The following is a 70,473-nucleotide window of genomic DNA, read 5'->3' as shown; positions in this document are numbered from 1 at the left end:
GCCGGCCTCTCTGCTGGCCCAGAGGCTGGCAGAGCCCAGCGCAGGGCTGTCTGTGCAGCCCCACAGGTGCCACGGCTCTGCAGGAGCTGGCAGAGGCTGCCCAGCAGGGAGGCCATGGGGCACAGAGCCCCAAGGCTGCTGTGGGCACCACGGCACAGGGGCCGTTCCCAGCCGCAATGCTCCTGGCCTGGCCTGGGCCTGCACAGGGGCTGGGCCACCATGGCTGGGCCAGCACAGGGCCAGCCGCTGCTGGGGCTGACAGCAAGGCCAGGCTCACACAAGCAATTGCTGAGCATGGCCTGCACTGGCCAGACCTGACTGTGCCAAAGGCAGAGCTCAGCTGCCCTTGGGGGCTGCAGCAACACTCCAGAGCCCAAAGAGCCTCCATGGCTGTGCTGGAGACCAAGGCTGCAGCAGGGAAATGCAGGGCTGCTGCACGAAGGGGAGGGCATTGAATTCCAGCACACACCTCAGCTCTCTGATGATCCTGGCACCATGCTGGGCCCTGTTTCAGACTGCAGCAGAGCAGATGTTGATGGGACAGGGGCCCTGCGGGGCTGTCAGGGACCTGCAGCTTGCAAGGTGCTCTGCTCTCCCTCAGGTGCTCTCTGAGAGTTCCAATCCCAGCTGGGAACATCAGGGCACAAGTGGCACTGCCTGTTCATGGGCACACAACTGATGCCTGCCTGAAAAGGGGCACAGGTGTTAATCCCTATTTATTTTATAATATGGAAGCACATTTTTATTATCTGCGTCATTGAGTACTTTTAAGACATGACAAAGTTTTCCCACCAGGAACAGCAACTTCCTCGAAGTTTACTGATGGCAGGAAAAGAAATGCTGATCTTCCCTTCTACTTGCATCACCAATATTCTGTTTATCATCTCCCTTTGCCTTCAGATGTTTTCAGCTCTCCTGCTTAAATGGCCATATCTGAGTATATATCTTTACTAGACCAGCTGGATCTTTCTCCTTCCCACTGCTCCCAGGTTTCTTCCTCTAGATGCTCTCTGGTCATTCAAGTGCCTTTCAACTGAGAGGACCTTGGCTCTGCACAGGAGAGCTCTTCATCCCCTTTCTCTCTTTTCCTCCATCTGGGAATGTAGAGGGCCCCTGACTTCAGCGTGTGACTTGTGTGTGCAAAGAGTAAATCTGGGCAGAATCGGGGCAGGGAGGGTTTGGGGGGACCTTTGGATCTGTGCTGGGCACAGAAGGTGTTTTCCATTGCTCTGAGACTGTCTGCTGTGCAAAGTGGATTTATTATCCAGCAGAAGAATGACTGTTGCATTGCTCAGATTTGCACAAGGCTGCTCTGAGTGCCAGGGCTTGGATGGGGAAAATGGTGGGGTGGGGGTAGGGACAGAGTCTGATTGATTGTCCGCCATGAAGGGTATTGATTTTCATCTCTATTCAAACTGCATGAGGAGGTACCTGGATTCAGTGTCAACTGGAAATTGCACATAATTATTTATGAACAGGAGAAAAATGAAACAAGACCTAAAATATCTTTTTTCATTGTCTTTTTAAATAGAATCTAATCAGTTTGAATACACTTTGAAATCTGCCTGATTAACCACAAATTATTTGAACACCTAAATTATTCCCCGAGGCTTGGCTTGTTAAGGCGTTCTGAATGTTAATGAGCCCTGGGAGACTGAATTCCTGAACTGAAGAGCTCAAGGCTGAACAAGCCACTGGAGCAGGAAAATTCAGCAGCAGCCTCCAAGGTGCTGAGGATGTCAGCAGCCCCCACTGAGGCCATCCCTGCCCAGAGACCGTGGGTGAATGGGCAGACAAGGAGAGCGTCCCTGGGGCTGGGACAGCACAGCTCAGAGGCAGCAGGGGCTCCAGCTGGGAAATGGAGTGTGGAACGTGGCTGGGAAAGCCCTGCCTGGGCTGTGCCAAGCAGGACAGACCAGCCCTGACCCCCATTCCCCAAACAACTCTCTCAAGGAGACATTTAAAAGGAATTACAATTATTTGTGTACTCTGAGTTGGATGTACTGGAGAAATACCACCAAGAGATTCTCAGGAGCTCAAAACAATCAGTCATTTTTGGCATCTTTAGAAAGTCAGAGAAACTTTGGCAAAATGTTTAATATGACATTGTAGGGGTTTTGGTTTTTTAATTTAGGATTTTTCTAATTTTGACATTTTTTAATTAATATATTTATGAGGGTGGATTTTAGTGTCAGTTAATAATTTATGAATTTATTTTGTTGAGAGATAGATTTAGGAGAACAGTAAAGTAGGTCTAAAATTTTAAAAGGGTTTAAAGAAAATTTTATTAAAAGTAACTAAAAGAAAAAAAGTGGTAAGTATTAAAATAAACATTGTAGAGTCCTTTTTTTTTCTTTACAACTTTTTCTTTTTACTGACAATGTAAAGAAAAAAACCTTAAAATTTCTAGTTAGCTTGCTATTTCCAGAATAGTCTTTTTTCAGCTTGTTAAGGTTATGGAGATTTTTTACAAGAGGAAAAAAAAGATTTTTTTGTTGTTCTTATTTTTGTCATGGATAACAGTTGTCTGGGTAACTTTGTTATTGTGTAGTTGTTTTTATTGCTACAAGCTTTTTTACAGCTTGTTGATGGGCCATGAAAACTTATGGGGTATTGTTTTAAAGATGAGTTCTTCAAAGGTAAAAGTTTTTATTATTTCCTTATTAAATTATTTTTATCTCTGGGAATAGTGATCTTCTCTTGGGGGTACTGGATTACTTTTTTTTTCAGCCCGAACTTTTTATGAAATCACAGTTATCTTATCATTTGTTCATTTTAATATGGAGGTTTTTGTTTGATATTATTTGGAATAATTTTTTTAAGTTTTATGTGTTACAAAGAAAAGGAGTTTTTAAAATTATTGTTTATAAGAGGATTTTAGTTTTAAGATTAAGGTATTTTTTCTTCTTTTTTATTGGGTATTTAATTTGTTCTTTGCTGACTTTGATGGTGTAATGGTTTCTTTTAAATGTTTGTATTTTGTTTTTTTCTTTTACTTGAGAGAGGATTGAAGTTTTGAAAGGGTTTACACCTGATCTGCTGGTAACTTGCAGTGGAAGTTGTGGTTGGATTGTATTAGGACTGGTTTTCTGGCTGCTTTTTGTGGTTTTTGTGTTTAAGTTTTTAGTTGTATGGTTATTTTGTATGGGTTGTAGGTTGTAGTGGTTTTGGTGTTAGTTGTGTTGGGGGGAGGGGACTTGATGGTAAGATTTTAATGCTGTGTGACTAGCTTTGTTCTGGTTGGGGTTTTGTAGCCTCTTTTGTTTTCCTGTTTGGTAGTTGCTGGGGTTTGGTTTGGTCAGAATGGGGCCAATGGAGGGGGGCAGCCTGGGGAGGGGGGAAGGGGCTCAGCCCACAGCAGGGTTGCTTGGTTTGGTTTGGTTTGGTTTGGTTTGGTTTGGTTTGGTTTGGTTTGGTTTGGTTTGGTTTGGTTTGGTTGAGATGGGGGCCAGGGCCAGGGCTTGCTGCTTCTTTGTTGACTGGAAAAGAAAGAGGAGGTTCCTGGGATTTTTTGTCTTTTACATTTGTGTTTAACAGAGGCGTGTTCAGTATCTTAGTGGTTTAACAGATTGTCAGTTACACAAAAAGTTTTGTATTACTTTTTAAAATTCTTCTCCTGTCAAACCACGACAGATAATCAGTCAACAAAAAACACTTCTGAAAGCATTGACTTGGCCCATTCAACCTCACAAACTCTAAGCCTGTTCAATTTTAAGTTACTCAACATTTGCAGGAGCACAGAAACAGAAGAAGACACAGAAAGAGAGAAAGGCAAAAAAGATCCAGAGAAGCACATACACAGGTACCAGCTCCTGGATTCCAGTACTGGTAAGACGGAAATTCCAAGAGGAGGTAGGGTCAAGATGTGTGCTTGCCTTGTGGTCAGCCTTAAATTCCCCTTGATCTTCCTGGGCCCTTCCCCCTGGTGGGACTTGGGCTCATTTGGTCCCTCAGGAGCTGGGCTGGGGCTGCAGAGGTGGCTGTGGAGCATTGCCTGTGCTGTGCCAGGGACTGGCAGACACTGCTGGGCTGGCATAGAGGCTCTGGGGGTACTGGGGTCACAGAGCAGGGCGAGGCTGGACCTGCCCCTTCCTCCCCCACACATGAAATGTTTCAAGCCAACAATCTCCTCCAGTCTATCAGAATAGGGAATGTTGGAGGTGAAATCCCAATTCTGGCCATGGGTACCTAGAGGTGCAGGACAGTTCTTTTCCATAGGAAGGAAAGCACAGAGCCTAATGTTTGAAAAGCAGGTGAGAGACTGACTTAGGCCAAGCCCAGCCAGACTTGTCAGGAATGGCAGATTTTGTCTGGGAGCAGTCTTTGGATTATGGGAATTTTGGAGGTGGAAGCCCAGTCTTGGCCATAGGCACCTGGAGAAGCAGGACAGTTCTTTTCCATGGGAAGGAAAGCATGGAGCCTTCCCCAGTGGTTTGAGGAGAGATGGGAAGTGACCCTTGTGAAACCACTGCAAGACTTCTGGCAATATTCCTATTGGAACAATCACTGGATATAAGGAAATTCGGAGGTGAAATCCCAATTCTGGTCATGGGTGCTTGGAGGAGGAGAGATCATTTCCATAGGAAGGAAAACATGGAGCCCCAGTGTTTCAGCAGCAGAAGAGAAGAGACCCTCAACATGCCAAGGTCAGCTGGACCAGTCAGATGGTCCCTGGGAGGCCAAACCAGCCAGAGCTGTTCTGTGTTCCCTTGCTTTTATGGGGCCCCACAGTGCCATAATGGTGACTTGTTTCCAAGGGGTCCAGCAGTGTAACAATGGTCCCTAGGTTTCATAAGGCCCTGCAGTATCACAATGGTCTCCATGATTCCATGAGTCCCCTCAGTGTCACAATGGCTCCCTGGTTCCATGAGGCTGTGAAAGTGTCTTAATGGTCTCCCCATGGTTTCATGAGGCCCTGCAATGTCATAATGGACCTTTGACTCCATGGAGTCTCGCAGTGTCACAATGGCCCCTTGATCCCATGACACCCCAAAGTGTCACAATGGTCTCCATGGTGCCATGAGGCCCCGCAGTGTCACAATGGACCCTTGGTTTGATGGGGCCACACAGTGTCACAATGATCTCTACACTCCATGGAGCCACACAGTGTCAGTACAGTCCCCTTGGTTCCATGAGGCCCAGCAATGTCACAGTGCTCCCCATGATTCCATGAGGCCCTACAGTGTCACAGTGGTCCCTTGGTCTCACAGGGCCGCAGTGTGACAATGCTCCCTTGATTCCATGGCCCTGTGCTGCTGCATTCCCCCCTCCCCTTCTCAGGCTGCGCTGCCAGCTGAGAAATGCTCCTTGGGCCTCGGCCTTTTACAACAGCCCCTGGGCTCAGCTCCTCTGCAGCTCATCACAAACACTGTCTGCTCCAGGCACTGCTGCTGCCCAACCAGCTCCTGGTTCCTTTAGCAGCAGCCCTGGGAACTGTTTTTGTTCCCTCAGTGGCACAACATCCCTGTTCTCACACTGCCAAAGAAAGCTGTTGGTGCCAAGTGCGGCCAGGATGAACCATTGCTGGGACTGAAGCCCCTCTCTTGGAGCCCTACAAACAGCGCTCCAAAAGGAGCCCTTGGAGCTCTCCTGGGCCATGACTCCCTCTGAGTGGGGCCTCTCCCAGCCGGGAACTCTCCCGTTCTCTGCACTCGGGGATCCCCAACCACGACGGAGCCTGGGCCAATCCCCCCACTCCTCCAGGCTCAGCTCTTCACCCGCTGGGGAGATGCCAAAGGATCCACAGAGAGCATTGCCTGCCCTCAGGGGAATTGCTCACAGGTGTCTTGCACTGACTCCTTGTGTCTGTGTGCACACAGGAGTGCCTGTGCTGGGGAAATGTGGCAGAAATGCTGCTCTCTGAGGAGTTTGAGTGCCTTGGATAGCTGAGTCAGTCAGATATCCAGATATCAGTAAGGTTAAGTCACAAGGTCTAAGCTAAATTAAATGCTGCTAAGAGTTGTTCTTTTTCTAAATTGCCACATTTTATTTAAGTTATTGGTTAAGTTAAATATTGTTAAGTGTTATTCCTCTGTTAAATTGCGAAGTCATAGTTATAAGTAAGGTTAAAAAGTGTTAAGTACTGTTGTTTTGCTAAACTTTGTTGTTTAAGGTATTGGTCACATTTAAGGTGTAATTTAAGTCCTGTTAAGTGTGAGGCCTGTTAAGCCTTTAGGCCATATTCCTTTTATCCTTACCCTCACTTGGGTCACACACACACGCAGGGACATTTCTCAGTTAATTTCTGGTTTGATTCCTGGATTCTGTTTGGTTTTGTCGTTGCTTTGTTTCCCTGGTGTGCCTGAAGTGTCCAGTCAGGAGCAGAGTGACTCTTGCCAAGGAACTTTGTGCTGCTGTTCCATAATATTAAATCTGGTTTTTGTTGATCCCTTGCTGGGGATTCTTTCAGCGCTCTCAAGCCCTTGTTGGTAGCAGGGTGAAGGAGCCCTGGCCCAGGCTCTGGCCCTGGGGGACATGGGGACGCTGCCAGGGGGTCCCTGTCCCCCTGTGCCACCCCCAGGGCCCTGTCCCCCCATCCCCGTGTCAGGCTCTGGGGTCGATCTCGTGGAACATCCTCTGGGGGATGCTGCGGGGCCGGGGGCAGGGGGACCTGGGGGGACAGGGGACCCCGCTGTGCACAAGCAGGGTTGGACTGCTCTGGGGAGAACTATGAGGGGGGCTGGGGCAGAGTGACCTCCCCTGTGACCTCACACAGCCCCTGTGATGTCACACAGCCCCTGTGATGTCACACAGCTGCCTCTGTGATGTCACACTGCCCTTGGGATGTCACACTGCCCTTTGATGTCACAATGCCCCTGTGACGTCACACTGCCCCTGTGATGTCACACTGCTCCTGTGATGTCACACTGACCCTGTGATGTCACAGGGCCAACTCTATGTCACCCTGTGATTTCATACAGCAATGCTGTGACATCACAGAAGACTGATGTCACAAAGTCACCCTGTGATGTCACAATCTCTTCTGTGATGTCATAGCCTCCTCTATGATGTTACACAGCCACCAGGTGATGTCACAACCCACTCTCTGATGCCTCAGAGCCACCCTCTATGATGGCACACTCTGCTCTATGGCCTCACACTCTGGTCTGTGATGTCACAGCCAGCTCTGTGATGTCACCACCAGCTCTGTGATGTCACAGAACCCTCAAGAACCCTCAAGAACTCAATTCCATTGAAACACTGAAGTTTCTTGTACTTTGAAGACATCCCTGTCAGGGACACGACTGAGAAAGTGTCCCCAGGCCCCAGGCACAGCAGAGAACTGGAGGAAGTGACAACAGGTGGGGAAAAAGAGAAGCCAAGTCTTGGTGCCCTGGGCCACAGCAGCAGGGTCTGTGCCACCAAGGGCTGTGAGGAGACACCTTGTCCTGAGGCCCTGGGGCCTCCTGGCACAGCCCCAGCCAGGCTGGGCACTGGCAGCCCCTTGTCCTGCCCTCAGCATCCTCCCCTAGCCCACATCCCAGGGGCCTCAATTAATGCTTTGAGACACTTCAATGTGTTGAAGGTACTTTGGATTTTCCTTCCCACTCTGAGTGTCTGAGAGGTTTCTGTGTCATCCTGGCCACCAATTCTCTCCTCCAAGGAGTCCATGAGGAGCCTGTGTTGGAGAGGGACCTCATGGGAGCCATGAATGCCTGGAGACACTCTGGGTGTTTCCTCTGCCTTTGACTCCTGGCAAGGTTTGTGCAATCTCCTGCCAGGCCCTGATGTTCAAGGGCTCAGCTCCAAATGCACAGTGAGGCTCATGAGGATCAAGCAAGTCCTGACAAACCCTGGCTCTGCCTTGATTTCCCTCTGCTCCAGTGTAGTTCATTAGGAGGTTTTCCTTTGACAGTTATGGAGAAATAGTTCAAAGAGCTTCCAGGAAATATGTAGTCCTATTTTAAAGGGTGTCTTTTATTGCTGTTCCTATTACACAAGAGGTGATTGCAGCATTCAGTGACTGATATTGATGCAGGGACTCTCCTAAGGAGCCCTGGCCTGCTCAGAGAAGCTGTGCCTTGAGGTCTGAGCCAGTGTAGACAACCTTGCTCCACATTCCCCAAGCCCATTGTGTCTCTCCTCACTCACCTGGAACCTGCTTTGCTTGGAGAAGTGGCTGCACACAGCCAAAGAGGGATTTTCCTTCTTTGATTTTTGAAGCAATCTAAAACTCCTGAGTTTCCCCACTGCAAACAGACATCCTCCTCAAGTGTGTGCCAAGCCCAAGCTGCCACCAGGAGCACTCCAGACCTGTCCCGGGCCAGCTGTGAGGGTGGATCATCATCCCAACATGCAGTGGTGCCATTGCAAGGAACTATTGCCATGGACACTGCAAGGACCCCACTGCTGGGTTTGGGTGCCATGGCAACCCCCATCAGTTCAGGTTTCTTTGGAAACCAGCCCAAGGAGCCATTTCTGCAGCCAGGTTCCATGGCCACTTGCCTGCAGAGCTGTTGCTGCCCTCGGCTGCCATGGCAATCCTGGGAAAAAGCAGTGCCAGGGCTGTTCCAGGTACAATTGCAGTGACACTGGTGCCACCAGGTGCCATGGCAATGGCCACAGGGACCCGTTCCTTGGTTTGGTGCCATGGCAACCAATGCCCAGCCCCCTTGTGATGGTTGGTGGCCATGGAAAGCTGTCCTGGCCCCTTGCTCAGGGCTGGTGTCAGTGCCCAGAGCCAGAGGGGATCCCTTGCTGGGGGCTGTGCCATGGCCACCTGCCCTGTGCCATGCTGGCCGCTCAGGCACCAGGAACCAGCAGCCAACAGCACTGCCAGGGCCAAAGGCCAGGTCAGCCGGACAGAAAGGGGCAGGGCTGGGCACTGTTTCCATGGCAACCGGCACTGGGGGGGACACCTGGGTCACCTGGCCTGGCAGTTGCCATGGAAACCCCTGGCAGGGACTGAGGGCACAGCCCTGGCACTGAGACACTGCTGGGCCGGGTGCTGAGCACAGGGCTGAGCACGCAGAGATGGTTTTGCTCTTGCTGAGCTGCAGCACAGCCAAGGCCTGTCCTGCCCCTCGTCCAGCCACGCTGGGGAGGGGCTGGGGCTGCAGAGAAGCTGGGCAGAGGACACAGCCAGGACAGGGGACCCCAACTGACCCCGGGCATAGCCCAGACCAGAGCACATCATGCTCAGGGTGTAAAGGGGGGAACAGGGAGGAAGGGGGGAATTTTGGAAGGAGGGCTTTTGCCTTCCCAGGGAACACCTAGGCAAGAGGGGGCCCTGTTTCAGCAGTGGGCAGGCTCACTACCAAAGACACAGACACCAACTGAAGGAATTGTGTCATTTATATCATGCACAGCTGCAAAGATTTACAAAAGGATAAGCTCAGCAAAGCACATCATCATTAGCAAAGAATTACAAAAGAAGCTCAGCAATCCATCATAAGCCATCATTACATTTTGATGACCAATCCCTTGGTGAAACACCAGAGGTGTTTGTGTCAGACAAAGATTCTGGCTGACTATCAAGGTACACCTTACAGACATCAGTAGTACTTTAGTGACACCGTTCCTCATTCTTTTTTCTCAATCTCATTCCAATTAGGAACAAGAATTCTGTTGCCCATGGAGCTGGCACCTTTTTAATTCCAGAATAATGCCCCCAGGCCCTTTGCTGTTCAGCTTTACCATGCTGTCTGTGGCTAACAAGGCTTGGGGCTTGGGGGACCCTTTCCCCTGTGGATGGAAGGGGCCGGGTCCCAGTCTCTGAGGAGAACCAAGTTCCTGGATGGAATTCCTGTGCAAGTCCCTCAGTGTCACAGCAGCCTTCACATGGAGCCCTGTGGATCAGAGCATTTTCCAAAGGGGCCCTTGGGGCAAACAGGAAGGTCTGGTCTGGCAGGATGTGTAAAACAATATCCTGGCAGATCTACTTGTTCTCACACACAATCCTTGGCTGCAGGGACACATTCCCATTGTTCCTGCCCAGGTTTCAGGACTCAGAGTTGTCTTTCCTAGGAGCTGCTCATTCAGTTGCCTCGGGAAGGCCACTTGGCCTCCGGACCCACACTCTGGCTCCATTATTAGGGCTGCTGGATCCAAACCCTTTATCTCCACAAACGGTGGTGACTGGAGCTTGATCTCCTTTTTTCACAATCGTTCTTAAAATTGCAAGATCAATAATTGTGCTACCCTCTCATGGGGTTGAATAATCCAATCTTGTTCATTATTGTTTACAGAATTACTGTAATTTCTCCTTGATATTCTGCATCAATACCTCCTGCCATGACATGACCACTTTGCAAGGCCAAGCTCCAAGGGAGCAGTTACTAAAGCAAAGTGTCCTGGAGGAATCTGAATTCCTGTTTCAGTATTGACAGCTCTCATTTGCTTTGAATTTATCCTAATGAATTCCAATGCATGAAGGCCCAGCCCTGCAGCCTCTGGGCCGGCCCTGCCAGGGGCCACCACAGCCAGAACAATTTCCCAGGCAGCCCAAGTCTCACTGCCCATGGCTAGATTTGCAAATTGGGGGCAGCTGTGCACAGCCAGGGGGTTTCTATTTCCCCAGTGGGCCATTGTGAAGGGCTTGGAGCACATCTGGGAAATGGGTCCTCCATGGACAAAGGTTCCCATCTCCTCATTTTTCCAACTGCTCTTTTAACAACCCCTTCACCCATTCAAGGAATCCTGCAGCTTGTGCATAGTCTGGTACATGAAAAACCCTGCAGGCAAAATCACAGTATTTTTCACAGGAACAGACAAAGCACTCTGCATCACAGTATCAGCACACCCTGTAAAAATAGCCAATTTCCTCCCTTCCTTCCTTTTTCCTTGTATACAATCTCACGAAGTTGACCACTGACATTAGGGTCATGGCCAGTCCTGTTCTGTAGGGTATTTAGTGTTATATCCCTGAGCAGCCAAAGCTACCAAATTAGCATTGTCAGCACTATTTCACATTATTATTATTATATATGTACATATTGATATAGAAACATAAATATAGACATATATATATGTGAATATATTAATGTAAATGAATTTATATATATATAGGTCTTATTATACTATAAATATGTATCTAGATATTTATTATATCAATATTTCACTTGTACAAATGCATATCAGCTGAAGATTAAAACTTTCTTCTCTTGCTCCATGTGGGAGCATTCCAACAATGATTGTTCCTTCTGAAGGTGCTGTTTCCTATGTACTCTCAACAAATTCATCTTTGTCTGCCCAAACCCACAAGTTCTTTTCCTTTCCCATATGCAATTTCTGGATGAATTTTAAGCCATCAGGGGTTCAGCTTCTTTTACCCAACGATCTCACTGCTCACACAGGGCTCCAACCTCAGCCCACTCCAGAGCCAGGGAACTCCAGGGAATGACTTCCCAGCTGGGGATTTCTGATGGCACTGATTCCTCACATTTACATTGAACAAGTGACATTTTGTTGGGATCTGGCCAGACTGTGCCAGTTTTGTTTTACCAGTGGGCAGGGGCAGCACCAAAGGCACAGACTCCAACTGAAGGAATCAGTGTCATTTCCTGCAGTTCAGAGCAGCAAAGAATCACAAAAGGAGCAGCTCAGCAATGCACCCAACCATTCCCAACAAAGATTGCCTGCAGAGATTAACAAAGATCCAGCAGCATTTACCCTCAGTCTTTACCATCCCCCAGACCCACACAGCAGCTGGGGAAGCTGTCACAGCCAAGGGCTGCAGAGCCACTCCTGGGCACTGGGAATGCCTGCAGGTGCCTCCAGCCCCAGGTGAGGCTCCAACCCCGCTGGGAGAGGGCCCAGCTCTGACAGTGCTGAAGGAACAAACTGACAGCACTGCTAGTGTGGAAACATCTGCTTTCATCCTCCTCTTGGGTCCCTCCCAAAGCCTGACCAGGGCTCAAGGAGGAACCAAGGGAGCTGACTTTGATCCTTCAGCCCCAAACAAGGTCAGATGTCAGATTTCATGGCCTTGTCTGGCTTCTAAATACACAAAGGTCAATACATGTCTCACTAAGGAGTGGCTGCATGTATTACAGGGCTAATGACCATGCATATTTCATCAGGGAGCAGATACAAAGACAACCTTTGCTTGGAAGGTTCATCCAGAGGCCACCTTTGGCTCAGGGCCTGCTTTCCAGGCCTCACTCAGGGCTGGTGTCCAGGCCTTGGCACTTCAGGGATGTGGTTTAGGGCTCGGCTTGGCACTGCTGGGTGCCCGGCTGCACTGGGTGAGCTCAGAGGGCTTTTCCAACAGAAAGGATTCTGTGATTCCATGATTATATCCACTGCATTAAGCTGGGGCTATTTTAGCAGCATTACTTGGCTCCAAAAGTTCCCTCTTGCCCAGCTCCTGTGGCCTGAGGCTTCAGCTCCTTCAGCTCCTGGTGCTGAGCTGCTCATGCTGAACGAGACGCCTCGGAGAGAAGAACACAGTCCATGCAATTCTTTCTGGGACATGGAGAGGGGAGGCTGTGTAAACAGGAGCATTGTTTGGTGGGGCCTCCTCTCTGCCCTTCACGCCTTTCAGCGCTTTGAACCAGCCAAGAGCTTTCTCCAAGAGTGCAATGGAGCAGCTGTTCGTGCTCCCAGGCCTGGCTCACTCCAGTCTCTGCCCTTGCCTGGTTCTGTCCTTCTTGCTGTGCCCTCTGTTCCCCCAGGGTTCACTGGCTGCTGCCCAGGACTGTGGCACTGGCACAGATCCAGTGCTCCAGAGCCTCCTTTCTGTGCCCTTGGAGCTGCCTGGGCACAGCAGCCTTTTCCATCTGGATGCTCCCCATGGACAGGAAGTGCCCAGCTCCGTTCCCTGCACAGCCTCCAGGAGCCCAGGGCTGCCATCTCCAGTCCCTGCTGGCACTGGGGGCTCCCAGGTGCCTCAGGCTGCTGTGACACCGCTGCACACAGGAGGGAAGAGGGGCAGGGGCTGTGCTCACAGTCAGCTCCATCTGCTGCTGCTGCTGCTGCTGCTGCTGCTACTGCTGCTGCTGCTGCTGCTGCTGTTGCTGTGGGGTCATTTGTGCAGCCCCAGCCCAGAGTCAGGGATCAGATCCTGCCAGTCTCTTCCAGCCCTGGCTGCTCAGAGTTTGGGCCTTGGAGCCTCAGGTGGCCAAAGGCAGCTGCTGCTGGTCCCTCTGTGTGCCCGTGTTCAGCAGTGCTGCTCCATCAGTCTGTGCCCAGCAACGGGGAAAAGCCTCAGCCCTGCAGGGTCAGGAGCTGCCGGGCTCTGCCTGAGCAGCTCAGCCAGCAGGGAGGGAGCTGCTCCACATGGGAACCAGGAGAATAGGACATTCTTTTGATAGGACATGTTTTCTATTTAAAGGAAAAAAAAGGAAAAAGGAAAAATAATTGAAAATTTGTAAAAGATAAGAATAAAATCCAAGTATTAGTGAAAAAACATTACATACATTTACTGAAAAAAACCAAACATAAATGCAAAGTTACATTCTTTGCATTAAGAGGTAAATGATCTTTTTAAAAAGACAACTCAGTTATTTCCATTGTAAATGTGCTGATGGCATGGATCCATCTTTGTGACCTCAAAAGCCTCTTAAAGGATTTTGGGCTTTGTTTCCAACATTAGTATTTTAAATTGTGCTCGAAGCAAGAAGAAATTGCTTTGTGCCATTCCAGCTCCAAGCAGGACTGGGAATGGAAACTCTGTCAAACCCCAAATCCTTTACAAGATGACCTTCCTTCTCACCCTGCGAATGAGCTGCACATTCCTTTTGAAACTGTCAGGGATTTCTTAAAAGACACAAAGTCCCACTTAGGGCTTTTTGCTCTGGTTTGGAAGTGCAGAAGGGCAATTCTCCATCCACCAGCTCCAGACGGCACTGCGTCACGAGCACGGCCCACTTGCCAGCTTTGGCCCACTTGTGGCACTTCTAGAGGAGGAAGAAAATGCAATTGCACAATTCCAGCCAATCAAGAAGGAAGAACGGGACACACAAAACACCCTGCACAGATCCAGGCGTTCAGCTGGGACTGTGGAGAGTTTGGGTCCTTGCCAGTTGGATGTGTGTCCCCAGCTGCAATCTCTGGGCCTGCAGCAGAGTCTCACTCACCTGCCAAAGCAGAAAGCTCAGGCACTGTGCTCGCAAGGGGCTCGTCTGATGCAGAGCTGTCAGAGCAATGTGAGGGCAGAGCCAGCCCAGCTGGGCCCAGGGCTGAGCCCAGCAGAGCCCTGGCAGAGCCCAGAGCAGCCTAAGCATCCACAGAGTCTGGCTGCAAGGAGAGAAAGCAGAAACCGCCCGTCAGCTGAGGGCTCCTGTGCCCTTGTGCCAAGGCCTGCGGTGCCCAGGCCATGCTGGCTGTGCCCACAGCTGTGCCCAGAGCTGCCCATCCCTGCTGCCTTTGACAGCGGAGCAGGAGGGCAGCACATGTGCCCAGCCTGCAGCCAGCCACGGCACATCCAGCCCTCAGCAGCTGCCCAGAGCCAAAAAGCAGCTGGGCAGCTGACTGAAGAATTCATTGCATTTGCCCCTGCACAGGGGGAACCTTTGGTGCCCAGCCATGCCATGCCCAGATCAGGGAGCATCCCCCTGCCTGTGGATTCACCTGCAAATTGGGCCTGGAGCCTGGCTTTGAAGAAGGTGCCAGAATCCAAGTCCATCATCTTCAGCTGGCCAGGCCAAGGAAGAGATTGTCATCCTTGAGGTTGTCCTTGGTGTCTCCAGCAGCAGCCCCACCTGGAACAGCTTCTCCAGGGGCTCCTTCTCCTTCCCTGAGGCCAGACCAGGCTGTCAGGGCTCTGCCCGGGGCCCCAGCCATCCATGAACAGGACAAACAAAACCAGGGGGGATGGTGGCCACCAGTGCTTGCTACACCAGGTCTGCAGCTCAGCTCCAGCCCAAGAGCTGCATATTCCCTTCTGCTGACCCCTGCTCAAAGCTACAGGCAGGACAAAACCAGCCTGGTTTGCTTTGCCACTGATTGCCAAGAGATGCATGGAGCTGGTACCTGCCAGGCCCCTGGATCCAAATGTGCACATGGATCTCTCCCATCTTCTAGGGCAGAGGAACACCCTTCACCCAAGGATGACAGAAAAGATCTTCTAAGGATGGCCTCTCCGAGGGCTGCATGGACAAACACCTCTTAATGATATCCTGGCACTCTGGAGAGAGAAACCAGAAATCACCAGTCAGTTGGAGAAGTTGCCCTCCCGTTCCCATGCCCAGGCCATGCTGGGTGTGCTCAGAGCTGGGCCTAAACTTCCCCATGGATGCTCTGTTTGGAGGACAGCAGGAGAGCAGGACATGTGCCACCTCCTCAGCAGCTGCCAGAGCGGGATGCCCATGAGCCTGCTCCTGTCTTCCAGCACTGGTATTGCCCCCGTGCCCAGAGATGAGGATCCACCTTGAGAGAGCCATTGTGGGAACAAGATCCGCCCCCAGATGATCTCCTGGCCCCTCCTGAACAGGTGTTTCCCCATGACCAGGTGACACAGCAGGAGGCCCAGGGACCAGATTGTGGCTGCCTCGCCATGGTAGCGTTGGTGCTGGATCCACTCTGGTGCGCTGTAGGACAGGGTTCCTGTGGAACACAGACAGAGATCAGCAGGGGGATGCTGCTGCTCCCAGAGCCTGGCCCCAGCATCCCTGGGCATGTGGGGGCTGCCCCAGAGGCACACGGGGTGAGCGCTGCCCTCTCGCCAGCACCTGGGACTTGTGCACAAACTCAGGGCTGGAAAAGAAGCCACTGGCCTGGAAGAGGGCAGAAGAGACCCTAGGAAGGCCCAACCATGACACACAGAGGAAAAACCCACGCAGTAGTGGAGAAAACCCACTCTCCTCCCCACATGCATGGCCCCCAAAAATGTTAATAAGCCAAGACAACCAAGGGGAGTGGAGCAGTCCAAGCCCTTCCTCGCCTGCATACCAAACCATCAAGGGCATGGGGTCAGACCCCCCTCTCTGCTACCCCCATGGGGGTTTGTGTCGGGCTGGCTGCCCTAGCTCCAGCCCCAGCCCAGGCCACAGTGGGTGCTGAAGGCTGTCAGCAGGGCTGGGAGCTGGCCCCCCTCGCACCCCACCCAAATCAACTTGGCTCCAGCATCAATCCCATCACGGCTGCAATAGGGGGAAGCCCCAGTGCTGCACCCAGGCTGGGCCACGAGATGCCCAGGAGCATCCCCTGCGAGGGCTCACCTGCAAACTGGGTGTAGGCTGTGTCTTGGAGGAAGGCGCCACAGCCAAAGTCGATCAGTTTCAGCTGCCCACTGGCCAGGTCGAGCAGAATGTTCTCGGGCTTGATGTCCCGGTGCAGGACCCCGCAGCTGGTGCAGTGCCGCACGGCCTCCAGCACCTGGCGGAACAGCCCCCGCGCCTCCTCCTCCGGCAGGAACCCCCGCTCCGCCAGGAAACCCGAGAGTTCCTGGCACCACTCCGGACGCTCCAGCACCAGCAGGAAGCTGTCGGGGAGCTCAGGCCACTCCAGGAGCTGAATGACACCGCCACAGCCACGGGACACCTTGGCCAGCAGCACGATCTCCAGCGGGGCGCTGGTGCCGTCGGGCTGCGTGAGGAGCGCGGTGCCGTCAGTGGGGCCGAGGCCGTGCCGGGGCTCTGGCAGCCCTCAGGCAGACCGGGATGCTCTGCACGCCCCGCTCAGCCCACGCCCGCTCTCCCCGCAGGGCTCACGGCGGCTCCCACCCTGCCGGGGCCTCGGCTCCTCGCCGCCTGGCACGGCCCGGCTTCTGCCGCTGGCCCCGCTCACTCACCAGCTCGCCCCAGTGCCGGACGCGATCCCGCGGCACGCATTTGATGGCCACCTGCGAGTGAGGGAGAGCAGCGGGCTGAGCTGGCCATCCGTCCCGCCGCGCCCCGACCTTCTCCTCCTCCTCCACCCCCTCCTCCCGCGCCCGCCGCCGGCCCCGCCGCTCACGGGAGCGCCGTCCGAGAGCCGCGTGGCCGCGAAGACGCTGCCGAAGCCGCCGCGCCCCAGCAGCGATCCCAGCCGGTACCGCTCCTGCAGGGCCTCCTGCGCCTTCCCTGCGGGCGGGACGCGGCGGTCAGCGCTCGGCCTGGGGCCAGCAACGACCCCCGAGCGCCCCTCACCCGCCCCGGGCCCGGCATCCCCACCCGCCCCGGGCCCCGGCGGCTTGGGGCCGGAGGCCGCGCTGCCGAGCGGCGGAGCTCGGGCCGGGGAAGCCGCAGCGGAGGCGGCGGGAGCGGCCGCGCCGCGTGTGTCCTCCGCGGGCCCCGGGAGGAGCCGGGACCGGGTCCGCGGTCGGGACTGGAGCCTGCCACGGATCCGGGGTCGGGCTCGGGCCAGGCGGAGCCGAAGGGCGGCGATGCCGCCCCCGCACCAGCCACTGACGCCCGCCCAGCAGCGCCACCGCCAGTACGGCCAGAGCCGGGAGCAGGCGAGACCGCGGCGGGACGGCCGGGGCCGGGCACGGGGCAGCCCCGCCCGGGGCCGGGGGCGGGCCGGGGGCATGGCCCGGCCCGGCAGAGGAGAGGGAGGCGGGGAGAGGAGAGGGACGCCGGGCAAGGGACCCCGAGAGAAGGGTGCCCGACAGCGGGAGAGAGAGAGAACAATGAGAATGAGAGTGAGAATGAGAATGAGAATGAGAATGAGAATGAGAATCAGAATGAGAATGAGAAGCAGTGTTTAGGGTCTGTGCTCTTTTTGCTGCCGATGCTGTTGCTGCTGCTGCTGCCGCCGCTGCCGCTGCTGCAACTGAGGCACCGGGGCCGTTCGTCCCCGTGTCCGTTCCCCGCTCGCCCCACGAGCCCCACGTTCGAGCCCCGCGCGCCCCGGGGACAGCCCCTCCGTCTGTCCAAACACGGGAACTTTGCAGCCTTGAGCCCGGATGCAGAGCCCTGACTCCTGCGCACTGGCACAGCGATCCCCTCGCCTGCTGCTGTGCATTGTCCTTGCTAATGGTCAAACACTGTCGGGCCACCTTCCCTTGGGGTAGGATTCCTACCTGACCCAAGCACTGCACTTACATCTCCAGTGTTGCTTTCCAGTAAAAACAGGAGAAGGAACACTGTGTGTGGCTCATGGTATTTTAGAAGGCCTAAAAAGCCCTAAGTCACTGATCTTAGAGGTGAGGTACATCTGGAATTACTGGGATGCAACATGGAAAAGGGGAGCATAGACATAAATAGAGGAAAACATCTTGGATTGTTTCTTCCATTTTCATTTCACTTCTGGAAAGCTGTTTCAGTTTTCCAGGAATCTTCTCCTGTCTGCTCTTCCCAAGAATCTCTCCTGGAGAACAAGGTCAAGCTTCTGTCACAAGATTTGCCACCAGGAAATTATGCCACTGGTGAAGTTTTCATTGTGACTGTTTGTGCTGGCTTAGGGCAAATTTTGGGAGGAAACCTCCAAAAGGAATCCATCTAGAAAGAAAGTTCAAGCAGCCCCTACCCCTACTAGTTCAGGAAAAGACTTCCCTGGAGAAAAGTGAAAAAAACCCCAGTTTATTAAACAAGTAAAGTATTCACAAGCATGAAAAATGAATAATATTAAATAAAACCTCGGATAGTGCTGAAGAGATGGAAAATTCAGAAAGTCCTTTTTGTGGGTTGTAGTTGACTCACTCGGTCTCTTCTAAGTCCCTCTGGTTCTGGAATGCAGCGTCCCAGAGCTCAGGGGGCCACAGGTGTGAGCTGCCGGTGTTTGTCTGGGTTTTCAGTCCAGAGCAGGTTTAAACAGTTCCAAGAAAAAGGAAAGTCACAGTCCAAGGAACTTCTCTTCCTAAGCTAGCTAAAACCAAATTGCTAGACCTGGGTTGTGAAGGCATCGGGAAATTTCCAAATCTGGGCACTGGCGGTCTCAGCAAACACTAGATCTCGATGGTGCTGGAGTCAGAACCTTGAAATTTCCAAATTTTAGATTTCTGTGCAAGCAAATCACTGGACTTGGGCTGTGCGGGCACCAGGAAATTTCCAAATCTGGGTACTGGGGCAGCAAACACAAGATATGGGAGGTGCCAGACCCAGTAGCAGGAAGTTGCCAGGTTTTGGATTTCTGTGCCAGCAAATTGCTGCACTTGGGCTGTGCCAGAATAGGGAAATTTTCAGGTCAAGGCACTGGCAGTTCCAGCAAACCCCACATTTCAGGAAGGATTGGATCTGGACCCTTCCCTTCCCTTCCCTTCCCTTCCCTTCCCTTCCCTTCCCTTCCCTTCCCTTCCCTTCCCTTCCCTTCCTCCACAAGGTGCCAGAGGGGCCGGACAGCAGCCAGGCAGAAAGGGACTGGCAGGGACAGATGGACAGCAGGCTGGACAGGAGCCAACAGTGTGCCCAGGTGGCCAAGAAGGCCAATGGCTCCTGGCCTGGATCAGGAATGGTGTGGCCAGCAGGAGCAGGGCAGGGATTCTTCCCCTGTGCTCAGCACTGCTTGGGAAGCACCTCAAGTGCTGTTTGCAGTTCTGGTGCCTCCAATTTAGGAAGGACATGGAGGGGCTGGAGCGTGTCCAGAGAAGGGCAACAAGGCTGGGGAGGGATCAGGAGCACAAGTGCTGTGAGGAGTTGCTGAGGAAGCTGAGGTTGTTTATCCTGGAGAAGAGGAGGCTCAGGGGAGACAAGGCAGTATCAGGGCACAGGGTGGTTTTCATGTTCTCCATGGCCTATTCCACCCTTGCTGATTCTGGGATTCTCTGGAACCACCCCTGGAGCAGTTGCAGGATGAGCCCTGAGCCTCCTGTTAAGAAGCTCCAGCAGCCCAGGTCCCTCAGCTTCTCCTGCCAGCCCCAAAGCCCATCCTGTCAGTCCTGCAGAGCCTCTGCAGCTCCTCCTCACTGCCCAGAACAGGGAGCCCCAGAGCCAGACACAGGAGCCCAGATGTGCCTCTCTGGCCTGGGGTGCCTCTGGCAAGGGAGCAGCACCAGGCACTGCAGGAGCCTGCAGACAATTCCTGCAGCACTTGTAGGATGATCCTGCTCCCCAAGGGATGTTCCCATGGGGCCAAGTCAGGAACTGCAATGGGGAGTGGGGCCAGAGAGAAAAGGGCAAACAGGGATGAGCTGTTTGCAGGGGAGGGAAGAGGGGTGGGCAATAGGAAGAAATTTGCAGCAGGAAGAGGAAAGAAAGCAAAGGTGAAGCCAAGGAAATGCTCAGGGCTGTTTGGGGGTGGCTGCCAGGCAGCCCTGGCTCTGACCAACAGCGTCTGCAGTGGGACAGGAAACTCCCAGCTGATGGGAACAAACTTTCTGGCTGACTGCAGAGGCCAGGACAAAGCTGAGTGGTTTCTCTGGTGTCCCCCAGCCCTTGCTGGCCCCAGGGGCTGATGGCATTTGTGCTCCCTCAGGTTCATGTCCCCACACCAACAGCATGGGGGTGCTCCCGCCTGCTGTGTGCAATGCAAACAGGGGCTGCTGAGCCAGTGCTGCCGTGTCTGTGCCTGCAAGGATGGGGCACCTGTGTGAGCTGAGGGAGAGGCCAGGGCTGCAGAGGGGGGATGTTGTTGGCAGCTCCATGAGGACGCTCTGGGACGCTGTCCTGGGCTGTCCAGCACACTGGGGATGGATCAGCCCCTGCTCTGCTGCTCCTTCCCATCTCCCCCAGGGCCCCTGCAGAGCCCCAGCCATGCTGTTTGCCCCCAGCCTGCCCACGGCCAGCCTGGGGCTGCTCACGGGGTTTTCTGTGCTGAGCATTGGCCTGGCCGTGTTCTTGAGAGAGCCTGGGCAAGGAGCCTGGAGCCCCCAGGCCCTGGGCTGAGGCGTCAGCGCTGCCCCAGCAGTGCCCATGGCCTGTCCCTGCTGCAGCCCCGGCACTGCCACCCCCAGGGCTGCGCCCAGCCCCGTGAGCACTCAGGCCCTGCAGCAACATCAGGGCCACCAGGGCAGCCAAGAGAATCTCGACAGCCCTGGCAGCTTTTGTCTTGGAGGTACCATTGGAAAACTGTATAAGGAATTTTGGAGGTGGATTCTCAATTTTGGCCAGGGATGGCTTGACTTGAATGTGTTTTTTTCAATGGGAAGAAAAGAACGGGCCTCCAGTGTTTTGAAGGCAGATGAGGAGTGGCCCCCAAGCAGCCAAAGCCAGCCAGAGCAGTCTGTCCTGGAAGGTTTCATATGGGAATAATCCTTGGATATAATCAAATTTGGAGGTGGAATCCCAATTTCAGCGTTGAACCCCTGGAGAAGGACAGTTCTTTCCCACAGGAAGGAATGCACAGAATTCCAGGGTTTCAGGGGTTGATAAGAAGCAACTCTCAACATGCCAAGGCCAGCTGGACCAGTCAAGCAGCCCCCAGGAGGCCCAGCCACCCAGACCTGTTCCATGTTCTTGGATCCTTGGGGCCCTGCAGCATCAGAATTGCCCCTTGGTTCCACGAGGCCCTGTAGGATCACCACAGATCTTGCTTTCCATGAGGCCCAGTGATATAACAATGGTCTCCTTGCCTCTGCAGTGGCACAATGGCCCCTTGCTTTCCAAGTGGCCTTGCAGTGTCCAAATGGTTTCCTTCTTGCCATGGGACTGCACAAGGCCACAATGGCCCCTTGCTTCCACGAGGTCACAGAGTCTCCAAATGGCCCCTTGGTTCTATTGGGTTCCCCAGGATCACAGTGGCCCCTTGGTTCCAGCAGGCCTGGATGTGTTACACTGGCCCCTTGCTTCCATGGGGTCCCACAGTGTCCCAATGGCCCCCTGCTCCCACGAAGCCCTGGGATGTCACAAAGGTCTCATCGCTTCCACGAGGCCCTGCTGTTCCACAATGCCCTTGAAGTGTCACAATAGTCCCAGTGGGTTCCCCTGCTGGTTCACACTGGCCTCCTTCGTTCTGTAGTGTAACAACGGTATCTTTGGCTCCATGGTCAGAATGGCCCCGTGGTCTCATGGAGCCCCCACAGCCCCTTATGGAGCTCCACATCCCCTTATGGAGCTCCAAAGCCCCTTATGGAGCCCCACAGTGTCACTTTGATCCCCTTGAGTCCATAAGGCCCTGCCATGCTACAAGGACCCCTTGGTTATACAAGGCCCTGCAGTGTCACAATGGCCCCTTGGTACCAGTGGTCCTGAAGTGTCCTAATGGTCTCCATGGTTCCATGACACCCCACAATGTCACAATGGACTTTTGGTTCCATGAGCTTTCCTACTGCCAACAACAGTCTCCTTGGTTCCACAGTGTCACAATGGACCCTTTGCTCCATGAGGTTCAGTAGTGTAACATGGATGCCTTGATTCCATGGGGTTGTGCAGTGTCACAATGATCTCCTTGGTTCTGGGGCCCTGCTGTGGCTGCTGTGTAACAATGGATCTGTGGAACCATGAGGTTCCATAGTGTCACCATGGTGCCTTTGGTTCCACAAGGTCTTGCTGGGCCACAATGGCCCCTTGGTTCCATGAGGCTCTGTACTGTCAACAATGATCTCCTTGGTTCCGCAGTGTCTCAATGGATCCTTGGTTCCATGAGGGGCCTGGCCTCCCACAGCCCCTCACGGACCCTTATGGCCCCTCATGCCCCCTCACAGCCCCTCATGGCTCCCTCACAGTTCCCCATGGCCCCTCACAGCTCCCCATGGCCCCTCATGGCCCCTCACAGCCTCCCACAGCTCATGGCCCCTCACAGTTCCCCAAGATCCCTCACAGCCTCTCACTGTGGATGCCCTGGAAGAGAGAGAGGGAAACAGCAAGTGTTTCTCACAGCAGCATGTGAGAATTTTTAGGGTATGGTAGGGATGTGAAAACTTGTTAACTATAAACAATCTGCAGGTGGTGTTGTTCTACTTCGTCTTTCTGTTTCTCTATAAAAACCGCACAGTTCTCTTGAATAAAACCTTCTTTCACTCTCTCTACACAACTGCCTCCTACCTGTTCCTGTGACATTCTCGACTCAAGAGTGACACCTCACAGCCCCTCATGGCCCCTCACAACCCCTTCACAGTTCCCCATGGCCCCTCAGAGCCCCTCATGGCCCCTCACAACCCCTCACAGTTCCCCTTGGCCCCTCGCGGCCCCTCACGGCCCCTCACAGCCCCTCACAGCCCCTCATGGCCCCTCACAGCCCCAAACGCGGGGCTCCTCCCAAAGGAGAAGGTGTCGGGCCCTGATTGCTCTCCTTTCATTTCAGTCCTTTCACAGCCGTGAGTGCAGAAAGGCTTAAATGGAGCCTTTGCCCAGCGTTTCCCTTGGGGTTAATTGCGGGCTGAAGCTCTGTGCTGGCGCTGGCCCCAGCGCCACCATCCCTGCAGCCACCAGGCCTTTGCTGTCCCCCCGTGTCCGTTCCCTGTCCCCGAGTCCCGCCCGGCTCTGGCAGCAGCAGCAGCCGCAGCGCAGGGGGCGCCGGCCCGGCCCAGCCGGGCTCCCGGCCAGGAGCAGCAGCAGCGCCGGCCCCTTCCTGCCTGCTCCTGCCTCGGCTCCCAAGGGCTTTTTCCAGCTCAATTCTGGAGCACAGCAACCAGCACCCACACACAGCCCTGACTGCTCAGGGCTCGCCTGTGCTGCCCTGAGCCAGACCTCAGAGCAAGAAAGGATTGGGTTCCAGCACTGTTTCCAGCTCTGTTTGACTCACCCTGAGGTGACAGGAGGAGGCTGCTGGTGCCTCTGCCTTGGGAATTGCAGATCATGGCTGCTCTTGGCCCTCTTCTGCTTGCCACCTGAATTTTATCCATAAAAATGCAAGTGCCTCTTTCAGTTGGTGCTACCCATGGTGCTTTCATGACAGTGAAGTCAGTATTTTTGTCACAGGCATAAAGATCAGCAGATACTGGAATGCTCACCAGCCCCTGAACACTAAGATGAGGGGAATTAAAGCTTCACAAGCCACATTTGCAGGGCTCAAACAGAGCCCTGTTGCTGGCACTGTTGAAATAGAATAAACTGACAGAGGCCATCACAGAAGTTGCCTCCGCGGTGTGGAATTAAATTAAAAAATCCACCAGGAGAAACAGAAACCAGAACTGCTCGACTCACTTCATTGCTCCTTCCCAGCAGCAGGAAACGCAGATGCTCAGAGGTGTTTTGCACTGCTGCTGCCCCCAGTTTGAGCCCAGGCTCTGCCCAGTCCCAGTGGGAACCTGAGCCCAGCCCAGGGAGCTCAGCACACGTGGGGCCAGGCCCAGAGCCCCGGGCACGGCCGCCCATTGCGGGGCAGCGGCATAGACGGAATGTCCTGTGGCCCAAACCTCCTGCTCCTGCCACACAGCGCCAGCCTTCTCCCCCTCCTCCTCCTCTCCCAACACAGCACAAATTCCAGCTTGGAGGAGGCTTCCCCAGAGAGGGCTCCAGCTCCTGTTCCAGCCTGAGTGTCCCTGCAGAGGAACAGGGCATCTTTCAGGCACTTGCACAAGCTCACGCTTCTCACCTCATGGGGAATCTGGGATGCAAATGGCCTTGTTAAGAAAGTCAAAAGCCAAGGGAGTGGATTAGTAGTTATTAAAAACAGATCACTTTTCTTCCAGGCAAGGTTCACCAAGTCATTCTCTGCATTTCTCCTTTTCAGATTGTTTCAGTCAGCTACTCTGAAAGGTCCAGCTTGTTCTGGTGCTTCTCATGAATTGATTGTGCTCTTGATTTATGCACCAAGCACCAGATGTGGAATCATTTACACTGAACTCAGAAACAAACTCCCTCTGTCAGAGCATTTTCACATTCCAGATAATTTTCAAGATTTCCACTGACACGTTGGAATGATTATCACACAACTCTCCATTTGTGGCTGCAGGCTCTGGATATTCTTTCTCTGCATTCAGCCAGGCTTGTATTCCCTAACAATTCCTGGTACCACCTCCTGTTTTCTTAGCCTAGAACAGTAACAAGGAAAACCTCATCAATGGCACAACTCCTCAGTCCACCAGGAAAAGAAAGGAAAAGATGTCAAGTTCTCCAAACCTTCTTCCTGCTTTGCTCCAAGAGTCCTGCTGCACACACAGTGTGCAAAGCCAAGAGAAGCTGCAGTTGGTGGCACATCTTGTGACAGGAGCTCGACCTCGTTCTCCAGGAAAGGTTTTTGTGAAGAGCAGACAGGATTGTGGAGAAGATTGCTGGAAAACTGAACCAGCTTTCCAGAAGTGAAATGAAAATGGAAAGAAACCATCTGAAATGTTTTCCTCTATTTATTTATATGCTCCCCTTTTCCATCTTGCACTATTTCTCCATGCCATGAGTTCCAAATGCATCTCACCTCTAAGATCAATGACTTAGCGAGTTTTAGACACTGTAAAATACCATGAGCTGTCGAAGGAAGGAGACCAGGACACCAGATGGTTCATCACAGGTCCAGTTTATTGAAGAAAAGCATCAAACACTTATACAACAAATAATAAACTTATGAATATTCTGTAAGCCAAGCAATCTATTGGTTAAACTATACCATTAACTCATCCACATTCCTTTGGGCCTACGTTCTCTACTTCTCACGTCTCGTTGTCTATTTCTTTATCATACTCTGCTAGGCCCAAGGACACGTTGTCTTTGCAGGTGCAAGATTTGGAATTAACCACGGTCTTGTACTTTTCCATTCTCTAGTCAGCTACATTCCCAACAGACACCCTGCCTGCAAAAAGGCCTCTTCCCTAGTTAGGACATCTTTACCAAATTAATTCGGCTGTGTCCTCTCTCCTCAAGCCACTCTTTGACAAAACTCCCACAATGAGCTGCACACAGTTTGCCTTCCCCTGTTTTTGTTGGAAAGCAACGCTGGAGCCATCAGTGCAGTGCTTGGGTCAGCCACAAATCCTGCAGGCAGGGAATGTGCCCCGGCAGTGTGTGACCCTCAGCAGGGACAATGCTCAGCAATGCTGCAGGCAGGGAATGTGCCCCGGCAGTGTGTGACCCTCAGCAGGGACAATGCTCAGCAATCCTGCAGGCAGGGAATGTGCCCCGGCAGTGTGTGACCCTCAGCAGGGACAATGCTCAGCAATGCTGCAGGCAGGGAATGTGCCCCGGCAGTGTGTGACCCTCAGCAGGGACAATGCTCAGCCGCGTTGCTGTGCTCGGTCTCCATGGAACCATGCCAGGAGCAGCTGCTGAGCTCAGAAGCCATCGCAGCCCCCGCCCTGCTCCAGAGCCCCTTGGCAGGGTGGGCTCCTGCCCTGGCTCTGTGTGCCAGGAGCCGGCAGCGCTGGGTGCAGGGAGCCCAGGGAGGGCACAGAAACGCTGGGTGAGAAATGCTGGGGCACAGCGAGATGGGCGAGTGCAGCTGGCCAGGGCAGAGGAGCAGCACGCACAGGGGGCACAGCCTGCAGGACAGATGGCCAGGGGGAGAAAACAACAAACATCTCAGGAAGGTGGAGAACAAACTTTTAGTTGCAAACTTCAGAGAATGAGATACTTGGGAAATCTTAAAAACCATTGAATTACAGTAAATCACTTGACAAAGCACTGACTGAGCAAACTCTAACCTGTCCAACTTCAAGTTATCCAGATTTTGAGAAGAAAAAGTCAGGAGAAGAGAGAGAGGGAGAAAGAGATCCACAGTCAGTCTTGGATCTCAGCTGCTGTGAGCTCCGGGGCCGTGGGACGTGTCAGTGTCACACCCGTGTCACAGCCAGACCTGCTCTGGTCCCTCTCTCAGGTAAGGTTTTTGGGGTGCCAGGGGCTTGGCAGCCACTTTGGGGCTGCACCAGAGGCTTCAGTGGCTGGGGTGGGGCAGTGACCACCCCACCCATGCAGAACTCTCCCTGCCCCCAAACACACACTGGAGATGTCTGGGGCCATTCATCATTTCTCTGCTCTCCAGCACCGAGGCAACAGACTCTGGCTACAGGTCTGAGCTTGGCCCAAGGCAACCACCCCTGGCAATGGGGCTCCATGGAGCTGCTCTCAGGAAAGACCCTGAGAGCTGGGGAGTGCCCCAAAACTGCCTCAGAAATGTGAGATACCTCAAAATCTCTTCAGGAATGGGGATTATCCAAGAACTCATTCAGTAATGGGCTCCCCCTCCCTTCATCATCCCCAAACTTTGGCGGTCTCATTCCAGACCCCAGCCCACCTCCCCAATCACAACCCCAACCCATCCCACCCCTCATGGACATCATGACCCCCTTCCCAAGCCATATTTCCCCCATTTCCCACCTCCAAACCCCATCCCACCCATTCTGCCCCACCTAATGCCCATCTCAACCCTCCTGATTTGAAGGCCACTTTGCTCAATCCCCTTCCAACCCCATTCCACACCAAAGAGCTGTGGAATCCAGGAATTTTGGGGTGGGATTGAGTAGTTTTCAGTGGCATTGAGGTGACAGATTGAACCCTCTGGTCTCTTTCAGTGCCAAGAAAGGGAAACAGGTACATCAAATACCCCCAAATTCTCCCAATTATCTCCCTGAATCCCAGATTGCTCTGAAACACAAGTAAAAAGTGAGGCTTTAGATGCCGTTGATGAATTTATTGAGTTTTACCCCAATTTTCTCTGTTTTAAAGGGATGAAGATGAATCCAAAGAAAATTAGGGGCAAAACAAAAGAATGTCCAGCTGCCTTCCCAATGCAGATCACCAGGAATGTGGATGGCCAGGGCTCTGACCAACATGGGTCCTGCCATGAGGGATGAAGCCGGAGCAGTGCATGAAGCTCCCCCTGCAGCTGGGGCACTCACAGTGATAGTGGAACCCTGGAAAAAGTTAAAGATAGAATCTAAAATGTTAGGCTCTATGCTTTCCCAGATCAACTGCACCTGCGTAAGCAGTATGATAAATTATATAATTGTTAGATGTGATGATTGTTTAGTAATTAAATGTAATTATTATATAACCATAAGAAGAATAGTGAGAAACTATGTTGGAAATTCAGAGAGGGGCTAAATTTATGTATACTATAGAACAATATAAGTTTAATAATTAACATGAAAGTTATGTAACGATAGAGTATAAAACATGATCATTTCGGATGCATGGTCGGAGTCAGATTTGGGTTGAATATACCCCGATTCCCAGAGCTCTTAATAAAAAGCACCGCATATAATCGCTCCGTGATTATGTGTTTTTGAACGCTAACAACGGGGCTGCCCTTACCGGTGCCTCTGTTGGTGTCGGGTAAAGAACGAGCGGTCTGAGAAGCTCTTCCCACACTGGGGACACTCGTAGGGCCTCTCCCCAGTGTGGAACCTCTGGTGGACAACCAGGTCAGACCTGTGGCTGAAGTTCATCCCACATTCCAAGCACTCGTAGGGCCGTTCCCCAGTGTGGATCCTCTGGTGGCAGATCAGGTTGAATCTCTTCCTGAAGCTCTTCCCACACTCCAAGCACTCATAGGGCCTCTCGCTGGCATGAAGCTGCCCATGGGCCACCAGCTCTGAGCTCTGGCTGAAGCTCCGTCCACCTTCCTGGCTCAGGGTGGGTCTTTCCTCCTCAGAGCACCCTGGGCTGGGTTTGCAGCCCCTCCTTGTGCGGGATTGCCAGGGCTTTTCCTCCCCATTGGGTTCCTGTACTGTGGAGTCACTCAAAACAGCCTCTTCCATGAGGTTCTGCTGTGGGGATTTGTCCTCCCTGGTCTCCATCCTCAGCTCCTTCCCTGGGGGAGGAAGGAAAAGGAGAGGATGGGATTTCCCCGAAAGGGGAAGGAGATCCCCCCAGTGCATCCCCAGCAGGATGGCGTTGGCAGCAGGGTTGTCCTGCAGCTGGGGGCTGTGCTGGGCTGGGGGATGGAGCAGGAGAGAGGGGAAAGGGGCACTGACTTCCTCCTCACCTGCCTGGGTGTCCCGGGGCATCTTCCTCTTCCTCCAAGCCTTCTCCTCCTCCATATTGCCAAGGTTTGGGAATGCAAAATCCTGGTTTGGGGAAAAACAAGGTGTGAATGCCTTGGGTTGGGGATTCTTCCCACCCAAGTCCATCACTAGAAGTCATCTGGTGTCCATAAAATCCTTCAAAAATCAAGAGTGAATCAAAAAAAGCCACCAGGATTTTCCCATTTCCAGTCTCTGGGGTTCTGGTGGTCCCCTGTCTCAGGGCTGTTGGAGATCCCATGGGCACTGGGGATCTCCCCTCTCCAGGGTCCTGCTTAGGGATGCTGGGGGGTTTGGGTGTCCCCTTCTCCAGCCTCACCCCAGTCCTGTCACTAGGGGCTCTCCCCTCTTCCCACCACCCTGTCCTGGTTTAGGGCAAATTTGGGAGAAAATCTCCAAAAGCATTTCCTCTAGAAAGCAGATTCAAGCGGCCCCTCCTCCAAGCAGATCGAGAAAATATTTCCATGGAGAAAAGGGGAAAAAACCTGTTTATTTAACAGGCAAAGCATTCACCAGCACAAAAAATGAACAATATTAAAAAATAAAACCACTTGCCGCTCCAAAAGAGATGACAAACTCAGAAAGTCCCTCCGTGGGCTGTAGCTCAGCTCACTCAGTCTCTTATCAGTCTCTTATCAGTCTGTTAACGGCCCCTCCAGCACTGGAACTGCCGAGGCCCAGGCTTAGCCTGGTGGGCCACAGGTGGGAGCTGCCAGTGGTGTTCTGGGTGTTCAGTGCAGAGCAGCTTTAAACAGCTCCAAAGAAAAAGAAAAACCACAGTTGGGAACTTCTCTGCCTCAGCAAGCTAAAACTAAAAGCAAAGGAGAGCTCTGTCCTGCTGTCTGTCCAACTGCAGACAACCCATACCTTAGGTTTTAAATTTTTCCATTCTGTTTTGATGTGCAGCTTTTAGCTTTACATTAAGTGTTACTGGGATCTTTTCACAGGGTGGTGAAGACAAAACAATCCTGTTCTAGCTGGAGACTCAAGGACAATCTCTTAAAACTTCAGGCCCAAAGCATAAACAACATGAAAAGAGGAGAGCAGGCATGCAAGCAAGGAAGATGTAACTTCCTAATTTGAAACTATTAATTGAGCAGTTAACTTCTATATACAAATGGACTAAAACTTGTTTAAATGTGAGATCTCATGACCAAGCCCTCTTTTGCTCCCATCTTGGAGCCATCCAGGCAGAGCCACAGCTGTGGCTCCTCTGCTGCCAGGGTGTGACCTTTAAAGGCACTTCAATAAAAATCAACTTTATTCCTCTTAACTCCATGTGGCCTCTGTTCGAGCTCCTTAAGGCATCACAACAGTCCAGGAGCCGGAATGTGGAGGAGTGAGAGCAGTGTATGAAAACAAACTACTGCTCTTCCTCCTCCCCTTCGCTCTCAGAACCAGCATTAAAGGTGCAGAACTCATTTCTGGGCTAAACAGACCGATGGGGTACGAGCATCATGAAGTCACCCCAGGACACGCCCCTGTCAGGGTCAGGGGGTCCCGTCCCCGCCTCATCTCCGGGCTGCCGGGGGTGCCCCAGCTCCGGTATCGCCCCTTCCCCTCTCCCCGCCCCGGGGGTCCCCCGTTCCACAGCCCCGGCTCGCACGGGGATCCCCAAAACCAATGTCCCGCCCCGTCGGTACCGGGCCATCCCCACGTGGACCCCCCGGGACCCTCCCGAGGGGCGATCGCAGCTCCTCTCCCCCCGAAAAAGCTCCTCTTGGGGAGCTCGGAGATACCCGGGGCTCGAGTCCCGGATCTGCCGGCTCCGAACACTCTCCAGAAAAATCCTCCCGGAGACCCCTGGCTGGAGCCGGGGCGAGCTCGGCCTCCGCCCTCACCTGCGGCTCGGGGCTGGGGGCGATGCTCCCGGGGCAGGGGGCGCTGCAGGCTCGGCGTGCGGGCGCTGCGAGCGCCGCGATTCTCCCGCTCCCGCTCCTGCTCCTCCTGTCCCTCCTCTTCTTCCCGCATTTCCTCCGCTGCCAGCCCGGACCCCCCTTTCCCACCGCTCTGCCCCGCGGCCCCGCAGCACCGGCTGCTGGGTGGGGGAGCCCCCGATCGGCCCCAGGGCTGGGCAGGGGGCTCGGGGACCCCCCCGGGGCGGATCCGTCCCCCGGCCCGAGCCCCAAATTCCGCTCCGGGGCCGCCGGGCTCTGCGGGTCCGCCTGGCAACCGGTGAGTCATCGGCGGGAAAAGCTCCGGTTGGCTGGAATTTGGTTAGCGCCTCCTCTGATTGGCTGGAATTGTGAAAGGCGCTGCGCCCCGCGGGTGTCCCCGGGAGCTGCGGAGTTGGAGCCGGAGCCTTTTCCTATTTTTTTCTCTCTGAGAACATTTCTGATTTATTTCTCTCCCTCACTCCTTTCCATTTCTTGTTCAGTGCAATCCAAGTTCGAGCAGATCCGCAGGTTGCGTTCCCATGGTCTCATTTGCACCTTCACTCAGGTGTGAGAAGGTCAGAGAGCCCCCCCAGCCCCGAGCACCCTCAGCAGTGAGAGGGACACAGAGCCCCTGGTCCCCAGCCCTGCACAGGCATTGCCTGAAGCCAGAGGGATGGAGACCCCCCGAGCATCCCCCAGGGTGAGGGGACAGAGACCCCCGAGCATCCCCTGGGCTGAGAGGGACAGAGACTGCCCCGAGCACCCCCTGGCACAGGGGAGAGGGAGGGAGACCCCCCAGGCATTCCCTGGGGTGAGAATGATGGAGACCCCCTGGGAATGGCCTGGGGTGACAGGGACAGGGACACCCCTGAGGAATGGCCTGGGGTGACAGGGACAGGAACAACCCCTCCAGCCCCTCCCAAGCATTCCCAGGGAATGAGGTACAGAGACCCCTCGAGCAGCCACTGGGCACTGTGTTATAAATGAGAAGCTTGACTAGGCCAATATTCAAGCAGCAATCAATTTAAAAATTAATATGTTTACGCATGAGCAATACAGCGCTGGGTACAGTAGGGGAAGTTTTCCCTCCAACTGCACACCGATAGTTGAGGCTTACAAGTATTTATAGAGGTACTCATCAGCTTTCTCAGCAGTTTCTATTCCCAATTTTTACATCCCAATTCTATACCTATTGTGAATTAATTATTCTCAGGATGTATCCCAAAAAGGAGTATCCCCAGATGGTGGTGGTTTGGTTTCCGAAAGAAGGAAGAAATGTCCCAGATGGTGGTGGTCCAGATTCCAGATGTGGGTCCACCTTTTAATTGCAAGGACTATAAATCTCATAACAGTGATGCCCAGCTTCCCGTGGTCAAAACCATAAATCCTTGAGTTGATGTTCATCTTCCTTTCTCAAGCTGCTTTTCACTGTTTTGTTAAGGTGTGAGATAGCATGTTTCCTTTTATATATTCTAAAGCTGTAGTTTCAAAGATCCTTACTACAAGCAGCATTCTCAAATCATACTTTAAAAAGTTATTATTATTGCAAAACTCTTTAAGGCTTATCTACAAGCAGAAAGTTCCTGTAAAAAAGCAATATCCTAAAAGCGTTAATTCAAATGCTCCTATATCACTTTAAGACTTGTCAAGGATAATTATGAACAAAAGATAGGTTCAAAGGCCTTCTTCCAAGCTTTACTTTCCTCAGTAATTATTAGAATTCATCTTTATACCTGTCCCATGGTCGGTTTCCACACATATTACAATCACAAATACACACGTTGCCTGCACGTACCTGACACAAAACACAGCTTTGTATTTCACAGGGGGGCACAGGGACAGCTCCTGTGAGAAGCTGCTGGAAGCTTCCACCGTGTCTGGCACAGCCAATTCCTGGTGGCTTCAAAGATGGACCTGCTGCTGGCAAAGGCTGGGCCAGTTACAAATGGTGGCAATGCCTCTGTGATATCAGATTTAAAAATAAATCAAAATAGAGATTGTGGCGCAGTTTTAACTCCAGCCAGAGGAGAGCAGAGGGAGAACATGTGAGAAGAACAACTCTGCAGACATCCAGGTCAGTGCAGAAGGAGGGACAGGAGGTGCTCCAGGCCCTGGAGACCCAGGCACCCTGCAGGAGAGCCATGGAGAGAGGGGCCCTGCTCCCAGGCTGGAGCAGCCTTTCCGTGCAGGAATGCACCCCTGGAAGAGTGACCCATGCTGCAGCAGTTTGGGAAGGACTGCTGTCCCTGGCATGGACTCACACTGCAGCAGTTTGCAGAGGGCTGTTGCCCCTGAAATGGACTCACATGGGAGAAGCTCCTGCAGAACTGTCTCCCTTGGGAGGGACCCACGGTGCAGCAGGAGAACCACACTCCTCTCCCTGAGCAGGGGCAGAAGCCATGGGTGATGAACTGACCATAACCCCCTCTCCCTGCACTGCTGGGGTGGGAGGTAGAGCTGCAAGGAGGGAGGTGAGGGGCTTATTTTATTTCCCCTTTTCCTGCTCTGACTTTGTTAGTAATAAATGAATTTCACATCTCTAAGCTCAGCCTGTTTTCCCAGGACAGTATTTGATGAGTGATCTCACCCAGTCCTTATCTCAACCCATGAACCCTTTCTTAAATTCTCTTTGTCCAGCTGCAGAGGGGAGTGAGTGAGCAGCCCACATGGATGCCTGGCATTTGGCCTGGGTCAACCCACGACACCTTGGTACCACAGGGTCACAATGGACCCTTGGCTCTATGGGGTCTCTTTAGTTCCACCAGACCCTGCAGGGCCACTTAATTCAACAAGGCCCCAAAGTTTCACAGTGGTCTCCAGGATTCCATGAGGCCCTGCAATGTCAAAATGGACCTTTGGATCCATGGGGGCCCACAGTGTCACAATGGGCTCTTTTGGTTCTACAGCTTCACAATGGCCTCTTGGTTCCATGTGTCCTGCGCTGTTCCATGAATCCTTAGTTCCATGGGGTCCTGTAGGGTCACAATGGTCTCCTTGGTTTCATGGTGCCACAGTTGCCATAATTTCCATGGTATCACAACTGCCCTTGGATCCCAAGAGGCCCCAGAGTGTGACAATGGCCCCTTGCTTCCATGACGCCCTGCTGTGTTATAATGCCCATGGTTTCATGAGTGTCCATGGTGTCCCCACAGTCTCCTTGGATCCCCAGTGTCACCATGGTCTCCTTGGATCCCCAGTATCACCATGGTCTCCTTGGTACCATCCAGGCCTTGTAACAAGAGATAGGGAGCCATTTTGTGCCTCAGATGAAAGGCTGCAGAACTCATGGTTGTGAGGCTGTGTCACTGATAAGAAACAAAAACCACCTGAATCTGAATGCCAAATATCATCTCAAGTACCTTCAATCCCAGCCTCGACAGAGGTAGAAAATACAAACAGAGATCCCCCAGTAAATAAAAAACAGGAACCATATTTTGAATGCAGGCCAAATGCATTCAAGTGCATTCGAATGCACTCGATATGATGGGGAGGTGATGATCCCCTATTCCAAGAGTGAACTTAAGAAGGGCTGACTACTGAAGGAACTACAGAGAACCACAATATAAGAAAAGCAGCTGGCAAAGGTGATTCTGGGATAGGGAGACCAGAAAGCAAGAGCAAATGAACCAGTGCAGTCGCCACCAAGCAGATCACGTTCACACGCTGTGGGCAGCAACCCCATCAGGCCGTGCCACCATCCCCGGGTACAAGGGGGGTCATGATGGTTCGTTTCACTGATCTCAGGGTGCAAAGACACACAGCAGGGGACTTTCAGTATTAACCAAAACAAATGCACCTTTTATTGAGTGCCCACAGCAGACGCAGCACAAGGATTAGAAAGGAGATAAAGGATAGAGAGACAGAGAAAAGGAGGGGGAATAGCTGCATACAGAGAGATGAAATCCTCGTGGTCCAGCCAATAGATCCGTCTGGTCACATTGGGGAGAGTCTCAAAGTCTTTGGTTAACTCAGGGCTCTTTTATAATCCACTGCCGGGAGGGGAGCAGGATGGCACATGGAGGGAACAGCGGAGTATAAATCCATTGGGAACAGGTACAGACAGTCCAGTTCTGAACAGCACAAACCGGTGCCAGCAGTGAGCGGGGCCCATTGTTTCAGGACTGGTTTCTATGGGAAACTCCCACTTCCCATGGCAGACATCCCACTCCAGTCAGGCCAGCACCCCTGGGTTAGAATTTGAAGGGTTTCAGTCTCTGTCCTTGGGGAGGGCTTCAATCTCCGTCCTTGATGGCAGCTGTGAGGCAGATGAGGGATCTTTGGACCGTCTCTTACAGACTGACATCGCAAAACATAAAAATAATTATGCCTTTCCCCTTAAAAAGAAAATTTACTGAATTCATAAAATTTTAATTATTTTTCTTATTTATAAGAGTATTATTCTATATTTGTATTACCAAATTGTAATATTTATATTTTCAAGCAAGAAAAAAAATTATTGGTCATTGGTTCAAAGTAACATAATTCCCTTCATTAATTCATTGAGCAATATGGCTATTGATTTCTCCTTCTTTATGCTAATTAGTACCATTTAAAATACTTTTGTGATTTTTTTTTTTCATTTTCACAGACACGATAAAAAGGGCCATTTGGGGTCTGTGCAGAACTTTCTGGGGCGCATTTGGGGCAATTTTGGGTCTGGAGAGGGAATTCAGAGAGAACTTGAGGGTCTGGAGGACACTTGGGGGGAGCCGGGTGGGCACTTGGAGGGGCACTCAGGGATTCCGAGGGACAGTTCGGGGTCCGGGGCAGCACTTGGGGGTCCAGGGGGGCGCTTGGAGGTCAGGGAGGGGAATTTGGGGCCCTTCGGGGTCCGGGCGGGACCTTGGGGGGGTTCTGACGGGGCTCTCTGGGGCGCGAGCGGTGGTGGGAGTTGTAGGCGAGGGTCTAATGCAGTTTAACGGAGCCGCGGAGCATCATGGGAGTTGGAAGCGCAGCTGCAGTAGACGTCTGCGGAGGTACGGGGCATGACGGGAGATGAAGTCCCGGCTGAAACAGCACTGGGCATGTGCTGCGGAGCATGATGGGAGCCGTAGTCCTGGAAGTGGCTCCAACGCTTTGTTTGGGGGTCCGGGAAGGCTCTTGGCGGACACTTCTGCATCCGAGCCGCGACTTGAGGTCCTCGGGGAACGTAACGTAAACGCTTCGGGAGCACTTGCAGGGAGCTCGGGGAGCTCTAACCGTGCTCTTTAGGGCGGGGGCACGGCAGGAGTTTTAGACGCAGGACTGTTCTGAGGCGCTCTGGGGGAGGAGAGGAGATGAATTCCCAGAAGTGGCTGTACCGAGCATCTGTGGGGTTGGGAGCACTCAGGGGGTCCGAGGACGCTTTTGGGGGGTCCCGAATGGGCACTGAGGGGGCACTGAAGGATCCTGGAAGGTCTGGGGGACACTTCAGGGACAAAGGGGGGGCGGATCCCGGGGTTAGAGCGTGGGGCATGACGGGCGTTGTAGTCCCGGCTCCAATGGGGCTCAATCGGGCCGCGGGGCATGACGGGAGTTGTGGCTACCGTAGGCACCGTCCCCGAGTCTCCGATCTCTGGCGCTGATTGGCTTCGGGCGGCGATGGGCGGGAGTCTCGGCAAATGGGATGCGGCAGAGGCGGGAACAGCCCATTCAACCTCTCCAATCCCTCCCAGTACAGCCCAGTCCCTCCCAATACACCTGAGTTTATACCCAGTTCTCCAAGTTCCCTCCAATGTAGTCCACAGGCTGCCCTAGTGTCCCCAGTCCTCCCCGCAATGGCCCCAGTGTCACTCCCAGTATGCCCCAGTGTCTCCCACAGCATTCCCAGTGTTCCCAGTATGTCCCAGTCCTCCCCAGTCTTTCCAAGGACAGTTTCATTTCTCACGGTGGCCGTGGCAGCCAAACCCAGCAGTGGGGTCAGTGCAGTGCCCATGGCCACAGCCCCTTGCAGTGCCCAGTGCAGCTTGGGCTGATGATCCACCCTCACAGCTGGCCCAGGGCAGCTCTGCAGTGGCTTTGGTGGCACCTGGGGCTGGCACACACCTGAGCAGTGTGTCTGTTTGCACTGGGGAAACTCAGCAGTTTGAGATTGCTGCAAAAAGTACAAAAAGTGAAAACCCCTCTCAGGCTGAGTGCAGCCAGCTCTGCAAGCACAGCAGGGCCCAGGGCAGTGAGCACAGACAGGATGGGGCTGGGCAATGTGGAGCAAGGTTGTCCACACTGGGTCAGAGCTCCAGGCACAGCTTCTGTGAGCAGGCCGGAGCTGCTGGGGAGAGACCCTGGGTCAATGTCAATCACAGAATGCTGCAATCACCTCTGCTCTAAAGAGAAATTTAATAAAAGAGACCCTTTAAAATAGGAATGTATATTTTATTACTGCTCTTTGAAATCTTTCTCCATAACTGGACTAGGAAAACTTTAATGACCCTCTCAGGGCTTTGCTGTTGTTTACATCAGACTCAGTCCTTGAGAGTGTCTTGAAAAAACTTCTCAAGAACTCAAAGTTAAATTTAGACTCCAAATTTTCTTGAAGTTTTAATGGGTCCCACAGAGGGACACGACTGCCTGCCTCTGCCTGCCCACACAAAGGCTCCTGCTGGGGAATGTGCTGCACTACAGCCCTGCCCTGGCAGGGAAATTCCTTTTTGTTTGGGTCCTGTCTGGCTCTCCCTATCTGCCCTTTACATTAATTCTTTCTTTCTCTGCCTGTTCTCTATTGTGCCAAAAGGATCCAGCATCTCTGAAACTTCCCTTCAATCCCTCCCAGGTCTCCTCTGCTGTCCTCAGTCTCCACTCCACTGAGCACTGAGCTGCTTTGTGCCTGTACATGGATTTGCTGTTTCAGAGGGTATAATTTATTCAGGCCTGAGCTCTAGTGAGGGATAACTCCCAACCTCACATGGACATGTAATTCTACCAGTGTGTTGCTTATATACACTCACTAAATGTGAATTACAATTTACCCATTTCCATAAAACCCACCCCAAGTTCCCAGATTCACTCCTTGTTTTCTCTGTCCCTGCACCCTTGATGTCTTCATCTTCTCTTCCAACCATTCCTGTTAGGAAAGCAGCCCCTGCATGCCTTGGTCCTGTACTGAAAGTTCACAGACACAGTAAAAATTGAATTAACCCTTTTGGTATCAGCCCAAGGCTTTGTGTGGGCAGGCAGGGGCAGGCAGGAGGCAGAGCTGTCAGCAAAGGAAGGGCCCAGCCAGGTGGGGCAGCCGGGGGATGCCGACAGCCTGCAGGGACAGAGGCGCAGGGCAGGGACACCGTGGGACAGCCTGGGCTGCACAGGGCACAGGGATGGGCAGCAGCTGCAAGACAGCCCTGCCAGAGCCAACTTGGGCAGCACTTTGGCCATGGCTGCTGGGCCTGGGCCTGAGGCAGGAGCAGGGGACAAGTGACCCTTACAGGGCTGGGGCCTCATTGCCTCCTTGTCCCTGCTCAGCAGCCTGTCAGGGGCCGCCCCATGCTCCTGCCCCTGGCATTGCACATCCCCACATGCCAGTGCCCATCCCGGGAAGAGCCCTGAGCAAGGAGGGAGGGACAGGATCTGCCTGGCCAGGGGCTGGGGCTCAGGCCTTGGCCCTTTGCATTCCTCAAACACATCCAGCTTTGCTCAGCACCAGAGACACCTTTGCCTCGCTTGTCCCCAGCTGCCATCACTGCCTACAGTGTTCTGCTCTACCTGGAACCTGGGGACACTTTCCCAGTGGTGTCCCTCTGTGGGACCCATTAAAACTCCAAGAAAATTTGGAGTCTAAATTTAACTTTGTGTTCTTGAGAAGTTTTTTTCAAGACACTCTCAAGGACCGAGTCTGATGTAAACAACAGCAAAGCCCTGAGAGGGTCATTAAAGTTTTCCTAGTCCAGTTATGGAGAAAGATATCAAAGAGCAGTAATAAAATATACATTCCTATTTTAAAGGGTGTCTTTTATTAAATTTCTCTTTAGGGCAGAGGTGATTGCAGCATTCTGTGATTGACATTGACCCAGGGTCTCTCCTCAGCAGCTCCGGCCTGCTCACAGAAGCTGTGCCTGGAGCTCTGACCCAGTGTGGACAGCCTTGCTCCACATTGCCCAGCCCCATCCTGTCTGTGCTCACTGCCCTGGGCCCTGCTGTGCTTGCAGAGCTGGCTGCACTCAGCCTGAGAGGGGTTTTCACTTTTTGTACTTTTTGCAGCAATCTCAAACTGCTGAGTTTCCCCAGTGCAAACAGACACACTGCTCAGGTGTGTGCCAGCCCCAGGTGCCACCAAAGCCACTGCAGAGCTGCCCTGGGCCAGCTGTGAGGGTGGATCATCAGCCCAAGCTGCACTGGGCCCTGCAAAGGGCTGTGGCCATGGGCACTGCACTGACCCCACTGCTGGGTTTGGCTGCCACGGCCACCGTGAGAAATGAAACTGTCCTTGGAAAGACTGGGGAGGACTGGGACATACTTGGATCGCTGTGGGAGACACTGGGACATGCTGGGAGTGACACTGGGGGATACTGCTCTAAACTGGGGACATACTCGAGCCATTGCGGAGAAGACTGCGGACACTGGGGCATCCGGTGCATGACATTGGGATGAACTGGGAGGGACTGGGAATGGGCACAGGTGTATTGGGAGGGACTGCACTGTACTGGGAGGGATTGGAGGGGCACTGGGGTTGAACTGGGTTGTGCTTGGGATCAATTGGTCTGTACTGGGGTTGTACTGGTCTGTACTGGGGATGAACCGGGCTGTACTGGGAGGGACTGGAGAAGTTGAATGGGCTGTTCCCGCCTCTGCCGCACCCCATTTGCCGAGGCTTCTGCCCATCACTGCCCGTAGCCAATAAGCACTTGGTATAGGACGTGATAATGGCGCAACCTTTCCCCCCCCCAACTCCCGTCATGCCCCGCGGCCCCATTGGAGCAGGGACTACGACGCCCGTCATGCCCTGCGCTCCACAGAACCCCCAGGATCCGCCACCCCTTTGTCCCTTAAGTGTCCCCCAGACGCTCTAGGATCCCTCAGAGCCCCCTCAGCGCCCATTCGGGTCTCCCCAAAAGCGTTCCTGGACCCCCTGAGTGCTCCCAACCCCACAGATGCCCGGTACAGCCACTTCTGGAAATTCATCTCCTCTCATCCCCTGCACCCCCAGAGCCCCTCAGAACAGTCCCGCGCCTAAAACTCCCCCCGTGACCCGCACCCTAAAGAGCCCGGTTAGAGCTCCCAGACCTCCTCCCAAGGGCTCCCAAACCGTTTACGTTCCCCCCGAGGGCTTTAAGTCGCGGCTCGGATGGAAAAGTGTCCCCCAAGAGCCTTCCCGGACCCCCAAACATTGTGTAAGAGCCAATTCTGGGACTACAGCTCCCATCATGCTCCGCGGCGAACGTCCGGCGCTAGTCCAGCCGGGACTTCATCTCCCGTCATGCCCCGCGCCTCACCGAGAGCCATTGCAGCTGCGCCTTGAACTCCCATGATGCTCCACCGCCCTGTTAAACCGTAATAAACTCTCGCCTACAATTCCCGTCATCCCCCGCGCCTCAGAGAGCCCCGTTCGAGCCCCCCAAGGGCCCGCCCGGACCCCAAAGGGCCCCAAATTCCCCTCCCTGACCTCCAAGGGCCCCCCGGACCCCCAAGTGCTGCCCTGGACCCCGAACTGTCCCTCGGAATCCTTGAGTGCCCCTCCAAGTGCCCACCCGGCTCCTCCAAGTGTCCTCCTGACCCTCAAGTTGTCTCTGAATTCCCTCCCCAGACCCAAAACTGCCCCAAATGTGCCCCAGAAATGTCACCATGAACCCCAAAGTGGGCCCTTTTACCCTGTCTGTGATAATGATAAAAATGATGACAAAAGGATTTTTAATAGGACTAATTAGCATAAAGGAGGAGAAATCAATAGCCACACTGGTCAATGAATTAATGAAGGGAGCTGTGTTACTTAGAACCAATGACCAATAAATTCTTTGCTTGGTAAAAATACATAGATTTTAAAAAGTAAATATTAAAATTTGGTAATACAAATATAGAAAACCAGTGTTACAAGTAAATTAGAGTAAATAATTATAATTTATTAATTCATTACTTGTTTTTACAGGAAAATGCATAAATTTTTAATGCTTTGGGATGTCATTCTGTAAGAGACGGTCCAAAGATCCCTCATCTGCCTCACAGCTGCCATCAAGGACGGAGATTGAAGCCCTCCCCAAGGACTGAGACTGAGACCCTTCAAATTCTAACCCAGGGGTGCTGGCCTGACTGGAGTGGGATGTCTGCCATGGGAAGTGGGAGTTTCCCATAGGAACCAGTCCTGAAACAACGGGCCCCGCTCACTGCTGGCACCGGTTTGTGCTGTTCAGAACTGGACTGTCTGTACCTGTTCCTAATGGATTTATTCTCCACTGTGCACTCCATGTGCCATCCTGCTCCCCTCCCAGTGGTAGATTATAAAAGAGCCCTGAGTTAATCAAAGACTTTGAGATTCTCCCCAATGTGACCAGACGGATCTATTGGCCCGACCACGAGGATTTCATCTCTCTGTTGGCAGCTATTCCCCCCACCCAACCCTCCTTTCTCTTTCTCTCTGTTCTTTATCTCCTTTCTAATCCTTCTGTCGCATTTGCTGTGGGCACTCAATAAGAGGTGCATTTGATTTTGATTGAATGTCCCCTGCTGTGTGTCTTTAGGTACTGGAAAATAATGATAAATAAAGTACACATAGTTCATAGTATAAAACGTAGACACCAGCCCAGGGATGGGAGTGTGCCTCTGTCTGACCTCTGGCAGGCCAGAGAAAAAATGTTATAGAGAAGAAACAATAAACAACCTTGGAAACCTGAGCTGAAGAGTTCAGACTCCTTCTTCAAAACACCAGGCTGGGAAAAAAGGATTCTCGGCGTCATCCCTGACTGCAGGGAACCCGAGATTGGCCATCTGGGCTGTCTGGGTCAACATTAGAGTAAATCTGGAAGTTTTGCTCTAGCCTTATCAAGTCATGGTGCTCAGGTCTCATCTTTTTCCTGGGTGCTGTCAAATGCTAACCTGGTATTACTCCCTCTAGGGACTGATTCTTTTATCCCTCTGGTCATCAGGGACCTGTAATCTCTCATATTCCTTCTCACCTCTTCTTGATTAGGGTCCCAGTCAGGCTCCACTGAAGGCATTTTTTGGTCACCTGGGGCCCGGGCTGGTTTTCTCCCTCCTAAATTTTCATTCCTGCAGTTCTTATTAATCGAGTCTCTTTTGGGAAAATAGGATGTTAAAGATGGAGTTTAATTCTCCCCATGTATAAATATTAGGGCTAAAAATGGATCAATTTGATTTGCTATTCCTACCGGGTCTTCCACTAAATTTTACAATTCTTTCTAAAGTTTCTAACTTTGGATTCAGTCCAGCGAGCATTTGCATATCCAATCTCACTGGCCACCCTGCCCATGGGAACTTCTCTGAGGGGGAACAATTTTTCCACTTTAGCCTCTTTGGACCGGGTGTTACAACATCAGCTGTGGAGGCTGACTGGGTAACTTCACTCTTGGGCATGAGATTCTGAGATGTTGTTTGGCTTCTCATTTGTGCTGGGGGAGGCAGAGCAGGAACTTGCTGGTGAATTAGGGGTGCATGAGATGGCAGAGGTAAGGGGACGGTAGTGAAGGGTAAAGAGAGTAAGGAGAGGGTGGAGGGGAAGGTGGTGGAGGTATAACTGGGTTAGGAGGTGGTAAAGGAATGACACATGGGAGAGGAGGAGGAATTGGGTCCACAGCAAGAGGAATTGGAGGAAGGATTTGAGGTACTGCAAGGGTAGGAAGAGGTAAGTGGTCAAGGGGATCCCAGTTTTTGTTAGCCTTCCCAGCCTCTTCTTCTTCTTTTACGTTACTAGCTTGCTTTCCCTCTTTTAATTTATAGACTCTTATATTTTCCTGCTCTGAGGCGTACTTTAGCCAACAGGTGACGTTCTGTGTTGTGATGGGCCTTTTGCAGGAACTTGGGGCCAAAAAGAAGGTGCATCACCTTTGGACAGAGAGGCAGGTAACTCAGGAAATGTTTAAGGATGTTGTTAGGTCATGCAGAAAGAAAATTAGAGAGGTGAAAGCTGAAGGCTTAACCAGGCCACTTCTGTGAAGGATAACAGAAATGTTTCTATAAATACATTGATGGCAAAACGAGGTACAAGGACAATCTGCATTCAATATTAGGGGAGATATGGTTACCAAATATGAGGGAATGGCTGAGGTACTTAACACCTTCTTTGCCTCTGTTTTTGAGAATAAGTCAAATTGTCCTCAGGACAAGTGTTCTCCTGAGCTGGTGGATGGGCACAAGAAGCATAACAGCCCCCCTGTAATCCAGGAGGAAGCAGCTGGGGACCTGCTGAGCCACTCAGATGCTCACAGGTGTCTCTGGGAGCAGATGGGATCCATCCCAGGGGGATGAGGGAGCTGTGGATGAGCTCCCCAATCTGCTCTCCATCATTTACCATCAGTGCTGGCTCAGCAGGGAGGTCCCAGAGCACTGATGGTGCCAATGTGAGCCCATCCCCAAGAAGGGCTGGAAGGAGGAGCTGGGGAACTCCAGGCCTGTCAGCCTGACCTAGGTGCCCGGCAAGGTGTTGGAACAGATCACCTTGAGTGCCATCCCAGGGCACCCACAGGATGGCCGAGGGGTCAGAGCCAGCCAGCGTGGATTTCAATGTCTGCATTGATGATCTGCATGAGAGGATTGAGTCCAGCATCAGCAAATCTTCAGATGACACCAAGCTGGCTGTGAGTGTGGATCTGCTGGAGGGTAGGAGGGCTCTGTACAGGGTCCTGGACAGGCTGGATCCAGGGCCCAAATACAACAAGGTGAGGTTGAACAAGACCAAATGCTGGGTCCTGCACTTTGGCCACAACAACCCCTGGAGTGCTTCAGGCTGGGGACAGAGTGGCTGGAGAGCAGCCAGGCAGAAAGGGACCTGCAGAGGCTGATGGACAGCAGGCTGGACATGAGCCAGCAGTGTGCCCAGGTGGCCAAGCAGGCCAATGGCTCCTGGCCTGGATCAAGAATGGTGTGGCCAGCAAGACCAGTCCTGATCTGCCCCAGCTCTGCACACAGACATTGCTGCTGCAGTTCCAGAGAAGGGAAAAAAAGGGGCTCTCTGGTGAAAACTCTTGCTGGGCGATGCATAAGTTTATTGAAAGCCACTGAGAGTAGAGCTCCTCATTGACACAATCTGGGGCCACAGCCAGATACAAGAAACAAGAAATGGCACAAACAATGGTTCTATTTTGTGAACAAGATTAATAGACTAAAACAAAGGTAAAAAACACCAACAGCCCAAAAAAAAAAAAAAAAGGAATTATTGCCTATTACTCATATTACAATGACTTGAAAAAATTGGCAAGTAGTTTAATGTTTCTGAAAGTGTTCAGTCATCAGTGTCCACACTGCAGCCTTGAGCTCCTGGTTCCTCAGGCTGTAGATGAGGGGGTTCAGGGCTAGAGGCACCACTGAGTACAGAACTGACAGGGCCAGATCCAGGGATGGGGAGGAGAGGGAGGGGGGCTTCAGGTGGGCAAAACAGCCAGTGCTGAGAAACAGAGAGACCACAGCCAGGTGAGGGAGGCAGGTGGAAAAGGCTTTGTGCCGTCCCTGCTCAGAGGGGATCCTCAGCACGGCCCTGAAGATCTGCACATAGGAGAAAACAATGAACACAAAACAACCAAATGCTAAACAGGCACTAGCAGCAAGAAGCCCAAGTTCCCTGAGGTAGGATTTGGAGCAGGAGAGTTTAAGGATCTGTGGGATTTCACAGAAGAACTGGCCCAGGGCATTTCCATGGCACAGGGGCAGGGAAAATGTATTGGCCGTGTGCATGAGAGCACTGAGAAAGGCACTGGCCCAGGCAGCTGCTGCCATGTGGGCACAAGCTCTGCTGCCCAGGAGGGTCCCGTAGTGCAGGGGTTTGCAGATGGACATGTAGCGGTCGTAGCACATGACGGTCAGGATGAAACACTCTACTGAGATAAACAACATCAAGAAAAACACCTGTGCAGCACATCCTGCATAGGAGATATTCCTGGTGTGCCAGAGGGAATTGTGCATGGCTTTGGGGACAGTGGTGCAGATGGAGCCCAGGTCAGTGAGGGCCAGGTTGAGCAGGAAGAAGAACATGGGCGTGTGCAGGTGGTGGCCGCAGGCTATGGCGCTAATGATGAGGCCGTTGCCCAGAAGGGCAGCCAGGGAGATACCCAGCAAGAGGCAGAAGTGCAGGAGTTGCAGCTGCTGCGTGTCTGCCAATGCCAGCAGGAGGGAGTGCGTGATGGAGCTGCTGTTGGACATTGCTTCACTGTGGCATGGTGGACTGTTGAAAGAAGGTGTTGACAGGTTGGGATAGATTTCCTTGAGTCAGTCCTATGCTATTTTATTAGGAATCCCCTCAAAACCATTGATCTTGTTTTGAAGGAAATTTGCTAAATTTCTTTTATTTTTGATTCGAGGTTTCTGTTCCTTTTGAGTTGCTGCTTCAGCATTGCTCTCAGCCTGAACAAAGGAATGCCAGAGGGAAAACTGGACTGCCTGTACCCCAGAGCAGTCAGACCTTCTAGAACTACAGAGGTGCCCTTTGCTCATTTCATCTCCCTCTAGTTCAGGGCGATCATACTTTAAACATACTTTAAAAATAAAGTGGACTTTTTGTAGGCTGTAGTTTAAAATTCAGCATCTCTAAATTTTTCCACCTTCCCCTATGCTGCTGGACAGGGAGGAACACCAAGGGTTGATCTGGCTCTCTGCTGCCTGGAGTTGTGCCTACTGGGAGCTGTTTCTCTCTATCCAAGCCTTCTCCCTGCCAGTGCTGCCAGAGCCCAGCCCGGCCCTGGGGGCTCAGCTCTGCCCTGCAGACCCCTCCCAGCACAGGGCACTGCCCAGGGGCATCTCCCTGGCAGCAGGGCCTTAAGGGCAGGCCAGACAAACAGAGATGCTGCAAGCCAAGGTGCTGCTGCTGCTGTCTGTAGGGAGAGGAGGCTGAGGAGGACCTGTCTGAGGGAGATCTGAGGCCCATCTGCTGATGCCCAGGGTAATAGTGCAGGAGTCTCAGTGACACAGACAAAGCTGACAGCCCCTTTCCCTTTCCTTTAGGAGAAAGCTGAGAGCAGCTCTGGCCATGCAGCACCATCTCCACAGCAGGAGAAATCTGCCCTGATGGGGGTGGCTCCTTCCACCTCCAACTTCTCCCCTGCAGCGTCCATGGGGAGCTGCCAGGCAGACTGAGAGCTGCCCCTGGCAGGTGGCACATGCCCTGGGCTGGCCTAGAGCCCTGAGGGCTGCAGGAGCTGCTCTGCAGGACAGCCCTGGGCAGCCCTGGCTGCAGCCACAGCTCAGCCCCTGCAGCCCTCCCTGGCAGCAGGAACCGTCCTGCCCTGTCCCTCTGACAGTGCCCAGGGCAGCCCCGCTCTGCAGCACATCCTCCTCCTCCTCTTCCTGTGCCACAGAGAAACTGGGAGAGTCCTCCTGACACATCTCCCAGGCTGTGGGGTGTGCTGGCTTCAGGAGATCCCTCCAGGAGCACAAGGGACATTGCCCTGGACCCACACACTCACCATGCACAGGGCTGTGAAGATGTTTCCCCAAGTGAAGTCTCAGCTCAATGTCTTCCCAATCCTGATTGCCTTCAGCCTGTCTCTGCCTGGCTCCTGTCCCCTCAGTGCCTGCAGGCAGAGCCCTCAGCCCAGCTGGGCTGGGAGAGGAGCTGGCCCTGGGAAGAGCTGTTCCTTTAAAGTTCAGCAGCACAGACACAGCACAAGGACTTTAATGAGCCTCTTGGGACTTTGGTGTTGTTTACATCAGACTCAGTCCCTGAGAGAGTCTTCATAAAACTTCTCAGAAACTCATACCTAAATTGAAACTCTGAAGTTTCTTGAAATTTTAATAGTTCCCACTGAGGGACACAACGGAGAAAATGTCCCCAGGTTCCAGGTAGAGCAGAACACTGCAGGCAGTGATGACAGTTCGGGACAAACAAGGCCAAGCTGTCTCTGGTGCGGAGCACACCTGGATGTGTTTGAGGAATGCAAAGGGCCAAGGCCTGAGCCCCAGACCCTGGCCAGGCAGATCCTGTCCCTCCCTCCTTGCTCAGGGCTCTTCCCGGGATGGGCACTGGCGTGTGGGGAAGTGCAATGCCAAGGGCAGGAGCATGGGGCGGCCCCTGCCAGGCTGCTGAGCAGGGACAAGGAGGCGATGAGGCCCCAGGCCTGCAAGGGTCACTTGTCTCCTGCTCCTGCCTCAGGCCCAGGGCCAGCAGCCATGGCCAAAGTGCTGCCCAAGTTGGCTCTGGCAGGGCTGTCTTGCAGCTGCTGCCCATCCCTGTGCAGCCCAGGCTGTCCCACGGTGTCCCTGCCCTGCGCCTCTGTCCCTGCAGGCTGTCGGCATCCCCCGGCTGCCCCACCTGGCTGGGCCCTTCCTTTGCTGACAGCTCTGCCTCCTGCCTGCCTCTGCCTGCCCACACAAAGCCTTGGCCTTGATACCAAAAGGTTTAATTCAATTCAATACCAAAAGCTTAATTCAAAAGGGTTAATCCAATTTTTACTGTGCCTATGAACTTTCAGCACAGGAACAAGGCATGCAGGGCCTGCTTTCTCAGCAAGGATGGTTGGAGGAGAAGAAGACATCTGGCTCAAGAATGCAGTCATAGAAAACAGAAAGTCTGAAACTGGAAACTTGGGGTGGGTTTCAGGGTAATTGGTGAATTGTAATACACATTTAGTGACGCTGGTAGAATTACATGTCCACATAAGGTTAGGAGTTATCCCTCCCTAGACCTCAGGCCTGAATAAATGATACCCTCTTAAATAGCAAATTAGTGTTAAGGAGAATGATTCTGATATTTTGGAGATCTGGTGATGGTGGGGCCTCACAGAACCAAGCAGCCAGCTGTGACGCTGTGCAAACTCATGGAGCAAAGGGTCCATTGTGACAGAGTGGAACCCCCTGGAACCAAAATCCATTTTGGCACATTGGGGCTACATTGAACCAATGGCCCATTGTGATACTGCGGATCCAAGGAGATCATTGTGACCCTGAGAAACCTCTTGGAACCAAGGGGCATTGTGACACAGCAAGGCCTCGTGGAACCATGGGTCCATTGTGACACTGCAGAACCTCATGAAGCCAAGGTGACCATGCTCTACTGCGGAAACTCATGGAACACAGGGGCCATGGTGACACTGCAGAACCAAGGAGACTGTTGGCAGTATGAACATTCATGGATCCAGGAGTCCATTGTGACACAGCAAGGCCTCATGGAACCAAGGGTCCGTTGTTAAACTGTGTGGCCTCATGGAACCAAAGGTCCATTGTGACACAGCAGGGTCTCATGGAACCATGGAGGCCATTTTTACACTTTGAGGTCTTGTGGAAACAAAGGGCCATTGTGGCACTTGGGAGCCTTGTGGAGCCAAGGGGACCATAGTGACACTGTGGGGCTCAGTGAAACCAATGGCCTGTTGTGACACTGCAAGGCATTATGGAATTATGGAGACAATAGTGACTCCAAACGCCTCACTGAACCAAGGGGCCACTGTGACACTAGAAGGCCTCATGGAAACAAGGAACTGTTGGGACACTCTGGAGTCTTGGCAGGCCAAGGGGCAGTTGTTACTCTGTGTGGCACCATGGAACCAAGGAGTCCATTGTGACACTTCAGGGCCCCATGGAACTAAAGATTCATGGGGTGGGACCCCATGGAACCAAAGGTTCATGGTGACATTGCAGAGCCTCATGGAATCCTGGAGGACATTATGACACTTTGAGGCCTTGTTGAATCAAGGGGCTCTGCAGGGCCTCATGGAACCAAGGAGACCCTTCTGACATTGTGAGTCCCCATGGAATCAAGGGTCTGTTGTGACACTGTGGTAGCAAGGAGACCCCTGTGACACTGCAAGGCCTCATGGAAGCAAGGGACCATTGTGACACTGTGGGCCCCTTGGAAACAGGAGGCCAGAGTGACACATCTGGGCCTCATGGAACCAAGGATCCAATATGATACCAGCTTTGTGACCCTGCAGGGCCCCATGGAAACAGTAGGCCAATGTGAAACTGTGGGGCCCCATGGATCCAAGGGAACAGGTAATAGCTCTGGTTGGCCTGGCCTGACTGGTCCTACTGCTCTTGGCTTGTTGAGGGTCTCTTCTCCTATACCCTGAAATACTGGGGCTCTGGGCTTTCCTTCAAATGGAAAAGAACTGCCCGTCTCATTCAAGCATCCATGGTCAAAATGGTATTTCCTCTCCAAAATTCCCAATATCCAGGGATTGCTCCCAGACAAAAGCTGCCATTGCCAATGAGTCTGGATGGTCTTGTCTTCCTGAGAGCTGGGTCTCACTTGCCTTCAAACACTGGGGCTCTGTGCTTTCCTTCGTACAGAAAAGAACTATCCCTCCTGCACAGGCACCCATGGCCAAAACTGGTACTTTTCCTCCAAAATTCCTATATGCAAGGGTTTTTTCTCCCAGACAAGAGCTCCCAGGACAGACAGCTCTGGCTGGCCTTGACCTCTGGTGGTTGCCTCTATTCTGCCCTGAAACATTGGGGCTCGGTGCTTTCCTACCTAAGGAAAAAGAACCATCCTTCTCCTCCAGGTGCTCATGGTTGAAAATGGAATTCCACCGCCAAAAGCCCTATATCCAAAGATTGCTCCTACACAAAAGCTGCCATTACAGACAGGTCTGGATGGCCCTGGTCTCTGGTGACTGCAGTTTATCAGCCCCTGAAACACTGGGTCTCTGTGCTTTCCTTCCTATGGAAAAGAGGAAAAGAATTTTCTTATTCCTCCATGGCCAAAATTGCTACTCCTTCTAAAATGTTCACTATATGCAGGGTTTCTCCCAGACTAAAGCTGCCAGCTCTGGCTGGTGTTGTGGACTCTGATGGCCACCTGTCATCTACCCCTGAAACACTGGGGCTCTCTGCCTTCCTTGTGATGGAAATAGAACAGTCTTCTGGTACAGGGGCCTTGGCCAAATTTGAGATTTGGCCTCTAAATTTCTTATATCCATGGATAACTCCCAACCAAAAGCTGCCAGGAGAGACGAGTCTGGCTGGCTTGGCCTCCCAGGGGCTGCTTCTCATCTATGATCAAAACCTGGGGCTCTCTGCTTTCCTTCAGATGGAAAAGAAATGGCATTTTCATCAAGGGACCAATGGCCAAAACTTGCATTCTACCTCCCAAATTCTGTGTATCCAAGGATTTCTCTCAGGCACAAGCTGCAATTCCAAAAAGGTCTGGCTTGCCTTGGCACTTGGTGGCTGCTGCTCATCTGAAACATTGGGCCTCTTCTTTCTTTCCAATGGAAGAGAATCGTTGTTCACATCAAAGTGCCCATGGGTAAAATTGGAATTCAGCCTAAAAAATTCTATCTATCCAAGGATTGCTCCACAGCAAAAGCAGCCAGGACACACAGGTCTGACTGGTCTTATCCTGAGGTGCTTTTCTTAGACTATGAGCAGAATGTTTTCATTTGCCAACACCTTGGAGAGGGCCAAGAGATCTCCCAAGGTGGAGTTTGGAGGCCTCAAGCACATGAGCACAATACAGGAACACAAGACCACTGTGCTGAGTGGAGTGGAGATTGAGGACAGCAGAGGAGACCTGGGAAGGATTGAAGGGTGGTTTTAGAGATGGTGGATCCTTTTGGCATAATAGAGAACAGCCAGATAAAGAAAGAATTAATGCAAAGGGCAGATAGGGAGCTCCAGACAGGACACAAAGAGAAAGGAATTCCTCTGCTAGGGCAGGACTGTGGTGCAGCACGTCCCCAGCAGGAGCCTGGAGCAGCCCAAGGCTTTGTGTGGGCAGGCAGAGGCAGGCAGGAGGCAGAGCTGTCAGCAAAGGAAGGGCCCAGCCAGGTGGGGCAGCCAGGGGATGCCGACAGCCTGCAGGGACAGAGGCGCAGGGCAGGGACACCGTGGGACAGCCTGGGCTGCACAGGGATGGGCAGCAGCTGCAAGACAGCCCTGCCAGAGCCAACTTGGGCAGCACTTTGGCCATGGCTGCTGGCCCTGGGCCTGAGGCAGGAGCAGGAGACAAGTGACCCTTGCAGGCCTGGGGCCTCATCGCCTCCTTGTCCCTGCTCAGCAGCCTGGCAGGGGCCGCCCCATGCTCCTGCCCTTGGCATTGCACATCCCCACATGCCAGTGCCCATCCCGGGAAGAGCCCTGAGCAAGGAGGGAGGGACAGGATCTGCCTGGCCAGGGTCCGGGGCTCAGGCCTTGGCCCTTTGTATTCCTCAAACACATCCAGGTGTGCTCCGCACCAGAGACAGCTTGGTCTTGTTTGTCCCCAGCTGCCATCACTGCCTGCAGTGTTCTGGTCTCCCTGGAACCTGGGGACACTTTCTCAGTCCTGTCCCTCACAGGGATCTCTTTAAAGTACAAGAAACTTCAGTATTTCAATCTGACTTTGAGCTCTTGAGAAGTTTTTTGAACACACTGTGAGGGACTGTCTCTGTCAAAGAGCAAAAGAGCACCAAAGCCCCAGAGGGTCATTAAAGTCCCTGTTGTGTGTCTGTGCTGCTGAGCTGGGCCGGGCTCCTGGCCCAGAGGCAGCTCCTGGCAAGGGCAGCGCTGCAGAGAGACAGCTCTGGCCAGGAGCAGCTCCTGTGCACAGCCCAGCAGGGCTGGGGCACTGCCAGAGCCCCTCAGGGACACCAGCAGGGCATTGATAGAGCTCACAGGGGCTCAGCACTGGCAGGGGCTGTGGGATGGCCCAGAGGGGGCTGTGTCACAGCAGCACCTCTGTGGCTGTGTCATAGAGCTAGAGAGCAGCTGGGATGTCAGCAAGAGGCTGTGTGACAGCACTGAGGGAGGTGTGACATCACAGAGCTAGCTGTGACATCATAGAAGGTGGCTCTGTGACATCACAATGTGGATTGTGACATAGAGTATGATATCACAGAACAGCTGTGTGATGTCACAGAGAAGGCTGTCACATCACAGACATGACTGTGGCATCACAAAGTGACTGACATCACAAAGCTGCTCTGTGACATCACACAGTAGCTGAATGACATCATATGGAGGCTGTGTGACATAACAGAGTGGTTGTGTGACATCATAGGAGGCATTGTGACATCACATGTAGCCTGTGACATCACAGGGGCTGTGTGACATCATAGGGATTGTGTGACATCACAGAAGCTATGTGACATCAGAAGTGGCTATGTGACATTAGAGATGGCTGGGTGACATCAGAGGTGGCTGTGTGACATCTCAGGAGCTGTGTGACATCACAGGGGCTGTGTGAGGTCACTGGGGAGGTCACTCTGCCCCAGCCCCCCTCACAGTTCCCCCCAGAGCAGTCCAACCCTGCTCGTGGACAGTGGGGTCCCCTGTCCCCCCGGGTCGCCCTGCCCCCGGCCCGCAGCATCCCCCAGAGGATGTTCCACGAGATCAACCCCAGAGCCTGACATGGGGATGGGGGGCCAGGGCAGGGGGACAGGGACCCCCCGGCAGCGTCCCCGTGTCCCCCAGGGCCAGAGCCTGGGCCAGGGTTCCTTCACCTTGTTATGAACAAGGACTTGAGAGCACTGAAAAGATCCCTGGCAAGGGATCCGCAAAGACCAGATTTAATATTAAGGGACAGCAGCACAAAGTTCCTTGGCAAGAGTCACTCTGCTCCTGACTGGACACTTCAGGCACACCAAGGAAACAAAGCATCAACAAAACCAAACCAAATCCAGGCAATCAAACCAGAAATGAACCGAAAACTGTCCGTGTGTGTGTGTGTGTGTGTGTGTGTGTGTGTGTGTGTATGACAAAAGGACAGTAACAGCAAGGATAAAAGGAATACAGCCCAAAAGGTTAGCAGAGGTCAAATGTAACAGGACTTAACTTAGACCTTATGTGTACCTTAAATGTCACAATTTAGCAAAAGAACAGCACTTAACAGTATTTAACCTAACTTAAAACCTATGACTTAGAAATTTAACAGAGGAATAACACTTAACAAAACTTAGCTAATAAATTAAACTTAAAAACTTAGCAAAAGAAGAACTCTTAGCAGCATTTAACTTTGCTTAGACCACATGACTTAATTTCACTTACTGATACCTGGATATCTGACTGACTCAGCTATCCAAGGCATGCCAACCCCTCAGAGAGCAGCATTTCTGCTACATTTCCCCAGCACAGGCACTCCTGTGTGCACACAGACACCAAGAGTCAGTGCAAGGCACCTGGGAGAAATTCCCCTGAGGGCAGGAAATGCTCCCTGTGGATCCTTTGGCATCTCCCCAGTGGGCAGAGGGTTGAGCCTGGAGGAGTGGGGAGATTGGCCCAGGCTCCGTCGTTGTTCAGGATCCCCGAGTGCAGCAAACAGGAGAGTTCCCGGCTGGGAGAGGCCCCACTCAGAGGGAGTCGCTGGCCCAGGAGAGCTCCAAGGGCTCCTTTTGGAGCGCTGTTTGCAGGGCCCCAAGAGAGGGGCTTCAGTCCCAGCAATGGTTCATCCTGGCCGCACTTGGCATCAACAGCTTTCTTTGGCAGTGTGAGAACAGGGATGTTGTGCCTATGAGGGAACAAAAGCAGTTCCCAGGGCTGCTCCTAAAGGAACCAGGAGCTGGTTGGGCAGCAGCAGTGGCTGGAGCAGACAGTGTTTGTGATGAGCTGCAGAGGAGCTGAGCCCAAGGGCTGTTGGCCAAGGCTGAGGCCCAAGGAGCATTTCTCAGCTGGCAGGGTGGCCTGAGAAGGGGAGGGAGGAACGCAGCAGCACAGGGCCCATGGAACCAAGGGACCATTGTGACACTGTGGGGTCTTGTGAGACCAAGGCACTATTGTGACTCTATGGGGCCCTGTGACACCAAGGGACCAGTGTAACACTGTGGGGCCTCATGGAACAGTGGAGACCATTGTGACACTACGAGGCTCCATGGAATAAGCAAAGCATTGTGACACTGTGGGATGCCATAGAACTATGGAGACCATTGTGACACTGTGGGGCCTCAAGAAACCAAGAGGCCTTTGTGACACTGCCGGGCTGCACGGAACCAAGGGGCCATGTGGGAATCCACAAAATTAGAGGCTTTTGGGAAAGCTGCAAAAGGCAGGGCTCAGATACAATAGAACTGTGATTAGAGCTAAGCAGCAGCCATGAGCTAGGTCAGCAGAAAAATTATTTAAACTGTAGAAAAGCAAGGACAAATAGAACAATGATCTGTGTATTAACGCTTGTCTAGAATACCTCTCTAAGCTGCAGAAAAGTTTATCTAGGAAGGTTGAAGCTTAATAATGGAGCTCTGTACGTTGTGTTTTAAGGCTTACACGTAGGTATTGTATTCAAAACAAGTAAGTATTGTTTTAACCAAAGGTACGTGTGCTTATAGTGATTGGATAGAACTACTGTCAATATGCTTTTGCTTTGTGTGATGGGTCAAATAACTTATAAAGTAAGTTGTAACATTAATTTCTTGGTCTGCTGCCTGGGTTGTGAGCTGCTGGCATCTTCCCATTGTCACAATCATGTAATGAGACTGATGCTGAAAAATAAAACAGCTCAAGGCACGGTCCACAGGAGCCCCATCCTGTTTGTGATTTGTACATAGAGCCCCGGCCGGTGTCAGAGCCATTGTGAAATTGTGAGGTATTCTGTCATCAATGGTCCATTGTGGCACTGTGGAGCCAAAGGAGACCATTATGACACCACAAACCCCCAGGGCCCAAAGGTCCATTTTGACATTGCAGGGCTCACGGAACAGAGGAGTGACGTGACATTATGGGGCCTGTGGAACCACAAAGACCCTTGTGACACTGCAAGGCCTCATGGAATAGTTGGGACCATTGTGACCCTGTGGGACCTTCAGGAACCTGGGGCCATTGTGACACTGTGGAACCCCACGGAACCAAGGCACTCTTGTGACACCTCCGGGCCCCTTAAAACCAAAGGAACACAGAACAGCTCTGGCTGGTTTGGCCTCCCGTGGGCCACCTGACTGATCCAGCTGACCTTGGCATGTTGAGGGTCTCTTCTCATCTGCTATAGAAAAACACGGAGGGTCTGTGCTTTCCTTCCTATGGGAAAGAACTCTCCTTCTCCTCCAGGCACCCATGGCCAGAACTGGGATTTCACCACCAAATTTCCTTATATTCAGGGATTGTTCCCACAGCAATATTGCCAGAACAAGTCTGTCTGGCAGTGGTTTCACAAGGGTCACCTTTCATCTGGCCCCAAAACCCTGGGGAAGGCTCCGTGCTTTCCTTCCTATGGAAAGGAACTGTCCTTCTCGGCCAGGTGCCCATGGCCAAATTTGGGTTCCATCTCCAACACTGCCTGTTGTGACAAACTGCAGGAGATTGTTGGGTCAAAACATTTCATGTGTGGCAGAGGAAGGGGCAGGTCCAGCCCTGCCCTGCCCTGGAACCCCAATCCCCCCAGAGCCTCCCTCCCAGGCCAGCAGTGTCTGCCAGTCCCTGGCACAGCACAGGCAATGCTCCACAGCCACCTCTGCAGCCCCCAGCCCAGCTCCTGAGGGACCAAATGAGCCCAAATCCCACCTGGGGGAAGGGCCCAGGAAGACCAAGGGGTATTGAAGGCTGACCACAAGGCAAGGACACATCCTGACCCTACCTCCTCATGGAATTTCCATTTCAACAGTGCTGGAATCCAGGAGTTGGTAGCTCTCTGTGTGCTGCTCTGTACCTTTTATGTCTTTCTCTCCTTCTAATTCCCTCTTCTTGCAAATTTTGATTAACATTACGGTGAACAGGCTTGTAGTTTGTGAAGTTGAATTGGCCAAGGTAATGCTTTGAGAAGGGTTTTCTGTTGACTGAATGCTGTATTAAACCTTTTACCAAAGTTTTTCTGCTTTTCTAAAGTTTGCAATAAAGACTGTTTAGTTGTTTTGACCTCCTAAGAATCTCTTGTTGGTATTTCTCCAGTACATCCAACTCAGAGTAGAAATAATTGTAATTCCTTTTAAATGTCTCATTGAGGGAGTTTTTTGGGGAATGGCAGTCAGGACTTGTGTGTCCTGCTTGGCACAGCCCAGGCAGGGCTTTCCCAGCCACATTCCACACTCCATTTCCCAGCTGGAGCCCCTGGTGCCTCTGAGTTGTGCTGCCCCAGCCCCAGGGACGCTCTCCTTGTCTGCCCATTCCCCCACGGTCTCTGGGCAGGGATGGCCTCAGTGGGGGCTGCTGACATCCTCAGCACCTTGGAGGCTGCTGCTGAATTTTCCTGCTCCAGTGGCTTGTTCAGCCTTCAGCTCTTCAGTGCAGGAATTCAGTCTCCCAGGGCTCATTAACATTCAGAACGCCTTAACAATCCAAGCTCCTGGGAATAATTTGATTTAAGTGTTCAAATCTTTTGTGGTTGATTAGTCAGATTTCAGAAGCCTATTCAATGTGAATACCCTGAGATTAAAAAGACAGCAAGAAAATATTTTTTAGGTCCTGTAATTTTTTTTTCCACCAGTAATTCATTGATATGTGCAATCTCCAATTGACACTGAATCCAAGTTCCTCCTCATGCCCTTTTAATGGATATGAAAATCAAGACCCTTCATGGCTGACAATCAATCAGACTCTGTCCCTAACCCCACCCCACCATTTCCCCCATCCAAGCCCTGGCACTCAGAGCAGCCTTGTGCAAATCTGAGCTCCCTCCAGCCACACTGGACCTAGCCAACAGACCAAAGCTGAACAGGATATAATTTAGTAACAATCACACAATTAAAATAACAATCACACAATTACAAACTCTTCCCTGAGCCATGTGCAACGTCCCAGCAGTGTCTGATGAGTCCACCCTCCACAAATGATTTCCATACTAAAATTTATTTCACACAAAGGTGTTTCTGTGATAGATATAAACACAATTACATTCTTGTATCAGGATTATCGTCCTGGAGTGAGGACGGAACAGCTTGAACAATTCCTGATTTGCAAAGCTGTCAGTGGTGGATGGAGAAGGGAGGTGAGGCTGCTCTTGGTGTTGAGGAAGTGCTGAAACCAGCCTGACTCCTTTCATCTCCTCCTGTCCTGGCTGATCTCCCCTCTTTACCCTTCTACCCATTGGCTTTTGTCTCCCCCCAGCCCCTGGTGAAGAGCCTGGCTCTGTGTTCTCCATCCCCTCCTTGCTGGCACTGCCAGGCTGGGATGAGGAGCCCCTCAGCCTTCCCTGCTCCAGGCTGGACCAGCCCAGCTCCCTCAGCCTCTGCTCACAGCTCTGGACAAAATTGGTACTTATTGGTACTTCTCCCAAATTCCCTACATGCAAGGGTTTCTCCCAGACAAAAGCTGCAAGGACAGACAGACCTGGCTCAATTTGACCTCTGGTGGTCACCTCCAATCTGCCCTGGAAACACTGGGGCTCTGTCCTTTCCTTCCTGAAGGAAAGAACTGGCCTCCTCATCCATGGGAGGAGGATTGGGAAGAATCCCAGTTTCAGCTCATGGGCTGAAATTGGGATTCTTCCCCCAAAATCCCATATATCTGGGATACAGAATATTTATATATGAGATACAAGATATTTATTCTGTTGCTCCCAGATGAAAGCTGTCAGGACAGACAGATCTGGCTGGTCTCGGCCTCTAGTGGCTGCTGTTTATCAGCTCCTGGAAGACTGGGGCTCCATGCTTTCCTTCCTGCTTTCCTTCCTGTGGAACCATGATGACACTTCAGAGCCTCATGGATCCAAGGGACCATTGTGACACTGTGGGGCCTCGTGGAACCAAGGACATCACTGTGGCTCTATTGGGCCGCACGGTCCCAAGGGGCCAGTGTGAAGCAGCAGGGCTTTGTGGAGCCAAGAGGCCATTGCTGCATTTCAGGGCCCCGTGGTGCCAAAGGGCCCTTGTGATCCTGCAGGGCACCGTGGATCCATGGAGAGCATTGTGACATTGCAAGGCCCCATGGAATCATGGAGACCATTGTGACACTGTGGGGTCACACAGAACCAAAAGGCTTCTGTGACCTTGCAGGGCCTCATGGAAGCACGGGGCCATTGTTACACTGCAGAAACAAGGAGAACATTGTGATACAGCAGAGTACGATGAAACCAAGGGAACATGGAACAGATCTGGCTGGCTTGGCCACCCAGGGCCCACTGGAGAGGTCCAGCTGATCTTGGAATGTTGAGGGCTGCCTCTTATCAGCCCCTGGAGAACTGGAGCCCAGTGCTTTCCTTCCTATGGAAAATAACCATTTGTCCTTCCAGATGCCCACAGTCAAAATTGATACTCCCCTCAAAAATTCCCTCTATGCAAGGGTTCTCCCAGACAAAAGCTGCCAGGACAGAGAGCTCTGGCTGGCCTTGGCCTCTGGTGGTTACCTCTCATCTCAAGGAAACCCTGAGGAAAGTATTTGAAAAGGTTTGACTGCTGGGATACCAATGAGTCTCACACTCTTAAAAACTCAGATGCTCTTCTGATTATGTGTCTTTTCTTTCTTATTGTGTATTATGTGTGAAGTATTATTTTCCGGTTAAAATATTATTCTTATCATTTTATCCGAGTTATCTGAAACAAAACAGGTCATCTACATATGACTCCAGGTGAGACAGAGTAAAGATCCATTCTGAATTAGGTGAAGTGTCTAAGAAAAGTGAAAAGTCTGTGAGGCCAAAGCTGAAGGAAAAACTCGCATGCCGAGACAGCAAGGAGACAGAGAAAGGAAAACAGAAAAGACCATGAAGACAATTTGCCCTGACCTAGAAATTCCTTTGATAAAGAAGAACTGGTGCTAAATGTAACGCAGAATGAATATGTATGAACCTATTGTGAAACTGTATGCATATGCATTTGGAAGGGAGATAAAAGGAGACCTAAAGTCTTCAGGGGTACTCTTGCCTTTTTGGGGAGGCTTGTGTCCGGCGCACGTCATAATAAAAGCATACCAAGCTTTACGACTTTTATGAAGTTGTGAAGTTTCTTCTTTTCTCTGCAAAACACAGGTCACCTGTATAAGCAAACACAAGAAAAAATCCAGCAGGAATTATTTGTCCCTGCTCCCATCTATCACACCTCTGGAGCTGGAGGTGCAGCCCCAGCACTTGGCAGGGCTCAGGGGCTCACAAGCTCAGCTCCCACACAGAGAACTTGTGGACTCTGGGCTGCTCTTCTTGGCCCCTGCATGCTCAGCCAGGCTGAGATGGACACTGATGGTTTCTGGGCCAGGCTCTCTGAGCCCAGCTCCCTGCAAGCTCTGCCAGCTGCCCTGAGCTCTGGGCAGTACCAAGGGCCTCTCCCCAGCCCAGCCCAGCTGGCTCTGGCCCCACAGCTCTGCTCAAGCCAGGCTGCTCTGGGCACTGCCCCATGGACTCAGCCCCTGGCAAGGGCACAGCAGCAGCTGCAGCTGCCACAGGATTCAGCCCCAGCCATGGGGGAAGGTGCTGGGCCAAGGCCAAAGGAGGCTCCCTGGCTGCCCTGCTCCCCTCGGCCTGAGGTGCTGAGAGCTCTGCAGCCCCTGCTGCCATCCCATCTGCCCAGGGCAGCACCGGAGCCGTGGCCTTGGGGCCCTCAAGAGCTGCTCCTGCTCCAGGCCCAGGGCCCATGCCAAAGCTGGGGCAGCCACAAAGCTGTGCCCATTTCTGTTCATTGCTGCTCTGATGGGGATGGATCCTCAGCCACTTGGATGTTGCTGATGAATTTTCCTACTCCAGAGGCCACATCTTTCTTGAGGTCTTCAGTTCAGGAATTCAGTGAGAAAAGCTCATAAACATTTGTTCAAAACACTTGAACAAGACAAGCCCCTGGGAATAATTTAAATTTTCAATTCTTCTGTGATTATTCAGACACATCCAGGAAATGTATTCAAAGTGAATATATTGTAATGGAAAAAAAAATGCAGAGGGAACAGTTTTGTCTTGTTGTCTTTTCCTTTTTATAGACTGATATAATCAATGTCCACTGTCTATTTATCTCCAGCATCTTCTGATGCAGTCTGAACAGATATGAAAATCAAAACCCTCCATGGCTGACAATCAAGAACACTTTTTCCCCATCCCCTCCCCACCCTTTCCCTCACGCAACTCCTGGCACTCCTATGGATCAGGAATGGTGTGGCCAGCAGGAGCAGGGCAGTGATTCTTCCCCTGTGCTCAGCACTGCTTGGGCAGCAGCTCAAGTGCTGTTTGCAGTTCTGGGCCCCTCAATTTAAGAAGGACATGGAGGGGCTGGGGCGTGTCCAAAGAAGGGCAACAAGGCTGGGGAGGGGTCTGGAGCATGAGTCCCGGAAGAGCGGCTGAGGGAGCTGGGATTGTTTATCCTGGAGAAGAGGAGTCTCAGGGGAGACCTCATCACTCTCTACAACTCCCTGACAGGAGGGTGCAGCCAGGTGGGGGTCAGGCTCTTTTCCCAGGGAACAGTGACAGGACAAGAGGACACAGCCTTATGCTGCACTACGGGATGTTTAGGCTGGACATTAGGAAATATTCTTGACACAAAGGATGATGGGGCATTGGAATGGGCTGCCCAGGGAGGTGGGTGAGTCACTGTCCCTGGAGGTGTTTAAGGAAAGAGTGGATGTGGCACTGAGTGCCATGGTCTGGGTGACAAGGTGGTGTTGGGTCCCAGGTTGGACTTGATGCTCTCCAGGTTGCCTTTGCCAACCTGGTTGATTCTCTGATGACTGTGACAGTGCAGGGCCCTGGGGAAGCAAGGGGCCATTGTGACACTGAGGGACCTGGTGGCACTAAGAGGACCATGGTGACACTGTGTAGGACACGGCAGCACAGAGCCACGGGGCCATTGTGACACTGTGGGACTGAATGGAAGCAAGGAGTCCATGGTGAGAGTCTGGGTCCTGGTGTAACCACAGAGGCCACTGTGACACTGCAGAGCCTTGTGGAACCATGCACAGCATTGTGACAGAGCAGGACTTGGTGTCATGATGAGGCCATTGTGACACTGCAGGGCCCCATGGAACCAAGGGGCCAGTGCTGCTCCTCAGGGACTCCTGGAATGAAGGAAACATGTTGGACACCCTGGTGGCCCATGGGACAAGAGGCCATTGTGACATGATGGAACCAAGGAGAGCCTTGCTGCACTGCCAGACCTCATGGAACCAAGGATCCATTGTGACCCTGCAGGGCCCAAGAATCCAAGGGACTTTGTGACACCAAGGGGTCCCATGGCACCAAAGGGACAATGTGAAACTGGGAGGCCTCATGGAATCATGGAGACCATTGGGACACTCTGGGGCCTTATGGAAGCGTGATGACACCAAGTTGTCTGAGAGTGTTGATCTGCTAGAGGGTAGGAGGGCTCTGCACAGGGCCCTGGACAGGCTGGATCCAGGGCCCAAATACAACAAGGTGAGGTTGAAAAAGACCAAGTGCTTGGTCCTGCACTTGGGCCACAACAACCCCTGCAGTGCTTCAGGCTGGGGACAGAGTGGCTGGAGAGCAGCCAGGCAGAAAGGGACCTGCAGGGACTGATGGACAGCAGGCTGGACATGAGCCAGCAGTGTGCCCAGGTGGCCAAGAAGGCCAATGGCTCCTGGCCTGGATCAGGAATGGTGTGGCCAGCAGGAGCAGGGCAGGGATTCTTCCCCTGTGCTGGGCCCTGCTTCGGCATGAACTCGAGTGCTGTTTGCAGTTCTGGGCCCACCAATTTAGGAAGGACATGGAGGGGCTGGAGCGTTTCTAGAGAAGGGCAACAAAGATGGGGAGGGGTCTGGAACACAAGTCCTGTGAGGAGTGGCTAAGGGAGCTGGGGTTGTTTATCCTGGAGAACAGGAGGCTCAGGGCAGACCAGGCAGTGTCAGGGCACAGGTTGGACTCGGTGATTTCCAAGGTCTTTTCCAACCCTGCTGATTCTGGAATTCTCTGGAACCACCCTTGGAGCAGTTGCAGGATGAGCCCTGGGCCTCCTGTTCAGAAGCTCCAGCAGCCCAGGTCCCTCAGCTTCTCCTGCCAGCCCCAAAGCCCATCCTGTCAGTCCTGCAGAGCCTCTGCAGCTCCTCCTCACTGCCCAGAACAGGGAGCCCCAGAGGCAGACACAGCAGCCCAGATGTGCCCCCCTGGCCTGGGGTGCCTCTGGCAAGGGAGAAGCACCAGGCACTGCAGGAGCCTGCAGGCAATTCCTGCAGCACTTGTAGGATGATCCTGCTCCCCAAGGGACGTTCCCATGGGGACAAGTCAGGAACTGCAATGGGGAGTGGGGCCAGAGAGGAAAGGGCAAACAGGGATGGGCTGTTTGCAGGGGAGGGAACAGGGGTGGGCAAGAGGAAGAAATTCGTATAACGAAGAGTAAAGAAAGCAAAGGCAAAGCAAAGGAAATGGTCAGGGCAGTTTGGGGGTGGCTGCCAGGCATCCCTGGCTCTGAGCAACAGCATCTGCAGTGGGACAGGAAACTCCCAGCTGATGGGAACAAACTTTCTGGCTGACTGCAGAGGCCAGGACAAAGCTGAGTGGTTTCCCTGCTGTCCCCCAGCCCTTGCTGGCCCCAGGGGCTGATGGCATTTGTGCTCCCTCAAGTTCATGTCCCCACACCAACAGCATGGGGGTGCTCCCGCCTGCTGTGTGCAATGCAAACAGGGGCTGCTGAGCCAGTGCTGCCGTGTCTGTGCCTGCAAGGATGGGGCACCTGTGTGAGCTGGGGGAGAGGCCAGGGCTGCAGAGGGGGGATGTTGTTGGCAGCTCCATCAGGACACTCTGGGACGCTGCCCTGGGCTGTGCAGCCCACTGGGGATGGATCAGCCCCTGCTCTGCTGCTGCTTCCCATCTGCCCCAGGGCCCTTGCAGAGCCCCAGCCGTGCTGTTTGCCCCCAGCCTGCCCACGGCCAGCCTGGGGCGGCTCACAGGGGTTTTCTGTGCTCAGCATTGGCCTGGGCGTGTTCTTGAGAGAGCCTGGGCAAGGAGCCTGGGGCCCCCAGGCCCTGGGCTGAGGCGTCAGCGCTGCCCCAGCAGTGCCCATGGCCTGTCCCTGCTGCAGCCCCGGCACTGCCACACCCAGGGCTGTGCCCGGCCCCGAGAGCACTCAGGCCCTGCAGCAACATCAGGGCAACACCAAGTGCTGCTGGTGCTGGGCACAGCTGCTGGGCCAGCACTGATCTGCCCCCAGCTCTGCACACAGACATTGCTGCTGCAGTTCCAGAGAAGGCAGCGAAAGGGCATCTCTGCAGAAAACTTTGCTGGGGGATCCTTGAGTTCCTTCAAAGCCACCAGGAGTGCAGCCCCTCATTGGCACAGTTTGTGTCCACAGGGAAGATGGAGAGAAACAAAATAAGAAATGATACAATGAATTGATTTTCACTGTACACCATATTATTAAAATAAATAAATAAAAAAAACTCAAAACCAAACCAACAAGAAATATCAAAGATAACTTTTATTACAAGTGATTAGCAGAAATTGGCCAGCAGTTTAATGTTTCTGAAACCATCCAGTCATCAGCCTCCACACTGCAACCTTGAGCTCCTGGTTCCTCAGGCTGTAGATGAGGGGGTTCAGGGCTGGAGGCACCACCGAGTACAGAAGTGACACTGACAGATCCAGGGATGGGGAGGACATGGAGGGGGCCTTCAGGTGAGCAAAGATAACAGTGCTGAGGAACAGAGAGAGCACGGCCAGGTGAGGGAGGCAGGTGGAAAAGGCCTTGTGCCGTCCCTGCTCAGAGGGGATCCTCAGCACAGCCCTGAAAATCTGCACATAGGAGAAAACAATGAACACAAAACAACCCAATACCAAACAGGAACTAACAGCAATGACCCCAAGTTCCCTGAGGTAGAATTTGGAGCAGGAGAGCTTGAGGATCTGGGGGATTTCACAGAAGAACTGGCCCAGGGCATTGCCATGGCACAGGGGCAGGGAAAATGTATTGGCTGTGTGCATGAGAGCACTGAGAAAGGCACTGGCCCAGGCAGCTGCTGTCATGTGGGCACAAGCTCTGCTGCCCAGGAGGGTCCCGTAGTGCAGGGGTTTGCAGATGGACACGTAGCGGTCATAGCACATGATGGTCAAGAGGCAAAACTCTGATCCAAGGAAGAAATAAATCAGAAAGAGTTGTGTGGCACATACAGTGTAGGAGATATTCCTGGTGTTCCAGAGGGAATTGTGCATGGCTTTGGGGACAGTGGTGCAGATGGAGCCCAGGTCGCTGAGGGCCAGGTTGAGCAGGAAGAAGAACATGGGTGTGTGCAGGTGGTGGCCGCAGGCTACGGCGCTGATGATGAGGCCGTTGCCCAGGAGGGCAGCCAGGGAGATGCCCAGCAAGAGGCAGAAGTGCAGGAGCTGCAGCTGCCGCGTGTCTGCCAATGCCAGCAGAAGGAAGTGGCTGATGGAGCTGCTGTTGGACATTTGCTGGGGCTGCACATGGGGACCTGTTCATGAGGAAAGGATAGTGAAGAGTTTGAGGAGATGTCTATAACCAAAAACAAAGCCATTTCCCATACACCCTCTTCTGTAAAACACATGGACACGCTTGTCTGTTTAAGAGTTCTGAGGTTTTCTTTTTAAGCTCTCCCCATGTTTCTCCTGCTCTTCCAGGATATCAGAAACCCTTGGCATTTCTGCTGTCCTTGGTATAACAGAGTTCCCTGTGGCAAGATAATGAGTGGAGACTGGAGGGAGAAGGTCTCACTTGATTGTGTTTGGAGTTTCTTTGGGCTTTCAGTTTTCTCAAATGGAGAGCCCAGCTCCACATTTATAGCCAAGGTCTCACGTTGCTCATTTCACCAACCCAGCAGCATTTTCAGCGTCAGAACACCTCTGCCTTCCCCCATCAATCTTATAACTCAGAGATGCTCTAGGACAGGTTCGACCCTGGATTGAAGCTCCCAGCTTGGACTGAAATCTCAGGGACACTTCCAAGTGTCCTTATGATGGTATTGGATGAAGGGAGATGCAGCTCCTTCCCTGGCTGCACTGACAGCATTGCCCAGAGCCAGGCACTGGGGACAGCATCACCCTGAGCCAGCTGTGCCCCCTCCAGAGCCCCCAGGGCCGGGCAGATGCTCCCAGCCCTGTGCTCTGCAGAGGGAACTGGGCCCGGGGCTGCAGAGCTGCCCCACGGCTCTGCTGCAGCTCTGCCTGCACAGGAGGGGCTGCACACCTTGGAGCCCCGGCCCTGAGGGCAAAGGCTTGGCTGGGGCACAGGAGGGAGGGGGCTTGTTCAGAGGGAGGGGCTGCACTGGAGGGGATCCTGTGGGCATCTCTAAACTCTCCCTGCCACAGCATTGCTGGGTTTTGTTTTCTTTCATTCCCTGATCTTCTCTCTGCTTCCTGGAAATTTTCCTCCTGCAGGTGTTTCGCTGTGCCTGATCTCTCTGTGCCAGCACTCACAGACTCCAAAAAATCTCTGTGCACTCTCCTTGGTCCTACAGAACCCTGCCTGTTTGCAGGGCACTGGATGGGGCAGGTTCTGTTTGCAGCTTGGAGAAAGGACAGCTCAGACTGAGCCTGATTGCTCCAGCAAAAGTAATGCTGTTCCTGTCCACGGGCAGAGGAGTGGCTGAAAGCACATTAGGGACCTCCTGTGAACCTATTGATCACTAAAAGTAACAGTTCAGATGTCTCAGGTACTTGTCAAAATTCATAATCATCCTTTAATATTTATACCCCCTTCCTGCCATTCTCCAATAGTAGGAAACTGAATACAGTCTTAGGAAATTTCCTCATTTTTATCAAAATCCTTGTCTTAGAAATATTCTGTGACTGATCAGAACCCCTCAGTACATCAGAACTTCATGAGCATTTCACCTCCCTTGCACCAGAAATACCCAGAGTTGTACTCACAGAGTCTGTAGGCATTGGGATGGTCCAGCTGCAGGAGATGGCTCCAGGAGCTGCAGCTGCATTGTCCTGCAGCCAGAGGTTCCTGTGCCAAGGGCTGGCAGTGATTCTGCCCCAGGCACTTCTCAGCACCTTCCCAGCCGTGACTGATTGAAGCTCTCTGTGCCTCTGTGCTGTGCCTGGGCTGGCTGCAGGCAGTGCCCCAGCCCTGCTGGGCTGGCAGAGGAGCTGCTTATCAGGAGAAATGTGCTTTTGAAGCTCTTCTTGGTTACCAGGAGCTGCCTCTGTGCCAGGAGCTCAGCCCAGCTCATCAGCACAGACACAGCACAAGGACTGCAATGAGCCTCTGGGGCTTTGTGCTCAGGCCCTGAACATCAGTCCCTGAGAGGGAGCTGAAGAATCCTCTCCAGAACTCCAAGTCAGAATCCAACTCCAAAGTGTCTTGGACTTGTAATGGGTCCCAGTGAGGGACACAACTGAGAAAGTGTCCCCAGGCAGAGCAGAGAACTGGAAGCAGTGATGACAGGTGGGGACAATGAGAAGCCAGTTCTTGCTGCCCTGGGGCACAGGAGCAGGGTCTGTGCCACCAAGGGCTGTGAGCAGACACCTTGTCCTGAGGCCCTGGGGCCTCCTGGCACAGCCCCAGCCAGGCTGGGCACTGGCAGCCCCTTGTCCTGTCCTCAGCATCCCCCCCTAGCCCACATCCCAGTGGCCTCAAGGATCTGCTGGAAGGAGTCCCTGGGGAGCCTTGCTCAGCAATGGCCCTGGGGGCTCCTGAATGCTCCCAGGGACTGCAGGTTTTTCAAAGGACTTTGGATTTGGCTTTTGCCTTGGAGTCTCTGAGAGGTTTGTGCAATCATGGCCTCCAATTATCTGCTGGAATTAGTCTGTGGAGAGGCTTTGTCAGTAACACCACTCAGTGGGGCTCATTAATGCTTCAAGGTACTTCAGTTCTTTTAAGATACTTGGTGTTTCTGTTTTGATACAGACTCTGTGAGAGGTTTGTGCAATCATGACCCTAATTATCTACTTTAACAAGTCCCTTGGGAGCTTTGTACTGACACTCAGTGGGGCTCATTAATACTTTGAGATACTCAAGGTTTTTAAGGTACTTTGGATTTTCCTTTCCACGCTGAGTCTCTGAGAGGTTTTTGTGCCATTCTGGCCTTCAATTCTGTCCTCCAATGAGGACACGAGGAGCCTGTGTTGGGGATGGACCTCAGTGGGAGCCATGAATGCCTTGAGACACTTTGCGGTTTTCTTCTGACTTTGACTCCTGGAAAGGTTTGTGCAATCTCCTCTCAGGCCCTAAGGTTCAAGGGCTCAGCTCCAAATGCACAGTGAGGCGCATGAGGATCAAGCAAATCCTGACAAACCATGGCTCTGCCTTGATTTCCCTCTGCTCTCATGGAGCTCATCAGGAAGCTGTCTGTAGTGGTTTTTGTTCACTAATTTGAGATTTCTTGGAGAATACAGCAATGATTGTGATGGGTTCAGTGTCGGCTATATACCAGTACACTCACCAGATTATACGTACTTATTTCCTGCTGTGAGGTAGGATTAGGAGAAAGGCAAAGTAGCCTCAAAACTTTAAAAGGGTATAAAGAAAAGTTTATTACCAGTAACTAGAAGAAAGAGTAATATGAATGCAAAAAAAACTTTTGGAACACTTCTCCTCTCCCTGCAAGCTTTTCTTTCTTACTGACAATGAAAGAGACAAAACCTAAAATTTTCAGTCACTTTGCCACCTCTAGAATAGTTTTTCTTCAATTCACGTAGGGAAAGGAGTCTCTCTTTCATGCTATGGAAGCTTTACAAGAAAACATATTTCTCGTGGCTCTCAATTCCCATGAATATCAGCCTCCCAGAAAATCTGCAATCGTGAAGTCCCTCCCATTTTTTCACATCTTTTGCCACATCTGTGTTTATGGGCATGTTAGTTTATGGGGTATTAGTTTAAAGATGAGCTGCTTAGGAACAAAGGTTCTCTTCATCTATTTCTGAAATCATCTTCATATCTACAAACAGAGGTCTTCTTCTCTTCATGAGGCACAGGGTCTCATCACTAGTCTCTCTTTCTCTGTTCAAATTTCTCATGGGATCATAGCTACTTCAAGGTTTGCTTACTTTAGCATGGAGGTTTTTGCTGAACAAGTCATCTTCCCATGCTTTTCAATGCCTTATAGGGAAAAAGAGAGTCTGATGTATCAATTACATCCTTCTCCATTGCTTTACAAGGGGATTTCAGCTCCAAGATCAAGACATCTCCTCATCCCTCCTATCTGGGACTCAGCTTCCACTTCACTGACCTCCATGTCTTTGTGCTGCTCATGTATGTATCTGCACTTTGTCCTTTTCTCTCCCTCGAGGGAGGATGGAAGCACTGAAAGAGTTCATATCTCACCCGGGGCCTGCAGATGGTTCTGTGACCCCAGCCGGGCTCGGTGCTTGTGGCCGGAGCTGTTTTATGATGGAGGTTTCTGCAGCAGCTGCGCTGGGGCTGTGTCAGGATGGGCCGCGCTGGGGCAGGGCCAGGATCTCAGCAGCCAGGCCAGAACTCAGCAGCAGCAGCATGGCTGGGGCCGATGGCTTCTCCTCCCCCTGCCTGGGGATTGCGGCTGAACCCCAACAGTGGCAGAATCTTGGCCGAGCCGGCCCGGCCCGGGGCTGCTCCTGGGGCCCGGTGGATCATGGCTCAGCCCGGGCTGGCGGCGGGGCAGGGCTCAGCAGAGCCCAGATGGTCACAACTGCAGCCATGGCCCGGCCGGGCCTCGGCCCCGCGGCCTCCCCTGCCCTGCCCAGCAGCCGATGGGGCCTGGCGGGGTCCCTGGGAATGGGCCCGGCCCCACGGCAGGAGCCGCCCGGCCCGGCCTGGCTGAGATGGGGGCCGGGTCGGCCTTGTTACCTCTTTGCCAGCCAGAAGGGAAAGAGACCCTCTGTCCTGGTTTGAAAAGCAAGTGAGTTTTTTGGGATGCTGTAGTTAAACCAATAGGTGCCCAGATTTGAATATTGGCACGTGGTGTAGCCACTGAGGACATGGGTACGCCTCTGAGAACACAGGGGGTTAAAAGCAGAGAACTGCCAAGAAAACTTTCTTTTGGTTCTGGTGGGTGAAAGAAACCTATGTTGTTAGCTTTTTCTGCTATTTGAAATATTCCTGATTGTTGGATCCAAATTATTCCTGTAAGTTTCTTGTTCACTGCATGTATTATTTTGCTATGATGTTTCATCATACTTATAAAAAAAGACATGCATCTCATTCTTAAAAAACAAAAAAGAAGAGGAATGAACGCCTTATGAACATTCAAGTAATGCAATATGTACATGAGAAATTTGGACAACTAATCATTTTGAATAATGCAATATTTACATGAGAAATTTGGAAAAAAGATCATCACATCTAAATCCCAATAGGCTCTATCACAGTGAAGCCTAATTAATTCATTAACTTCAGGAGAAGATGTGCCTGTGTTTTATCATCAGCAGTTCAAAGCAGTCACCTGGTCATTCCATCAGATACTGATCAGTTCTGAAAAAATGAGGCCCAGTGAAAGGAGAAATAACCCCATCACCTTGCAGCCTTTGTGGCCAGAGCAGGAGCAGAAGGAGCACTGCCAAGACATGGCTGTGGCTGGAAACTGACAGAGGCAATTTGCCAACAAAAGCCTCATGGCATCCTCATGGTACAGTGCTCCTACGAACCTTCTGCAGTTATTCCCTGTTCCAGTGCCCAGGAGGACATTCAGTGATGTCAAAGATCAGCATTTCCAGCTCACAGACTTTCTTATCCTTCTCAACTAATTGGAAACAATGGTCATTTCTTTTCATTTCCCTAAGAGACATTGGACATTTTTCTTTTGTTTTCTCATGCTGCAAAACCCTGTGTCAATGACTTGATAGAATTTGGTAAGTTTTGTTGATTGTAATTGGTCATTTATCTATCTTATCCCATATCTAATAGATAACCAGGGACAACTGTGATGAGATAATACCCTCACAAGAGTGAGCTGTTTCAACATCAGAACATAGGAGCCTTTTTTAAATGAACGAAAAGGGGGAGATGTCATAGACCAGTAGAATAATGATAAAAGAAAGGCCTTTTGAAATCAGGCCTTCTTCTGCCATATTAATAGCTGGTCTGTCATCTCTTCTGAGTGCAGCTAAGCAGTTACAAGTTCCCATGTGAAGCTATTTGGAGAATGAGACTTTGTGAACAATCTATTCTGAGGGTGAAAAACTGCAAAAATGCACCTGCAACAACAAGGGATTAGTCCCATGAGACTCGGTGAAGAGAACAGGTAAACAATACAATAGAGAGATTTGATGCAAAGTAAAATCTAATTTATTAACCAATAACAGAAGAACTGCTAAGAAATCTATGAACTAACTAATGTTGCACACGAGGTCTGTCAAACTGTGTAAAACGAATTTTGTGAATAAAGAGTAAAGAGTTCTCCAGCTCAGCTGGGTCTTCTGGGATTGCAGTTCCCCCCTTCTTTAGGGCTTTGCTTTCGCACTTCTTAGGGCTTTGGTTTCGCTCTTCTCTGGAGCTTTGGGTTCCTTCTTCTTTAGGGCTTTGGTTTCCTTCTTTTCTGGCGCTCTGGTTTCCTTCTCTGGGATTTTGGTTTCCTTCCTCTCTGGGAATTTGGTTTCCTTCTTTTCTGGGATTTTGCTTTCCTTCTTCTCTGGGATTCTGCTTTCCTTCCTCTCTGATGCTTTCGCATGGGCTTCTTTCTTCTCCCGGGTCTTGGTTTTCCCCTTCGCTGGTTTTGGAGCTTGCTTGCCAACAGAGACACTCTTCTTTTCCTTCTTCTGCCTCTCTTCCTCCTTCCCCCTGTCTTCCTCCTCTAAGGCTTTTGCCTCCTCCTCGACCTTTTGAGCTGGCTCCTTCAGCTCCCTTCTGCAGACAAAACAGAAAACATGGCTGCGAGTCCCACCAGAAACTTGGGCTCCCTAGTCCTGGCTGGCCCAGCACTTCATTCCTTGACCCTGAGGCCATTTCCATGAATTCTCCTCAACCCACAGAGGTTGGGAACATCCCAAGTGAGGGCATGGGTGGAAGGGGACCTCCAGGACCAGCCAAACCTGAGATTTGCCATCATAAGGTGTTGGCTGTGCAAGCTCCCTCTGAAGGCACAGCCAGACCCCTCCAGCCCCTGCCAAAGGCTGATCCAGCAGCTCTCTGCGCTGGTGCCTGGAAACGCCCTTTGTCTCTTGGCTTCCCAGTTTAAAGCAGAGCACAGATTGCTGACATCTGCTTAGCCCTCCTACAGTTCTTACTCAGCTCATTCACCTCCCTTCTCCCTGGGCATAGCTGAAGCATGATTTTAAAGAGTTCAGATTTCAGCTGAGGGTTAGAAGCAATTCCCATTGATCAG

General features: G+C 52.4%; 2 protein-coding genes and 1 pseudogene across 2 annotated transcripts; all 3 read right to left on the bottom strand.

The window, feature by feature from the left end:
- Positions 1–14,157: 14,157 nt before the first annotated feature.
- Positions 14,158–38,955, bottom strand: LOC128943465 (serine/threonine-protein kinase pim-1-like; annotated as a pseudogene).
- A 4,899-nt stretch (positions 38,956–43,854) lies between these two features.
- LOC128943515 (olfactory receptor 14J1-like) lies at positions 43,855–44,373 on the bottom strand (the record flags this gene model as incomplete). The annotated part of the gene is made up of 1 exon (XM_054286434.1): positions 43,855–44,373. A coding segment is annotated over exon 1 (519 nt), but the record flags the coding sequence as incomplete, so codon positions are not given.
- An 18,355-nt stretch (positions 44,374–62,728) lies between these two features.
- Positions 62,729–63,661, bottom strand: LOC128943519 (olfactory receptor 14J1-like). Its single transcript, XM_054286438.1, has one exon. It carries the CDS (start codon positions 63,659–63,661, stop codon positions 62,729–62,731), a length of 933 nt encoding a protein of 310 aa, XP_054142413.1.
- Between the last annotated feature and the right edge of the window lie 6,812 nt (positions 63,662–70,473).

This window comes from Melozone crissalis, unplaced genomic scaffold (assembly GCF_028551555.1).
Source record: "Melozone crissalis strain CALT ecotype California unplaced genomic scaffold, PUWL_Pcris_2 ptg000046l_1, whole genome shotgun sequence".
Classification (NCBI taxonomy): domain Eukaryota; kingdom Metazoa; phylum Chordata; class Aves; order Passeriformes; family Passerellidae; genus Melozone; species Melozone crissalis.
Note: the sequence above shows the minus strand (reverse complement) of the source record. Positions and strands in the feature narration are given on the sequence as shown.

What these genes read in the sequence shown, in the direction of transcription:
- LOC128943519 (XM_054286438.1), bottom strand. Translation starts at nt 63,661, where the DNA reads ATGTCCAACAGCAGCTCCATCAGCCACTTCCTTCTGCTGGCATTGGCA.